The sequence below is a fragment of the Vigna radiata genome, chromosome 3, assembly GCF_000741045.1.
Source record: "Vigna radiata var. radiata cultivar VC1973A chromosome 3, Vradiata_ver6, whole genome shotgun sequence".
In the NCBI taxonomy this organism is placed as follows: Eukaryota; Viridiplantae; Streptophyta; class Magnoliopsida; order Fabales; family Fabaceae; genus Vigna; species Vigna radiata.
Window position 1 is genome coordinate 5,439,639 of NC_028353.1, and position 55,536 is coordinate 5,495,174.

A 55,536-nucleotide genomic window follows, 5' to 3' on the forward strand; every position below is an offset into this window, starting at 1 on the left:
CTCCATGACTCTTTTAAAGTAGAAATATAAATAGTAATGTTTGTATAATTTGAATTTTCTACTCATACTTAAATTTGAACAATAATGTCAAAATTGAAAGCAGAAACTTATACAGCTGCAGATTTTGAGATCAGAACTTGTGTAGTTTCAAAATTGCGTGCTGTGACGAAAAGTTGACGATGGAAATTATTGTTAGTTTGAATGAGAGTGTGTTGGGAGGAGGGTTCCTAGAGAGTGTAGTGAGTCATTTCACCAATAATTATAGTTTCACTAAGTATACTATGCTTTCACTGTACCTTGCAACAGGCATACAAACTACATATACACGTATATATACATATACATATACATACACAGTATATATATGTACGTGGTAATAAAACTAAAATGAGCCTGATGTAAAATAGATTGTTCAATTGTTTTATATCAATTTGACTTTATGATTTATAATTAACACCAGTAGGCTTTAGCTCTGGCAAATTTGTCTTCTTTTGGAGGATATTTTCGCAAGTTGCACAGTTTATATATATATATGCAAGATTTGAAACTTCCCTTAAATGTTTTTAGTTTATTATCATCGAAAATACATTTCAATTTTTATTTTGTACATTATTTTGAAGAATTTTCTGAATTGTCCACAATTATATTTCTTTAAAATGTCTTATATGGTTATATTTCTATTTTATTATTTTATAATAGTAATTATTCATATGATTTTTTGGTAAATCTTTGTCATTATATATAGTAAACTCTTCATTATTGGTATTTTTTCCTTGGTGTGTACTCAAGATTAAAAAGTATTGGAGATTGAAAAAATGGAGCACATATGTGTAAGGTTTATTTATGCTCACTGTGCTCATTTGTTTTGTTGATGGATCGGTTTAGGAAATTTATTATTATATAGTTAAACATAAGTTGTTTTTTTAATGGAAAATGCTGAATAATCAACCATAATAACTGACTATAGAGTCCGTTTCACGCAGATCTATGTCCTGCAAGTGTGCTTCCCATCAAATAATTTTACAGAATCACACATAATACATTATTGTGTCACACTTGATGAAGTTGCCAAAGTGTGATTAGTTGATATAATTGAACATTTTCAATAATTTATTTTTTGTTTTATGAGGTCTGTCACTATAATTATTAGGAGTGAGAAAATTAACTAGGCTAAATTATTAATTAATTGTACTATATTAAATAAAAAAATTGAATTGTTTATAATAAAATTTGAATTGTAGTATTTTATAATTGGGTTAAATATGTTTTTAGTCCCTATACTTTAGGGCGATTTTGGTTTCAGTCCCTCTTTCAAACTAAGGTACAATTTAGTCCTTCAACTTTAGAAAACTCTGGTTTTAGTCTTTTTTATCAAATTTTTGTAACTTTATTTACTGTTTCAAGCACGTTTCATTATAGCAGTTGGATTGTTTACATGTTTGACACATTTTTACTTCAATATTAATTGGAAAACGCGTTTGAAACAACAAATAAAATTAAAAAAATTTGGTAAAAAGGACTAAAACCAGAATTTTCTAAAATTGAAGGACTAAATTGTACCTTAATTTGAAAGAGAGACTAAAACCAAAATCGCCTCAAAGTATAGGAACTAAAAACATATTTAATCCCTTATAATTCAATTTTAATAAAATGAATATTTAAAGTTGTAGTTTAGTTAATTACTCATTAACTTAAAACTATTCTATTTTATATTTTTTATTTGTTTGAGATTAATTAGAATGAATTTGATTGATTTTAGATAGATGTCATTTCAAATAATTTTTTACTAAATTCTACTCAAGAAAATGTCGATAAAAACAAACATAATTAAATTTTGACTAAGACCAACTCAATCAAATTGATATGAGTCCAATTTTGCTTAAATTTGTTCTATACAATTATAGACTAGCTAATAGCTAATGTCAAACAAGTTTTTTTTGCTGAAAATTTTGTCGAAGTCTAGTTAAAGGAACACTTTTTATACCCTACGGAGTGAATAATTTTGAATTCTTCTACTATACCGTTTTACTATTTATTTTGCATTTTTTAGGGCAAGTGTTCGATCTTTATAGTTTTTATATATTAGATGTACTTCTTTTTAACTTAATATTTTTTAAATAGCATGAAAACTTGTTATAATTCATGATTCAGAAAATTAATACTTTAAAATCTTTTAAATAAAAATAATATAAAAATTTTTGTGAAGACATTAAGACTTCTACATGACTTGAAGCTATTTAAACAAGAGATACACGACATGTACACTTCAATTTATCAAATTAACAATCATTAAAATTTTATGAATGTCTTACTGAACAGTATTATATTAAGATATAAAAAAAGAATAATCAATACAAAAGTGTTAAAAATTAAGGGTTACATCATCAAATTGTATTATAAGATAAAATGTGATAACCTTATACATTCAATCCTATATAGGGAAAAGATACTAAACTCTTAGTTTTTAGTTTTCTCTTGTTCTTGTGAAGCCTTGAGTGGTTAAATATCTTCTTGTTAAAGATTGATAATTGTCTAACACTGATGTAACTTATCATTTCATTTTCAACATTTGATCATTTAGTTAATTGCTTTCACTTTTTTTTAACTAGTATTTTGATCACTGTACAGGTTTATTTTTAAGACATCTTATTTTTTTTTCATACTAATTAAAAATATATTAAAAAGTTAAAAATAAATATTATGCTTTAAATAATGACAATAAATATGATTAAAGTAAATCGTGCATAACTAATCATATTTCGTATTGTATATCTCCTTAACTGTGGAGATACCTACTATTTTATATTGTATTTCTATAATTATGGAGATACCTATTATTAGAATTGATATTATTGACTTAATTATTTTTTTTAGATCGGTAACATATTAATATTTTATATATATATATATATATATATATATATATATATATATGTGTGTGTGTGTGTACATGTATGAGATTTTTCAATAAAAAATGTCGAAAAACATTAACATTAGTAATTCATGAATAAATCTTCATAAAAGATTAAAATATTATTTTCAGCATAAAATCTTGATATAATAAGTTTGAGTTATTCTAATTATATACTTTGATTATTTTATTCATTTTTAATCATTTTTATTTAAATTGAATTTCTAACAATCACCTTTATCAAATATGATATAGGTCTTTTTATATTGAAACATTTCCTTATTAAGTATGAGTATTTTAATTTTATATTGTCCGATCAAGACATGTTTTTTTATAAGATGAAAAACTATTTGATGTAAGGAATCATTAAGTTTTAATATTTTTATACTATACTTCTCCAAGTCATCAAGATAAATTAGACTCTAATATCTCTATGAAGTTTTTTTATGATACACCAATAAGTTATAAACAAATTCTTAGATATCAGGATATAATTTTCAACCTAAAACTTTGACACAATCAATTAATTTATAAATTCTTGTACTTATATATTGGTCATGTGATTATTTAGTTATTTTATTATTTTTTAGTATGAAACTTCCAACTCACTTTATGAATAATGCTTAACTATAAATAATAATAGAGTTTTTAGTTTCCATACTTTAAGGCGATTTTGGTTTTAGTCCCTTTTCAAACTAAGGTATAATTTAGTCCTTCAACTTTAGAAAACTCTGGTTTTAATCATTTTTACCAAATTTTTTTAACTTTATTTGCGGTTTGTTTCAAGCACGTTTCATTATAGCATTTGGATTGTTTACACTGTTTGACACATTTTTGCTTCAATGTTAATTGAGAAACGCGTTTGAAACAGCAAATAAAGTTAAAAAATTTTGGTAAAAAGGACTAAAACCAGAGTTTTCTAAAGTTGAAAGACTAAATTGTACCTTAGTTTGAAAGATAGACTAAAATCAAAATTGTTCGAAAGTATAGAGACTAAAAACATATTTAACCATAATAATAAAACTATTATTTATCATAATAGAAGTTATAACAAAATATTTGTTTCACACAATCTTCTATACACATCATCACTTTTATTGATTGATCTAATACACTAATTTAACTTACTAACAAGGGTCTACAGTGGATTCTCAAGTCTCCCACTGAAATTGTAATTAATAAAGCTTTGTTCATGCATTACAGCTGTTGACCTTAAGTTCTTGAACTTATGCTGTTGTACTTATGTATGAATTAATTAAACAAACGATATTAAGTGAGTGTGCACATCAATCTCTATGCTATATAGCTGAAGCACTCAATCACTAATTAATCATATCATAACATTTCATCAGTTAGGTGATGTTGAATAATCAGCAATAAACAACCAGCAGATAGGATTTCAGCTAATAAAATAATCCAAACCGTACATATATATATATAAATATATATAGTAATATAAGGTAGAATAGTTAGAGTAGCATGATATGTATACCATAAATGTTCACGAGAGGCATAGAATTATTAACCCTGACAAAATATCGTTTAAGGGAATTAAGGTAGTGGACCTACGAACATGATAGTAGATGATAATAGGTCTAAAATTTGATTAAAATTCTAATAATTAATATTAAACTTATGTCTAACTCAATTTTTACTAAAGGGATCCAATAACACGAAATTTATTCTTGTTTGTATAGCACATAATTTAGTTTTATTTTTAATCAATATAAGCTCTCCAATAAAATAAAATAAAATAAAAGTAGTATTTATACTGTTCCACCAATAAAATTAACGGAGGAGGCTTGTGAGTTTGATATGAAGTCAAGGTCTATTGATCATGTTTTCTGCAATGACTTTTTAAATATACAAAATTCATGCACTAAATTCGTAAGAGAAACAAACATAAAAACATTGTTTCAATCTAAATTGTTTGCATCCATTTCTTTCTTGAATTAAGTTTATTAATTGATTATTTAATTTGTTTATTTGCATAGCCTTTTGTCTCTTAGTGATTCATAAATTTCCATTAAAATTTGTCTTACATCCTGAATTCATTGGATGACATTTGCCTTACTATTGTAGCGTGAACTTCAACCATAATATTCTATGTCTTTTAGTTTCACTCACCTTGTTATTTGGAGTTTCTGAAAGGACCTTAGTTATTGATTTACACTGTGTTTCAATCTGTTCAAATACTGTTCATGCGGAAAGAAAGAAGAAGTTCAAAAAGTAATGTATTGAAAACCGTAAAACTACAAACAAAGATAAAATTTCAATCTTAACTTCCGGAGATTGAAAATAAAAGTCCATGTCGATTATGATTTCCACGTAATCGATGATGTCATAATAGACTATCCTAAAATGACTATTTAGTGATTATTTTTCTAACTACATGTTAGTTTGTTTGAATGATAGGATTGGGCCAACCCAAATAACTAAACCGGCTTTTGTTCATAAGTGTATGCAATTGTCCGAGATTTTATAAAAATTAGATTTTATCAGGGTAATGGACGGGTTTTAAATACTTTCTATTTTATTTTATTTTATAGAACTATCATATTATTATATCTGATTTTTTATTTTATTTTATTTTTAATTTTAAACTATTAAAATGTGCTCTATTTTTTATTTTTAAAAATATATTATATATTATTTTATTTTCATTTTCATACTAGATAGAGACATAAATAGATTAATAGATTGATAAATATGCTCAAAAAATGTTTAAAGCATCATAAAATAAAGTATCATATTTTGTCTTTTGAAAAACTAACTATTTACTCTGATATCCCCTCATGTGTTAATACAATATATTATCATATTATAATAATTCATACAAAATACAATAATAAGCTAATACTTATCAAAAAGTAATATAATAAATTTATATTTTTCTAATATTAAAATAAAAATAAAAGTAATATTATTATTATCATCAATAATTATATGAACATAGCACATTCTCATGATTAAGACCTGGTTTCAGATTTGAACTTTTACTCCCGGAGAGTTCAGAAGCATATAAGATTCACAAGCAGATAAGATAACTCCTTACATTTATTCAATCTGTGTGTGCGGTAGTGTGATTGCCTTCTCATCTAAATTTTTCATTTAAATGATTTGGAATTTAATGCAACTTAATATATCATTTCCTCAATAACTTCAATGCTTAATGTACATTAATTCTAACATTAAGAAAATCATTAAAAAATATAAAATTAATCTATTAAATTAAATTAAATCAATAAATATAAAAAGATCATTTAAAAAATATAACTAAATAAGAAAAAAATCACATTTTTATTGTTTCACCAATTTATTATAACAGAGGATGGAAATGCAGGTAATGTTGTGTTTCTATCAGTTGTTATAGAGGATTTGATGAGAAGCTACAAATCAAAAGGAATAGAGGAGTAATAGAAAATAAGTGTGACACATTTAAATACATCCAAAATCTCTAATTCAATCATCTTCTTGATTCTATTATTCACACAATTTTTTTTTTTAATTTTCTCATTTTTCTGTATTTTTTTTTCTTTTTTTTTCATCTTGTCTCTTTTTTTTTTCTCTCTTTTCAAAACACAACTCTAAGAGACAAGATACACAACATATTTACAAAACAAAACAAGAAGAGGAACCAACTAACCAACTCATCAGAATTCCCAAGGAGACCACACTTATTCCCAAAACAATTCCAAAGCTCCAAAATTTTGCAAGGATGAGTTTAAGGGAAAGAGTGATCTTAATTCAAGGGAAAGAGTGATTTTTCTTCTAGTGAAGAGATTTAAATACAAAGTCAGCTCACTCCCTATACAATCATTTTGTCTTTATATTTTTTTTTATATTTTTCATTTTTGCAGTGTGTTTCATTTTTTTTTTTACTTTTTTCATCGTGTTATGTCATGTACTACAAGAAAAATTAACATTATTGATAGTTAAAATTCATTGAAAATGTGTAAAGTCTATCGGTAAATTGGTAAATTTTGTTGAAGAAATTTTTTTCGTCAGTAATTATCGAATGTTTTTTTTCGTCAATAATTATCAATGAAAAATTTTCGTCGGTAACTACCGACGAAAAATTCCATCGATATATATGTTAGTAAATATAACGATCTGGTTCATCTTCTTCTTTCGCTTTGTTTCTTCATTTTTTTTTTATTTTTACCAATACAGAAGATTCAACACATTAAAGGCAATGATAAACTTTAGTGTTGGCCGAATTTAGAGCAAAATGTGTGCTGGTGGCAGTGTGCAGTGGTGGCAATGTGCGATGGTGGCAATGCGTGGTTGCATTGTTCCGTGAAAGAACAAGAACAGAGGTAGTTTGGTTGAACCAAGATGGAGGTGGCCTGACTAAACCAAGATGGAGGTGGCCTGACTAAACCAAGCGACGACCTTGTTGAAGGGAGATAGAGACAATCTTGATTTATAGCTGCAATGGAGTGGAAGAGAAGAAAAAAATGGAGTGGAAGATAGAGAAGCTCCCTCGCGCAAATGAGGAAGAAATGTGAGAGGGAGAGATATATAACAATATTGTCTCATGGAAAGAGAGGAAAAATAGACGCGAAAATTCTAGCTTGTTTTACCGACGAATTTTTCGTGAATGTATATTTTATATACCAACAAATTTTATCGACAAATTTTTTCGTCGGGGTAACAAAAATTTTGAAATTCGTCAATAATGTAAATTTGCCGATGGATATATTTCCATCTTTTATCAGTAATTTCACAAATTTTGTAGTTTGATCAGATTCTTGAAGATATAGTTGACCTACTCCTCCATGCATTGGTCATGGTAGAGGTAGTTGTTTTAAATTTTGAATGCTTTATTTAAGCCCAATGAGAGGGGTTGACGGTGGTCTATATATGTTGAGAGGGGACATGATTCCTAATGGCCTTTTCTAGAAAATGTTGGTTACATGATTGTGAGTTTTGGTTTAATTGGTGCATGTTGCTAATCTGAGTGATTGTGGTTACTTTGTTTGGTTTGTGAATCTAAGGTAAGTTTTGTTCTTTGGGATTAACAATAAAAATTATGAGATTTTTTATGGTGGTCAAGGTTTAGACAGTGAAAGAAAATAGGTATAATTAATTCTCTTTACTCACAAGAATCGACGATGTTCTCGTAATAATAGGAGAATTGATTTTCCCATAATTCACAAAGAATTGATTCTATCTTTGTTTTTACGAATGATGCATGCTTTATGTTAATGTTTTTGCTTTGCTACTTGATTGTGACTCTGTGTTTGTTGGTGGTGGTTTTCTTGTATGATGTGGTGTGGTTAGTAGTGGTTTGTTTGATGTGGTTGTTGTTTTGTTATCTTTGTGTTGGAGCTATCTTTCATGGTATGGTGGTTTTGGTTGTTTTCCTCATGAGTTCTAATGTTGTTGTTGTCTTGATGGTGTGTAATCATTAAAGTTTGGTGATGGTGATTCTCCTTCTCATATGAGTCTAAAATTGAAATTATAACTGTTCTCATTTAAAATTAAAAATCCTTAGACTCATATGATTGATAATGTTGTTGTTGTTGTCTTGGTGGTGTGTAATCGTTAGAGTTTGGTGATGTGATTCTCCTCCTCATATGAGTCTAAGATTGAAATTCTAACTTTAATCAAAGTAAATTCTCATTTAAAATTAAAAATCTTTAGACTCATATGATTGATATGTTATGTAAATTGAAATTCAAACTTTAATCAAAGTAAATTCTCATTTAACATGTGTTTATCTCATGCTCAATATGTCCAATTATAACAAATTTTAATTAGAATATTTATTTAAAGTATAAAAATCAATTAAGAATCTAATATTAAAGGCTAAATGAATATAAATATGCACTCACACTCTCACAATTATCTTTTTACACTCTTGAACAAAACTTAGAATTTCAAAACTTTATTCTAGATCAATATTCATATCAACATTAAATTGAAGGAAAGGATCTTCACTGGAAACAAATAAACTTTCTAAGTCAAGTTGTCATGAATCATGCAAATGGAAAAATTTTATTCATGAGTTAATATTTTGAATTTACCAGGAGATCAATAATTAAAGAAATCACTAAGTTAAATATATATTCTCTCATCAATGTTCTCTAAAATATTTAGGTTATGTTTTCGCTCAAAATATTCCCATAAGTAAACACTATTATAACTGTAAAGATTTTAATATTTACATATTTTTATATTACATATATTCAAAGATCATACAAACTTTTCAAAAGTTATAATGTAAATAAGATAAAAATAAATAGAAATTAGGATATAAAAACTTAAAATATTTAAAAAAAATCAAAATTCAAAATTAAAGACTAAATAAGATGCTTTCATCAATAATTAATTTATTATTATATGTAATACTTTGCCTTCTTTACATTTACATAAGTTAGAGCGCACAGATTTAATATATAGATATAATAATAAGTAGACAGTGTTGATAAAATGACTAAAAAATGAATCCTACATTTTTATAGCATTTATTTCTTAATTAATTATCTAAATGTAGCTGAATTTCTTTTTGTCATTTTGAAGATGAAGTAGTCAATCTAACAACCCATCTTTGGAGGAATAAGAATTCAAGATTGAGAAACCTAAACCAAAACCCCAACAACAAAAAAAATGCAGCTTTTCTTTCTTATTTAACCACAATCTCGACCAATTAATCATGATGAACCAATGACAAAACCTCTGTAATGAACTCCTATGTCACCCCTCTTGTTATCTCCATTGTTGGCATAGTTTGTTCTACTGTGGCAATGGCTGTGTACCTCTGCATAATCCTCTTGAGGCAAGTCGTTAGAACTCACAATGCACAAAGAATCCTCTTGAGGCGTGTTGTCAGAACTCACAATGCACAACGCAGGGACAACACATCTTGTGTAAAGAGTGAAGGGATCCAACAAGAAATCCTTAACAAAATCCCAGTTTTCTCAATCTCTACAACACAAACATGTAGTAGTAGTGCCATTGCCATTCATTTGAACCAAAATATTGAATGCTCCATTTGCCTTGGACAGTGGGAAGATGAGGATGTGGTGCGGTTGTTGCCTTCTTGTAATCATGTTTTTCACAAATCCTGCATTGATGCATGGTTCATGCACCATGCCAATTGCCCAGTTTGTCGATCACCAGTCACTTCTGACTGTGAGTTAGCGTTGCCAATGGCTTCACAAAATGCTGATGCCTAAAATTTCTCACCACATATGTGCATATTAATTTCTGTATAGCTTTGCATGCATTTTATAAGCTTTTTTAGTTCTCCCCAATTTTGTTACCTAGGATTTTTAGGGTTCTTCACAAGATTTTGAATTTCAGGGAGGTTTGTCACTTTATTTATTTTCCGTTTTGATGGTTAAAGATTTTAGAGTTGGAGTGATTTGGATCCAAAATCAAGACAATTGAGACTTTTTCAAAACTAGAATCTAGAAATAGAGTAAGCATAGACAACTTCATTGGAAGAAAAATGAAAAATAAAAAATGGATTGGAAAAAAACAAAAGAACAAGACTAATGGAAATAAGGGCACGCTTTATTTTGCATTGAATCCTTAAAATCACGTTGAAATATCGATTGGCATATTTAATAAATATTTACACATGTTTGGTTTAATGTTGAAGAATTTATTTTAGGTCCAGAATTGATTTCAGGTTAAAATAAATTTAGATAATGTTTTTGTTGTATCAGAAAAATGTATGTTAATTATTAATTCACTCACTCCTATAACAAAAGCGTTTCAACCTAAATCACAAAGTGTTAAAATTAATGTAAATCAAAATCTTATTTTTATAAAATCTATAAATATTAAGTTTTTTTGATTCGATAACACTAATTAATAATTATATAGAAAAGTTGTGTGATTTATTACATATTTGTCATAGTGTTGCTTTCTATACTAGTTTTTGTTCCAAGCAGTATAGAAAAACTTCTGATATTTGCGAAACTACCATTGTGTCACTTTCTATACCTAGTAAATGATAACCACTACAAAAACATGGTATAAAAGAACTTTTCTATACTAGTGTAACCGACACGGCATGAATGATTTTTAAGTAGTTATTGCAATCATATAAGCTTTCTTTTATTTTATTTTAGCTTAACTGTTCCAAAATTGGGGGAAATATAGATAGGTTGTTCAATACAAAAATTGAGAGACAAATTGTATTTACAAGTCAAACACTACGAAAAATAAGATAATTGCATTACATTTATTAATTCTTAAGACACTCAAATATATGTGATCATTTTCCTAATTATTTAAAAATGATTTAAAATAGTAATTAGGAGAATAGGCTTCAGTTCTCTATATAATCAAAGTTTATTCAACTATATACTTCGGTTCTAAAATAACTTATATGATTTGGTTCTAATAATAACTGAAGTTTATTCTTTCATATATGTTTTAGTTTGACCTATAATTGAAATCTATGATTGATTTTCTTTTAATATTTTTTGTTTCAGATTTGATTCCTGCTTATAAAACCAACCTAGACAAAAATAAAACAATCAAATATAGTTAGACAAAAACCAGATACAATAATATATAGATAACAAGTTTGAAGTCTATACTGGTGCAACTATGAGTTTCTGGTTAACCTAGAACTAAAGTGTATACTTTGACACCTAAAAGTAAAATCTTTCATAACTTGACATTTTTGAAAATATTTGCATAACTATAAATTTTAGTTGTATGATAACCGAAGCATATAAAATAATTCGATTTTTTTAGAAACTAAAGTTTATACTTATACAATTAAGATATAAAATTTTGTTATTTTAAAACTTATAAACATACATATATTGTAAAAAAATTCATCTCATTTTTAAAGGTTTAGGTTTTTGTTTTAATATAAAACTTATTAGATGAAATGAAATAATCATTTTCACTAGTGCAGTATCTAAGCAAAAACCCTCCATATACAATATGTAAAAGCTATACTAACAATCAAATTGAACATCTTAATTATCATAATGGATTCGAACAACTCCCACATAATCCATATTCTTGTTTTGAAGTTGATAGCGTTATCACCTAAATTTAATTATTCATTCGTTGTGTAGATTTATCAATTAAGGATAAAGGTAGGTAGATAGATCTTTGAGTTTTTTTTGTCTTTAAGTGAGGCTCCAAATTTCCAGCGCTGCTACCTAACTACTTCGTCTCTTTGTCCCATAAAATAAAAATGGCATTGTGGCATTGATTTTAATAATCAGAGAAAAAGTGAGTACGCAGTGATGAAGTATAAACTAAAGTTTTTTGTGTGGCCAGGTATAAGCAGAACTAATCATTCAGATTTGTGAGAGTTGGAGGGTTAAAAGAATGAGTGAAAGAAGGAAAGAAATTAACGAAGGAATATAGAGAAAAGCAGAGGGCGTATTTTTAGGAGGTTATGTAGGGCAAAAGGAGAGAAAGTGAGGCCAACTGATTGAGCTCTCCAAAATTGGCAATGATAAATAGAAAGTTAATTTGTCCCCATTACTTTACATGCACACAAATTAATAAGTAAAATAAAATACACTAAAAAATAAAAAGCTATGGTTATCTTTATGTAAACGACCCATGTGGATGGTGGGCCATTGAAAACTATAAAACGGACTTCCCAAAGACATGCCTTTTTATTCCTTAATTACGCATACACCCACAACAATTAAACATTAAACAAATTGCATTATTGAATCTTCTTCATAAGACCCGAAAAGAGGGAACTTTCCTATATACCCCTTCTTTCCTCTAAAGCCTCCCATATATTTTTTATTGAAAAAATTTATAATCACGAAAGAGGGCTGTATTATATATTAGAAGTAAAAAAAAAATATATTATATATAAATTTATGTGGTGAGGAGATGAAGTTGAATATTGGAGAATATATGAATAAGCATCCTTAGGAGGCAAAGGGTGCCCTATGAGGAATTCCTTTTCTTCTCCTTGCGTTTGAAGGAGGTGTGACTTGATACATGTCTTGTGTTGAACCTTCACGCAATCCTTCTTCTTGCTGATTTGATGAGACTGATCCTCTTGAAGTTGATGTGGTGGTAGTGGTGGTAGTCTCCATTGTCAATTCTTCATTTCTACCATCCAAAGCAAAGCTTGCATCCCCATTTTTCTTTATTCCTTCAAGCTAGTTCAATCCCACAATTAAAGTATATCATTCAATTAAATGATCACATTAATGATATCTCACGCCATGTTCCCAACCATATATATAAATAATCGCAAAACTCGTGCTTTGTTTAACTATAATTATGATTATGACTATTAAAATATTTTTATGCGAGGACATGATGAATATTCAAAAGTAGAGGGAATATAATTCTGATGGTGAATGATGGCGATGGGCTTTCAAATGTAGGTGATGATGTATGGGTGGTGGGTGTTATACCCATATGATGAGGATGATTGAATTGTGAATGATGTGCATGTTGATAATGAAATGAACAATACGGCAAAGATTAATAATTGTAGTAATAATATTTCACCTTACATCCCAAAGAACAGAAGCGAAATGGGTCCAAGAGGCTCCTTCCACAAATCTCACAAATGTGAGCTACTCCTTTCCCAGATTTCGGTTGTGGCCTCACATTCAAGAACAAAACTCTAGCACTGTTTATCACATATGTCTGCACTCCACTTATGTCCAACACCCTCTGAATTTCAGCCACCCTCACTACATCATGATACGAAGATCTTCTTATCTATATCCATCAATAAACAACAGCCTCACAAATTTTCAAAAACATTATATATTTCATATAATTAAACTCACAAATATATAACATATATCCACCTACCTGAATTACTCGATGATCTTTGTGTCGAGAAGAACGGCAATAAAAACAGAAGGCTTCGCCATTGCAATCTAGACAAAACATGTTACATTCACTCCTCGCTGCGTCTGCGTGAATTCGACATACATTGAAGAAAGGTGTGTGAAGAAGTTGTTCCAGCCATGGAGGTACCAGAACTGTGTCCTGTTCAAATCCCATTGTCGAAAAAAATGGACATTTTGTAAACCTCGTCAATTTAAAGACATAAACAGAATCTATGACTATGAAATAGATAAATATACCATTGTCGGTAGATATGGATAATATTAATAATGTGGGTCGATGGGTGAGTACAGAATGTTCGAAAGCTGAAGGGGTTCGGTTTTCATTCACTTGTTCAAAAAGAAAAACGCAGATGGTGAAGATGAAAATGGCGAGGGAGAGAAAGAGCGATGAGAATGATAAACGGCCTTCGACTTAGAATTCAACTACACAACAACGCTAAAGAGTGTATAAGGACAAAGGGTGATTAAATAAATAGGAGAATATACCGATGAGATTGAAAGATAGGACCCGGAGAAGATCACAGCCGTTGGATGTTTGGGGATGTGTTTGGCGCTTACGCTACTTTGGATCTTCTTTGCGTCTAAGGTTGCACGATACAATATATACCTACCCTAGATGTATTGTAGTACTCATTCATCATCCTACATGCCATACTTATCCACGTGTCGTTATGTCTATGGTCCATCACAGATTGGTGGCTCCCATCCTCAAGGAATCTTCTGCCTGCTCTTTCTAAAATATTGTCAAGGAAAATGTTTTCTTCAAAATATATTTTTATTTTATTTACTATTTTTATTAAAAAAATTAAAAGTTTAAAAAGTAAAATAGTTAATATAAAAAGTTCGTGAAATTTTATTCAATGTTAAACTAATAATACCTGTTATAAATCCTGCTATTAATTATATACTTTACACGTGTTTCTTTCGATCGTTTCATATTTTTTTATTCTTTTCTGATGTTTGTGTATAAAATGACGTAATAACGAGAAAAAAATGATAAAAATATTATTTTGTAAAGTGGGACTATAACTTTTTATTTACACACAACATTTTTTAATTTTATTTAACATTTTATGAGTATCTTTTTATTTGTTTTTATAATCTTATACAAAAATAATTATTTTTAGCTGGAGTTATATTTAGCATTTCTGACCGCTAAAAACATTTCTTGCAGTTTGCTATTTTTCTAAAGTCAACGTCACTCAAAAGATTATTTAGGATTTTTAGCAATCTCCGAAATAGTGCAACTTACAAACAATTAAGTCTCTGGTATTGGCCAGTATTTGAAATTCTGATATTTTCTAGAGTTCGAAACCTTTTATGGCAGAATAAACTTTAAATATTTTTTTATTAAGGTTTTCTATTTCATTTGTTTCGTATTTTTTAATAATACATAAGTCTTGAAATTAAAGAAAAATTATTAAATATACTTTTAGTTTCTTAATTTTTAGTGAAATTAAAAATAGTTTTTAATCAAAATTTTGATTTAATTTAATCTTTCAAATTTATAAATGTGTGAATAAAAACTAAATTTTATTAAATTTGTTTGACATTTCAAATATATTTTACGATAACATTTCAAGTGTATATCAGTTCACACTAAAACATAAATGTATCAAATAATATAAACAATTCAAATGTTATCATAAAATACATTTAAAACATTAAATGAACTTAACAAAATATAATTAGAAAAAATAAAATTCACATAGCTGTAAAAATAAAAAATTAAATTAGTTTAAAATTTTGAAAATAAACTAATTTCAATTTTTACTAAAATTTAATAACTAAAAATATATTTAATCTAAAGAAAAATTATAAAGGCAAGCAAGAATTTATAAATGTGGGCTTCTTTATTAACTTTCATTTGATTTCTCAAGCTGGAAACAAACAAAGGTTTAAAAACCCTCCTTATGCGTATAAATTACTAGAGGTTTCATAACCTCAGTTAAAATTAAACTATCTTGTGGTCATGCTTTGTTCTTTTGTATATACAAAAATTGAATTATTAGATTTATGTGGTTTAAATTGTCTTTTTAATATTCTCAATATTGTTAACAACATTATTCTAATTTTTTTATTATTTCCCTTTTTTTATCAATTGTTATTCCTTTATAAAAACATTTATTTAAAATAAATACATATATGTATACATAGAGAAGGGAAGTATTAAATATAATTTTTTTAATTAAATTAACTTATGTATAAACTGAATAACTTCTCAAAATTACTATGTTTAATTTGATGATTGATCACCTTGTGTGAGGAATATTACATTGAATAAAAATATTACCAAAACTAATAGAAATTACAAATATTATTTATGTTGACATTTTTATGATAATTAAAAAATATAAAATTAATTTAATTTTTATCAGTTATTATAATTATATAATAAAAGTACTTTTAATTTTTAACACGACCACTTTTATAAATAATTTATATAGCTTATGAAAACTAAAAAGTAATTAACAAAGATAAAGATAGACAAACATAAAAAGAAGTTACAAAAATTAATTTTTATTATTAATTGTGATAAATAGTCTTGATGAAAAATAGTACAATTAGAAGAAGAAAAAAAGTATATTTTAATAGAATTAGGAAAGTTTTGCTTTCTCCTTAATTTCTGATGCATTTATGGCCATTAGGCCCATTCACTTCTATCAATGTTTTCTGTTTTGCACTCTTATTAATGTTTTCGTTTATTTTATTATTTTAAAAATTAAATACTCATTATAGTGCCAACATGATTTTGACGTCTTTGATTACTTTTACATAAGATAAGCCAACAAAGAAAGAATGAAAGAAAAAAAAAAAAAAAAACTCTCTTTAGTCTTGAAGAAAAGATCGAGGATTTTTCACTATAGTTAATTTTAAATAAAAATTACTCAAATAAATAAATTTAAATGTTTTTTCTTATATGGATAAAGATAAGATTTTACTGTAGAAAGATCGAAAATGTATGACATAATGTCAGAAAAAATTGTGTGGGTTAAATACTATTTTGATTATGTTTAATTATTATTTTTTAAAGTAAACTGAATTTTTTTAAGAATGATAACATTTTAATGTGATCTGGTTTGGATTAAAATCATGCAGGAATTGTGAAATTAATTTAGTTTGATTTGACCTGAAGTAGTTTGTATGATTTCAAAATTAATTTATCTAAGGGAGTTTTTCAGCGGTAAATTTTAGTAAAGTGTATCAAGTTTTAGGTTATAAAAGTATATCTATGAAAAAAAATTTTAAATCCAAAAATATTTTAATAATTTTAGAATTTAATTTAAAATAAAAAAATAAAAGATAGTTATCAAAAATCTTGATTGGTCCATACGAGAGAAATTATTAATTTTTATTATATATTTTTTGAAGGGCAGTTGTTTTTTAAAATAAAAGGTAGTTGTTTCTTTTAACCCAAACAGGTTTTATAAATCCAGATGGGTTCTATAAACTCATTTGAGTTCTATAAACCCTAAAAGGTAGTTGTTTTTTTAAAAAAAAATAAAAATAAAAAGTAGTTGTTTTTTTAACCCAAACAAGTTTTATAAACTCAAACGGGTTCTATAAACCCTAAACCCTACACCATTATATTTTTTTAAAAGGTAGTTGTTTTTTAAAATAAAAAATAAAATAAAAGGTAATTGTTTTTTAAAATTAAAAATAAAATAAAATCTAATAACTTCTCTCACCAGGAGTTTTAATAACTACCTTCTATTTTTTTTATTTTAAATTAAATTTTAAAATTATTAAAAGATCATTGGATTTAAAATTGGTTTTCTTTCTTAACTGAGACATTTTTGTAACCTAAAACTTGAAATGTACCAACTGAAAAACCCTCTTACGTAAATTAGCAAACCTTTGATTATATATATATATATATATATATATATATATATATATATATATATATATATATATATATATATATATATATATATATATATATATATATGGGTTTGTTAACACGCGTAGGCCTGTTTTTCATTTGGTACGTTTTAACAATGTGTATCGAATTATAGTAGACAAAAATACCCTCATTTATCATGGATTCTAAGTTTTAAGGTCAAAGATATTTAAATAATTTTCATTCTCAAAACTAAAAAAAATACCCAAAACCCTTGCTCATTTCCCTCATTCCTTTCAACCCTTTCTCTTTCATCTCTAACTCCAACATTTTCTCTGTCGTCCCTGCTGTTGTCCCTATTGAAAAAAAAGATCAGAAACCTTACCAAAAGTTTATTCTAAACGCCTGCAGAAGTTGATTTAGTGATAAAAAAGGGACATAAAGAAATTAAAGAAATAGGTATAGAAGAGCTCCCTAGGAGTACAATTCTTTTAATTCTAGGTTGTAATCTTACATCATGTATACCATACCAAAAGAGAAAGGAAAAAGAAACACTTTGTGTAAAGGGAAAAGGATAATAGAGGGAAATATCTTGTTCTTTAAAAATATAATGAAATGTGATGTAGATGTGTAAATTATGTATGAAAATTTAATTGATTTATGAAGGTTTTATTTACATGATTTAATTTAAAAATGAAATTTAATAATAATAAGAAGGGAAAATATATAACACATCCTCCAAATGAACGAACAGAACAAAGTACGATGTCGTGGGTTGTTGTGTGTGGCTGAGGGAGACTATGGAGACGAGAGAGAAACAAATTGGATAACTGAGGAAGGTGGATTAGGATTAGGCAAGGGTTTCTGATTTTTTTTTTTCAATTGGGACAACAGTAGGGATGATAGAGAAAATGTTGGAGTGAGAGAGATGAAAGAGAAAAGGTTGATAGGAATGAGGGAGGTGAGGATGGGTTTGGAGGTTTCTTTTTTTTTAGTTTTGAGAATGAAAATTTAAATATCCTTGACCTTAAAACTTAGAATCTATGATAAATGAGGGTATTTTTGTCTACTATAATCCAATACACATTGTTAAAACGTACCAACTGAAAAACAGGCCTACGCGTGTTAACAAACCCCATATATATATATATATATTACCGTGATTTCATTTAAAAAAGTTTGAAATATATATACTTTTACCGTTATTTCATTTAAAAAAGTTTGAAATTATATCATTCACTCTAACACTTCCTAAAAAAAGTCATTTCAGGCAATTACAACTTATTCATAAAATATATAAAATTTACCAACTTTTATACTTTTTGTTTAAAATTACACCTGTATTAAAATAAACCTAAAATACAACGTTATAAAAAAATATTTTTAGATCATAAACTGTTATTTAAAAAAAATTAATTACCAAATAAAATTATAATAAGATAAAATATTTAGGTTGCTTCAACTGGATTCATATACTTTTATTTGTTTAGTAAATAATAAATAATTAATACATTATTTCTTCTATTTATTTTTCTTAACTACTTTCACGCTTATTTCCTTTAAATTTTTATCAGCGTAAATGGAAGTATTATCATGGCGTAATTAAAAGAATAAAATTAAGAAAAATAAAAGTTGTATATAATTATAGATATATAATTTTATGCAGATAGTTTTTTTATTATGAGTAATTATTTAAATTTAAAAAAGTAACTGATAAAAAGGTAATTTTTATAATGAGTAATTATTTCAATTTAAAATAATTATTAAAATGATAAAATTAAAAAATTAATTTTTATTAAAAAATATTATTTAAATTTAAAAAACTAATTAAAAAATTAAAATTAAAAAAAAAACACCAAAATGATGTATTATCTTTATAATATAATTATAGATGAAAATTATTTTTCTCACTATAATTAACTTCGAATCTATAATTATATATTTTAGTTTATTTTGGGTGATGGATAAAAGTTACAGGCCCTAAAACCTTGTTTTCAGACAGTGTGAGGTTAATTTTATGAGTAGCATTACATTGTGCATAATGTGGACAAAATATCATGTCATGATGGATTGGGCTAACTTTATATTGTCTTAAATCCAATCGATGTCTGCAAAGCAAATAATGAATAATTTCTTTCTTCTTTCATTGTACTTTCTCTTTCTCTTACTATCATTTTGTTTTTTTTTTTACTATCACTTTAGTTACACCTTGTGAATCTACGGGCTAAAAACAATAAAAAATTTTAAATTACTCAACCTTTGCTGGGTAACAAATTACAGGAAAAGAATAAATGAAAATAATTTGGTAAAAATACTTTTTAAGATAATAGATCCACTACAAAAAAAAATTATGCTAAGAGATTATTGTGTGAAATTAACATGATTTAGGATAATAATAATAAAAGTTTTAATTTTTTATTTTTGAAAAATATCCAAATTATAATATATTTTTCATTTTTCTTTCCACAGTTTTTACATACATCTTTTTAAAAAAATTTTACACTTAGATTTTTTTCCCAAATTCGAAAACCACATATATACTTAAAGCGTTAGTTTTCCAAAGGCTTAAACCCTCTATTGGTCCTAATATTTGTGTGAAAATTTCAGTTCGGTCCTCAAGTTTTGAACTGTCTCAATTGGGTCATAATTTTTGTAAAAATGCACACATTTTACTCCAACCGTTAACTGATTTCAAACGGCGTTAAGTTTAGCTGACGTGGTATGCTGACGTGTTGGCTTAATCCCTTCTTGGTCCTCGTATTTGTGTGAAAATCTCAGTTCAGTCCTCAAGTTTTGAACTGTCTCAATTGGGTCATAATTTTTGTAAAAATGCACACATTTTACCACAATCGTTAACTGATCTCAAACGGCGTTAAGTTTAGCTGACGTGGTAGCCAGAGGACATGCTGACGTGTATTATTTAATCATATGAATTATTTTTTAAAATAAGCAGTGTTTCACGTGGCACAATGTCTATTATTTAGTTTATTTGAATTAGGGATTTTATTCATCTATCTGAGAATCAGGGATTTTACACAGATTATCTCGTCGGCTCAAAAAATAAAATCACCGGAAAACTCGCGTAACCAGTGCAACTAGTCTCACAGCCTTATCTGCAAATGAACCAACTTGGTAACCTATAGGTTTATCACCAGCCTTTAAGCTATTTATTCCACTGATAGCAGAAGATAACTGTTGGTAAAATGTGTGCATTTTTACAAAAATTATGACCCAATTGAGACAGTTCAAAACTTGAGAACCGAACTGAGATTTTCACACAAATACAAGGACCAAGAAGGGATTAAGCCAACACGTCAGCATACCACGTCAGCTAAACTTAACGCCGTTTGAGATCAGTTAACAGTTGGTGTAAAATATGTGCATTTTTACAAAAATTATGACCCAATTGAGACAGTTCAAAACTTGAGGACCGAACTGAGATTTCCACACAAATATTAGAACTAAGGGAGGATTTAAACCTTTTCCAAATTCATATAATTTTGTCACTTCCTTTTTTTAATTCTTTCATTCGTTTTCTTTTCTTTTATTTTTCCTTTCTCAACATTTCATTTCTTAAGAAACAACTACACGAGGAATTTAGGTGTTCTTGACCTTAGAGAACATGGAAAGTAATATCAATCATTAAGATTATCTTTAGATGTGAAAATATATTAGATTAAGTTGAACAAAGATCTTTCTTCTTGATGCAAGTTTCTAAGATTGAATCTCCGTAAGATTACTAAATAATCTTGTTGCAAGAGAAATTTGCATAAGATTATTTATAACTTTATATTAGAATAATTAATTTTGCATATTTGAATTGAAAGTATTTGAATGTTGTTGTATTCATTGAATTTGTCACAATTGTTTCTAAACATATAAACTAAATTTAACATCTACTCCACTCAATATATATCTCTCTACATGTACTTTTTATCCAAATAAAAATAATTTTAATATATATCTCTACATGTACTTTTTATCAAAATAAAAATAATTTCAAAAACTAACTACCAATCTACTTGCTAAATCCTTGTGAATATGATAACTCTCATTCAATTTAACTACAATTTATTTGATGCATTTACCAATAGGTCACTTAACTAAATAAATTTTTTAAGACTTGATATTGTGTTATGTTAGTGATTTTAAGACTTCATCTCTATGGATAAAATACCTTGTTTTCTTTTTAAGGAATAGTAATAGGAAAACAGTCTGATGATTAGACAAAACTAACTTCTCACATTTTTTTTCTTCTTATTTTACATATTTTCTGTTGTTTTTCTTTACTTTGGTTGATGTTGTTATTATACTATTATTTTTTTTCATAAGGTTTCTATTATTATAATAACAATTGTTGTATTACTGATTAAACGCTACGAATATTTCATTATCTATTTTAAGTGAAACCCCTCCTTTAATAATATATTTAAGTGAAATCACTCCTGTAATTTTAATAGTATAATAATTAATATTGATTAATTAAGGGAGTTAAAGAGTAAGACCAAACTACGTCTTTTAATATAAATTTGTAATATAACAATTTATTGCATTAAAATTGATTTTGTTAAAATTATTTTAAGTGATAAAAAAAGCTCATAGTTAATTTGAAACCGACTTTGGCAAAAGTGAATGGGCCAGGCCGGAGCATTTCGAGGGGCCCAGCAAAAGTCAGCCCAGAGCCCGTAAAGGTTTTTATGTCTAAAACTTAAATGAATCAAACTAAATTCAAAGAAGGAACTAGTTTGTTCCCACATTGCGAAGTTTCCTTCTCTCTGAAATTTCGAGGGTTTCTGTTAATTCTTCGTTTGGTGGATCAGCAATTCGGGAGCAGTTAGCCATGTTCAGATTCTGGTAATTCTTCTCTGCTCCCCTGAAACTCCAATTCGTTAAATTTTATCTACGTGCATCTCTCTTGGTTTAGATTAACGGAAAGAAATTGAAGGGGGAAAGGGATGCGATTAAATAGTTAATGTCCATTTTTTGAATTGAGAGCTCATTCCAATTGATTCCATGTTTTCAGCCATTTTTTCCGAACCGAAGAGTGATAAAAATGGATATTTCTTTCTCTGTTTCTTAGAAATTTATTGTTTTCTCCTTTAATTTCTTCAACCCTCCACCCTGCAAACTCCGTCGGAGGAGACCATGGATAGACAGCGAGTACTTTATTTTCCCACATGGCTCCATTAGGATTGCACGCCATTTCCTTAAGATTAGATTACATTAATTTGTTTTTCTTTAGCTATGAAGTAGAACAAGGATAATGATAATAAACTGAATTTCCAGCGTGATAGTGGTTAATAGCATATAAGAATTTCTGTCTTCCAATTATGCGCAGGGGATCACAAGAGCAACAATCACAGGATGGTTCCTCGCAGTCACAGTCGTGGTATCCACCATCAGTGGTAAGTTCACCAAGTTCGTCTAGGCCTGCTACACCGTCGGGATCTTCTTCTTCATTACCGCAAAGGCCTTCTTCTCATGTTCCACCCTCCGAAGCCGCTGGAATCATTGCTGTTTTGAAGGACAAGAGGTTTGAGTTTTCACAGTTTATTTGCTATTCATAATCGTGTTCTATCTGATTTTTCAGATGAAAAATAGTTGGAGGGGTGTTCTTAGTTGGACAACTAGTATTTTCTAGTTACTTTGAAGTTGTGAACTGTTCCTGCTTTTGAATATGCTGATCTTAATTGTTTTTTCTTCTCATTATAAATTGCAGTGTTGATGAGTTGCGGAAGCTTTTATCTGACAAAGATGCATACCAGCAGTTTTTACATTCGCTTGATCAGGTCAAGATTCAAACTAATGTAAGTTTCATATCTTCACTCCAATTTCTAGTGGTTTTTTATTGAATTCACTGTAGTGCCACGGCCTTGGGTGCCTGGTCCTGGCTTTTTTCACTTCCACCCTAATGAAAATTTTCATTTGGTCTATTGATAAGTGGTTTGAAAAGGTTGGGGGCTGTCCATAGTTTACTTAAAAACGATTTTCTTTTCGATGTTCTAATTTTGCAATCAATACTTCAGAATTTTTGTTCCTTTGTACTACACTAAGATGGAGTTCAGTTGCATGCAGCATTTCTCGGTGTCTGAGAGTGTGAATATTACTGATGTACTTGTTAAACTCTTGAGTTAACTCTTAAGCTATTATAGAGTACTATTCTAGGTAAAAAAAATGAGTTAACTTCCTATCAAACACTTTTTTGGGAAAACTTTGGTGAACTCGTGTAAACTCTCAAACAGTGTTTTACCTGACTCAAATGATTTAAAGAATAATTGAAATAAAAACAATTTCCTCATCAATTAGATATTTTAATTTGATACCCGAGACTACACAATGCTTTAAGTATCATGTCAATAATTAAAAATGAAAGCTGATGGCCCAAAGTCAAAACATGTTTTGTCTTGCAAATAAGGCACAGATTGCTAAAGTAAAAGTAGATACTAAACTGTTATTTAGGTTAGTATTTTCTAATCCGCTAGATGCAACCGTACCTGAGTGGAACAAAAGTTAGAACTGCAGTTTGGCTCAATTTTCCTACTCCACTCACTGTTTTCTGCCATTTTGACCAAAAACCTTCACGCCTAAGCGATGACCCTTGCGGACTGAGGCCTTGGAGTACTTCTCCAGATTGTGATTGTTGCTTTCAAGTCCAATTCATGCCCCAAAATGATTTGTTCTTCAATTTGTATTACCAGCTTCTTGACTCGAATTATTTTCATTGTATTGAGAATTGTGTCATACTGATAAGCATGATTAAACGTGCTGATTATAAAGCTTAACATCTGATGACAGTTGATCTTCTTCCTACGCAAGTCCAACTTTTTCGATAACTCTTAGAATTTTACGATTTTACACATTAGAAGAGATTGAAGAATCCTGAACCGCAGTCATGTTTGGGTTGGTGGATTGTGTCCAAATGCATAAGTATGGTAGGATTTTGTGACTTGGCTAACTCAGGAAGTAGACGTAAAATAGCAGCATGGTAGAGCTGTGTAGTCAATAATTCATTTAAATGAAAATCAGCCTAAACTCATAAACCCATCAGAGATTAAACCTGGTCTTAATTGTCACGCTGCATTTAAAATGGGTTCTGTGTGATTGTTAGATGTGAAATTTGACTCTTGTAATTGGGTGTGATTCCATTCTTTTGCCACTGGATGCATTTGTTGTTGTTACTGGGTGTTTCTGCCATTGCCTCTTCCTGAAACCTTAATTCCGTTGTTTCGGAATGGCCTTAATCTTGTTTATGCGCTTTCAACTGGTGGTGCTGTAGATAGGTTTGAATATAATTTTCTTATTTAATTGAATATTCTTCAAACGTGTTGCCAAAAAGTGTGGTAAGTGACTTGTATCTAATTATTTATTTAATGAAAATGAAAAAGAAATATTAACATTTTCTATCTGACCAATATTTATGTTACTGTAAGACAGATGTCTTTAAATTCGTAAGTTTTCTTTTTAATAGTTTAAATATGAATACTCTATTGTTTTATGTTAAATCAAGGGTTGATTGTTCAGTCAAAATGCTCCTAAAAAATTTTAGAAAAATTAAAATTTTGCATGTTTTGAAGGGTATGTAATTTAAAAGATAAGATACAAAACGAAAAAAAAATAATAAATGTAATAGTGATGTGGGATATTGACTTTTTATTTTGGCTTATTGACCTGATCAGCTGAAAGATGAACTTTGCAAGGAGAATTTGCAGCTTGCAGGTGAGATATTTAACTTTTTTTATTTGATATGTTGCCATTAAATGGTCGGCCTGCTGTTAAATTGTTGTAGAGCCTAAACTATTGCCTTCTACAGAGGAAAATCTTCAAAAGGAGCCTCGTATCATGGAACTTAGGAATCAAGTAAGAACACAATCCTATTATTAGTTTGATTTTTCTTTCGAACAATTGCTGATTATTAAAGTTACTTCTTCCTCCTATGGAAACAGTGTAGAATAATTCGGACAACTGAGTTAGCTGCCGCTAAAGAGAAACTAAATGAGCTTGAGAAGCAGAAAGAAGAAATGTTGAAACTGAATTCACCATCGTCTCTTGTCCAGAGGATTCAAGGTGCGACTTAAAATTGTAGTTTGCAACAATAGTTTTGGTTATATCAATTTTATTACTATTGAGACAAAGGGTAGGTCTATATATGATAAACCATATAATATTTGCAGAGTCTGCGAATAAGACTGAAGAGGAATCTGACAATCTACACCAGCATTTCCTTGACGGAGAGATCGATCTTGGGGGTTTCTTGCAAAAGTACAAGAAGCTACGTACCACTTACCACAAAAAGACTCTCATACATCTTGCTGCTAAAACATCAACTGTATGAGCGCCAATTAAAATATTAAGAAAGTAACTTGTATTGGCAAGTACATATTTGATTTTTGATTCATTATTGTCAATAGTTGATATTGGTAAAGGATACTTGCCACCTATTATACAAAGTTGCGGTCGCTGGGATACAGCAATCTACTATTAATGAGATTCTTCGTATATGTACAGCCTGTGATTGTTCATTCCAGTCACATTCTCGAGTGGTTTCAACGCCAGAGATGAGGTATGTACTCGTATGCAGACCTTCAACACTATTTGTATGAACTCAGTACATGCCAAGATCACCATCGCTGATATAGGATTTTACTGTTGTGTTGTAAAATATAAAACGAATTCTCGTATTCTTTGGGAGCAACTACAAGTTTATCAGAAACTATTTTATGTTAAGCCCTTGCCAACATTTTTCCCGATTCTTCATTTTCATTCTTTTTGTTATGATGGATACACCAAGATGAGAAAACAAAAGGAAAGAGCCTTCAATAAAGTTGTGATTGTGAAATTTATTTTGGACATGAGAAATGCTCATTTTATATTTGTACGAAGGAGCACAAATAATTTTTTTCGCCGTTGTCATCAAATTTTAGGTTGAGATACACATCTGTTGCAAAAGTAAATAAGTGATAAACAATAATAATAATTTGTATTGAAATTAAGCAGAGTGAGTGTGGCCATTAATTAGTAGTAGCCTCCTGGACCGTGGTGATCTTGAGGTTCAGAGTCAGAGACCTCAGTGTCTGGTTTATCGCACATAGGAGTGGTGTAATAAAAATGGTTGAGCATGTATTTGATGAAACTGCGATACATTGATGTAGGATTGTTGAGCTTGACACCAGACTTTCCACCACCGAAGTCAGTGGGGATGTTGCAAACGTTATCTGGAGAAGACACCAACCTCACGGAGCATCGTTTTGTATCCAATTCCTTGCCATAGACATACTTTTTCACACTCAAGCCGTATTGCCCTAACTCATCTGTTGTGTCACTTGTATAGTACACAACCCTGCTTCTCTTGTCCATGCATGTTAGGGACACCTTAACTCCTGTCAGTACATGCGGTAAATATGAATATGAATATGCGATGTAGGAAAATATTAGAATGATATTTGCCACAATACCTTTCATAGGTCTGTCACCATTAACCCATTCGTTCCAGCCCTGGGTGCAGTCCTGGCACATCACTTTTCCACCCACGTAAATCACTGCTGATTCATCCAAAGCTGAGGAGCAACCCACCAGCAGTGAGGTAATAATGATCATCAAAGCTCTTGGAAATCCCATCTCTTCCTCTCTCTCTCTTTTGATTCATAGGGATATATGGCTGAAAGAAGTAAATATATATAACAAGCCATGTGGTTGAATTTTTGACAAAAGTGGAAGGGCACTACTACACTATCCGCTTATGACGTGCACCCCACTACCCTACTGCAACATTAATTTATCATATGAACTGATTATCATATTGATTAAGGCTAAACATTTTCCATTTTCTATTTATTTATAGAAATGGAGTAAAATTGACGAGTCTAGTTAGGATTATTGCTTTGTTTTATGTTTTAAAATTTAGAAAATGAAGATGAAACTTATGTATGACCATCTACAGAGACGAATTTAATACCTTGGGAAACGGATTGACAAAGAATAATTTATTAGGGACAGAGATTGTTACAGCACTTAGACGATGATTAAAGTCAAGTGATGAATGAGTTGATACGTCATCCATTGATATAAGATTCAAATACAAAGAAAACTCATTCTCTTTCATAGATGCTCTGACTTCATTTAATAATATCCAAGTTTTTTTTTTTGAAGAAGTTTCTTTAATAACTTTTTTTTTTTTACAATGTATACATGAGAGGTTGTGATTGGTTCGTTTCAAATAATTTTTTAAAATAAATTTAAACAGACCAATAAAATGATGACATATGTCCTATTGTCAAAAAGTTGTTAAAAAAGAGTTGTTAAAATATCATAGTGCAAAATTTTTTTACAATAAGATAATATGACTATTTATAGGAGAAATGTTATTTGTTTCTTGTCTTCCATTATTCATGCCCCTATTTCTTATTAGACTTAATAAACCTAAATAAAAAAAAAATAGTATTGGTACATACTTTTACAAATGAAAAAATACAATAAAAATAAACTTTTAATTTCTGAAACTTACACTTAAACTTTAATCTATTAGCAAACATTTTATTTATTTAAGCTTTAAAACTAATTAAGATATTTCCCGTGTACTCCAAGTAAGGCCGCCGTGATATGTTATAGTAAAATTAAAAAAGAAAGAAAAACACTCTAGACTACTTTTAGCACCGATGGAAAACCAAAATTATTTATATGTATAAATAAAGAGATTGCATATTTTTGTGTTTTCACCTTCGTTATACTGTTTTATCCTTTAATTAGAACTAGTCATTAGTATCCTTTAATTATTCTCTAAATTACCAAAACTTTATTTTTTTAATAACTCTATAAATCGCTTAATATGTATATTTTTTCATATCATCATATCAAATTAGTTGTATTAAACTTTTGAAAGATAATAATCATAATTACTTTCACCATCAACCACGCCACTATGTTAGGAGCAACCTTATATTATCTTCTATGTCTGCATTCGTCTTCATTTGACGGCACCCCTTCCTCTTCATATTATTAATTATGCCTTCGGTAAATTTTTATAATAATTATTGTTCATCATGTTAAAAATAACTTTTATGGTTTGCGAATACAAAAAGTTATTTATCGACATTTATCAAATATCAATTAAACTTCAAAAACACGAATTTAATTTAAACAAATTGGTGTTTAGGACAGAATTATGATTATGGATACATTAAATGATCAATTACACTTATCCAACACAAAAACACATTACGTGATAAATAAAAATAGGTGGAGCAGGTTGCATGGAAGGAATGCATGCACGATGTAGCTTACAACCAAAATAAGGAATAGATTGTTTGCATGGTGAAAGAAAGAAGTCGATGCCAATATCTCTATTAATTCCATTCCATGCATCGTAAAACAAAACCAAATAGATACAACATCAAAGAACCTTGTACCTGTCCAATTCCAGCCACAATAACCTGCGTGTTCCACCGGAAGAAGGGAGGAGAACGAGGAAAACACCACCACCAGGTTTCCTCCTCTCTCTTCCAATATCATACATACGTAAACTTACCCTAAGCTAAAACCTTCAACAATGAAGATCCTCCAGAAAGATTTCGCCATCAATCAAACCGGAACTGCGAAGCTCATGGCTGAAGAACCCGACGACGTGTGGGTCCTCTACAACCTCATCCTCCCCGGTGACGTCGTTTCAGCCGACACCACGCGCAAGGTTCACCACGATTCCTCCACCAAGAAAAACACAGCATCACGTGTCAAGCTCACCCTCCACCTCAAAGTCACGTGCCGAGACTTCCACAAAGACTCCTCCACCCTCCGCCTCCAAGGCCGCAACCTCCACCACAACCAACACGTCGCCGCAGGCTCCTTCCACACCCTCTCCCTCGAACCCAACAAACCCTTCCTCCTCCGGAAAAATCTCTGGCAAAACGACGCCGTCCAAACCCTCAACGACACCACCCGAAAAGAACGTACCAAATCAAATTCCACTTCCATTCCCGACCTTGCTGTCGTTCTTTTCCACCCGCACCGCGCCGAGATCCACCTCGTCGCAGAAGGAGACAATACGCACTGCACCAAGGTCGAAGCCTGTCCCAACTCCAGGAAAAACGGAAAAGTTTCTTCGTCCGTGTTTTTCCGCCGAGTGTTGGCGGCTTTGGTGAAGCGCGTGGATTTCAAGGTTTTGAGGGGCGTTGTGGTGACGAGCGAGGAGTTTCGTGCGTTTGTGGTGTCGGAAGCGAGGAAGATGGGGATACGGTGGATCGAGGATAACAAGACGAGCGTGGCGGTCGTGGAGGATGGTGATAGTTTGGAGAAAGTTTTGAGTGATCCGGCGGTGACGGGGTTGGTGAAGGACAGCAGGGTTATGGCGTTTAGGGAGTTGTGGGAGATGGTGTGCAACGATTCGGGCCGCGCGTGTTATGGAGCCGAGGAGGTGGAGCGTGCGAAAGAAATGAAAGCGATTGAGACACTTTTGATTACTGATGATCTTTACAGGAACGAGGAAGTTGGTACGAGGCAGAGGTACGATGGTCTGGTGAAATCGGTGAAAGACGGTGGAGGAAAGGCTTTGGTGTATTCGCCGATGCATGTTTCGGCGTCGCAACTCTCGCAGCTCACCGGCGTTGCCGCCATTCTCCGGTTTCCTTTGCCTGATCTCGAAGTCCAAGATTGAAATGGTGCTAAATAATTTACTGTTTTAAGAAACAGGGTTGTGTTGTACAGATTAACTAGTTATAATTAATTTGTTGGTTTAATTTGGTTAGTTGTCGATTAACTAGTTAATTAATCTGGTGCTGAAGTCAGGGGAAAGTGGATTGTCCAAGTTACGTGTAATGATTTGGGTTTGTGTGGTGTGTATGTAATCACGTGTTGTATTTGTTGTTTACTTTGTGATCAGAAACTAGGAATGCATGTCAGTTCAAAAATAATTTTATTTTAGTATGAATAAATGACCAAGTCTTTTATTTTACCATTTAAATTAAAAAAAGAAAAGCAATCAAATATCACCACATTCTTGGTTGGATTAGATCCGACCTACATGCAAACAGATGTCAAATTTAAACCTAATTGAAGCACGCAAGCTGATCCTGAAACAAAGAATAATTTGTGAGGTTGTATGTGTATTATCCTGTTCCTTCTAATTAATGATATATTGCGTGAAATATGTTTTTAACGTGAAATTTTAATTTCTTGATATTTGAAATTTTGATATATTTTATTTTTCAAATTTTAAAAATAATAAATATAGTTTTTTTTTTAAATTAATAATATCTTAGACTGACGTTTAAACTAAAGTTTGTTTTGTTAAATTGATATAAACAATTTAAAAGCTATTTTGAAAAGTATTGAATATGTCAAAAAAAATTTCATGTAATTGAATTGGAAATATTATATTTTTTATTGTTAAAGTTTAGAACCAAATTATGTCAAATTAAAAATATATTTAATCTGATATATTTTGAGATTCTTGGTAAGATAAACTCAAAGCTATCATAATAAAGAAAAATGATATTTTAATACCAATTTTTGACACCATTTTGATACTGTACACATGTCAAAATGTGGTTGGACGATTTAAAATTTAAAAAAACTGACATAAGGACATATTTGAAAGAGAAAAACCAAAATTTCTTTTTTAATTTGAAATCATTCAACCACATTTTAACACGTATGTAGTATCAAAATAGTGTTAAAAAATTAGTGTTAAAATATCATTTTTCTTCTTTACCAAAAAACTTAAGAATCGCATATTCAAATTATGAAGAAGAATTAGTAAAAAGAAAATGCTTCATTTACCTTTTTTATGGTGTAATTTGATATCTTGAATGATGAGAAAGTTAGATAGAAACAAAAAAAATTGAACAACTTATATGGTAGAAGAAGATCCGTAAACTTTCTCATCATTCAATATTTATTAATAAAGGAAAAATATTTTTAATAATTTTTTTTAACAATTATCTCACGATGTATATGTTATAATTTATGATTAATTTGTTTTAAATATTTTTTTAAAATAAATTTAAATAAATAAATAAAATAATGATACGTGTCCTATCTAATGTCAACAAGTTGTTAAAAAATATTATTAAAATATCATCACTCATTAATTAATATGAAAGTGAAAAGTGTTTGATATAAGTCACAAGCAACGTAACATTATAGTCAATATAGTATTCTTAACGCGGACAAAAGTATATCAGCAAAAGAAATAATGCTTTTCAAAGCAACTAGTAGTGAAAATAGGAAAAACTATTTTTATTAGTGACTATGATTAGTTTGTTTTAAATATTTTTTTAAATATAAATTTAAATAAATTAAGTATTAAATAAGTTGTCATAAAAGTATTATCAAAATATTATTATCCGTGAAAATATGCATTGAGTCACATGATTTGAAGAAGAAAATTTTTGGTTTCCAAAAATATTACCAGTATTTGGAAGTTGAGGGATTAACATGGCCACATGAGTTGTTGCATAATTATGAATAATCAGAAAAGTAATAGAAAAAGGGAAAATAAAGAAGAAAGGAAAAACAGAAGATAGTCCAAGAGTTCAGAGCAGGAGGCAGTGGCAGTGCCACAGTTTTGCCGTGACAGTGCGTTACAACGGATATCCTTTCTTTCTTGGGTTCTGTTCCCTTCAATTTTCACCACATACAATAACCTATAACTAAACAAACATGCTTTTTTACAAAAATCTCACATCACCAACTTCGGTAATACAATAACAACTTACTCATTCTGTAACCAGGCTCATCAATATTTCACTATACTGTTATTTCATATATTTTAGAGATAAAATTATTTTAACAAAAGTTAACTTTTATGTTTAAAAAAAAAGAAAATAATAATAAAAAATAATGTCAAATGATAATATAAAAAACTGTTCCATATTAAATTTATATCTAACGTCACTTTCGATCTTTTTCCAATCTTGGTAATTGCCATGCTCTATAAATAACGTTTATTTTAATTTTATTTTAAAATAAATAACGTTTATTTGAAGATATAAAAGAAATAGAAATCATATGTTAACATAATATTATATGCATGAATAGGTATCATATACGAACATGCTTATTAGTAAATTATTGTAATTGAGATGACGATAATTATATTAGAAAATACAATTTAAAAAGTACACTGATAATAAATTCTATTAATTTTGGTTAATTTGCACTCTTATTATGAATAATGTATAATATAATATTATATTCGAGTTAAGACTTAACAAGTGAGAGAAAAGAGACCGGGTCTTTTACTCTCTCTCTTTATTGTTCGTCTCTGTAGAAGACTCAATGCACCAACTCCGTCGTGGTGGTCGCGATTGAAAGGAAGAAGAAAAAGAAGGCAGACAAAAAATGCGGGCCTCCGTTTGCCTGTGGCTCGCGTTAGCTACCGTCGCGTTGTCTGCGGCGCTGGTGCACGGCGGTTTGACGGGGACATTTCTTCCTCTGGAACGGGCCATTCCTCTGAACCAACGAGTGGAGTTAGAGTCGCTGAGAGCTCGAGACAGAGCACGCCACAGTCGAATCTTGCAAGGTGTCTTTGGTGGCGTTGTCGACTTCGCCGTCCAGGGAACCTCCGATCCTTACTTCGTTGGGTACGGGTAATTCTTTTTTTTCGCCTCCTTTCAAATTTCCCCGTGTATTTTTTCTTCTTCTTAATATTCCATTTTTTGTTATGCATTTTCTGTTTACCGTATTTGCAAGAAGAAGAAAGAAAGAGGAATAGCCGTAACGGATAGAGTATTTATTTGAGATCATTGTTTTATATTATGATAATGATATTAACGGCTAAGAAGTTTGAAACAGCATATCGCATGTACTTTTGAAGCTTGGGGCTAATCTTGGTTTCCTTGCTCAGGCTCTATTTCACGAAAGTGAAGTTGGGATCGCCTGCGAAAGAGTTTTACGTTCAGATTGATACTGGAAGTGACATATTGTGGCTGAATTGCATGACTTGCAGTAATTGTCCTCAATCTAGTGGGTTAGGGGTGAGAATTTATGCTTTTAGCTGTTGTCATTTAATTTGACATTTATTTTTGTGGATGAGAGTGTAATCATTTGACCTCTTCTTGGTGTTTTTGTATGCACACTACAGATTCAGCTGGATTTCTTTGACACGGCCGGCTCATCCACTGCTGCGTTTGTTTCCTGCGCTGATCCAATATGTTCTTATGCGGTTCGAACTGCGACAAGTGAATGCTCTTCTCAGGCTGATCATTGCAGCTACACTTTTCAGTATGGGGATGGAAGTGGGACAACTGGTTATTATGTTTCTGATACGATGTATTTTGACACAGTCGTGGGACAGGAATTGGTTTCTAACTCTTCATCTACCATCGTTTTTGGGTGAGTCCTTATGTTTTTGTGGATAGTCATGTCATGAGTGAGTTTGGGAACGTATAAAGATCAGAGCTTGATCGTAGGGGTCAGAGGAGCGTAGTTTTTGTGTGTGAAGATTATGTTCTGAGCTTAGTAGCAAACATTGTAATTAAATTATTATTACTGATAATATAATACTGTGGATCAGGGCAACACTAACTGCATAAAAATATTGCCAGAAGGTAATTTTTTTTAAAGGGAGAGAAAAGGTAACACAATATGGGCTGTTTATTTTGAGGTTGTTCACTGTTTTACGTCCTCTTTCTGCTGTGATAGTTTGCACACTTACTCCCTTGTTTATGCTAAGATGGATATTGAGTTTAAATGAACCTTTTGGGATTATTGTTTGGAAACAGGTGTAGCACCTACCAGTCTGGGGATTTGACCAAAACAGATAAAGCAGTTGATGGAATTTTTGGGTTTGGTCCTGGTGCTCTATCTGTTATATCACAATTGTCATCACAGGGTCTGACACCCAAAGCGTTCTCTCATTGCCTAAAAGGACAAGACAATGGAGGAGGTGTGTTAGTTCTCGGTGAAATTTTGGAGCCAAGTATGGTTTATAGCCCACTTGTCCCATCACAGTATGTTCTCTCTTCTGCATTCTTTTTCCAAGTTTACTTTATTCTGTTGGTGGACATGTTTTTTTTTTCTTAATACGAAAGTACAAGTACTATTCATTTCCTAGAAAATTATGAAACTAGGTATTTGCATTATTGTTAAAGATTAATTAGTTTGGTTTGGATGGTAGGTAGGAAGTTGAGTTGAGTTGAACTCAACTGGAGTTAAGAAAAAGCAACCATTGTGGGTGTGTTTGTATTTTAGTTCGAACACCTGAATCAACTTTCGATTTCCATCGAATACCGTTCCTGCAAGTTTGACATGTTTTTAGATCCAGTTAGAAATAAAATTCACCTCTAACTCTAGTCGACTTAAAAACTATGATGAGTTGCTTTTGTATCAACTCCAATTGAGTTCAACTCAATAAAATTTTCTAACGAAAATCTAAACACGTACTAGCTTTTAATTCAACTGCAGTTTGAGGTGAATTTTGTTTCTATCTAGAGGTGAAAAAAAGTGCCAAACATGTTTACACAACATTCAGTGGAAGATGAAAGTTGGTTTGGGTCTCCCAACTGGTATCCAAACACACCCTTAATGGTAGACAGTTATGAGCTAATTATTCTTGAATTTACCATACCAGTTTGCTAGTTACATTACAATTTGTGTACAACAAAACATAAAATTAGCACTGCTAGTTGACATCTTGAAAAAGTTAGCCAAATAATGGTTGTTTTGTACCCCTAGCTAACACGAAGTTTCTGATTTTTGTTGTTGTGAGGACTGCTCATAAAATTGTCATCTTTTATCCTTGATTGTAATTTTCTGAAGGGTAATGTACTTCTTTTTCGTTGCTTTTAGCCAAATATGTTAATTTTGGCCAGTATTCTAGTTATAAAAACATTGGGTTTTAAGTTTTTATATTTAAGTTCATGCCTTTAGCGGAGAAGGTGAAAACTTTGTTGGTTTCCCTATGTGATATTATTGTGTAGGGCTCAGCCCTCTCCTTTCCAAGACAGTTTATTTTCATGGAGCTCACAGTTAGGTGCCATACCCTTGTTTAATGAGCATGACTCAACGTGAAAGTGGAAACCTGTTTTCAGTTTTTGGGGGTTTTAAACCTCACATTATGAACTGTTTATTCAGCAAAAATTGTAATAAAAACGACTATAAATGATAGTACACAACAATATTTTTTAATTTAATGAAATAAGCTTTTGAATTGAACATAATATGCGATATTGCTTACTCAGTTACCAAATTAGCAGCAGTTCTGTGTGGTAGTCTCAAGATCAGTCCCTGCAACGTTGAAATAATTCTTGGCCTGTGGAAGCTTTGTCCTGCGAGAGTACTTGGTTGTTAGATTTGGGATGTCCATGGACAAAAATGAATTCTATATCTATCAGTATATTGCTGTGTTCTATGTCTTACTTTTTATTTGGCTAATTCGTTGGTGAAATTTCAGGCCTCATTACAACTTAAATCTTCAGAGCATTGCTGTTAATGGTCAAATTCTCCCAATTGATTCAGATGTATTTGCGACAGCTAATAATCGAGGAACTATAGTTGACACTGGAACGACATTGACATACCTTGTTCAAGAAGCATACAATCCTTTTGTCGATGCTGTGAGTTTACTTTTACTTTAAATTTGTGGCACTACAGTGTGCTGTAGACAATTTCTGTTGTTTTATTCTCCAGATATACTTCTGAGTACATAAAATCTGACATTGCCCGCTACCCTAACAGGAAGTTCCTTCTGTCTAAACCAGAAGATTAGGCTGTTCGTTTGAGGTTGTCCTCCGTTTTCAGTAGGTCCCTAGTTAACTGAATGATCAATCTCCAAGGATGGTTTTAGGATCTATATGATAAGTCTATGAGAGGCTATTTACATGACCAGTTACCAATTTCATAACACGAGAGATGTTTAAATATCTGCAAAACCCTGTCTTTTATGCGAAAACAGGGGAGTTGCTGCAACTTCTCCCTCAAACTTTATTATTAGAGTGAGTATGAAGATGATAATTTCATAGGAAACTTTTCAACTTTTGTTACTATCATATATTAGTGTAGACCCTTGCCACAGATGAAGTTATAAAGAGGCTTATAAAGTTACGCCGTTGTGGTAAGAGAGGTTGAGTCACGAGTGTCCGTAAAGTGAACTTTGTTATGGAATTTGATCCTCAGAAATGCTTTCTAGACAAATTGTTTATGTAGATTGGATTATGTAGTTTTATTACTTTATTACCTACTAAGTCCCAAACACAATACTTTATTACCTACTAAGTCCCTACTAGTCTACCTTATGAACCTTATCCACACAGTTGCCTTGTATCATTAACAGTCATGTCATTTCTGACTGCCGTATACAGCTGGCAAGTCCACATTAACTGATGGCTATCAGCATCATGTGTTGACTATGCCACATCAGCATACAGCCAACCCACTTATGTGATTGCCATGTCACTTATTGGTGGCCACCTCACTTATTTCTGTGTCATCTGTTGACCCGTCACATTTCCATTTGTTGTAGATTATTGGCTTTGACAAAGTTGACTATAACCTTGGTCCCACATCGACTAGAGATAGGGTCAATTTAGAGTATATAAGTAGACGTAAATCTTACCTTACAAGTCGGTTTTGTAAGGTTGAGTTAGACTTAAAATCCATTTCTTAACCGCTTCCGATCACCTTTTGGTTTTAATTCCCTTCAAAATGCATTTTTTCAAACTTCAAAACTTGCCTGAGATTTTTATTAATTGTGGTTTTTGTGTTAGGGCTTTTGTTAACAAAATCTAGTATCCACCTAACAAGTTCGAACGATTACACCAAATCTTGATTCCATGATACATGCGCATGTTATTAAATGAAAAGACTACTGTTACTGTAGTTGTGTTATCAGATGTAATATGATCTGTAAATATAATACTCTCCTATAGGGAGATGTTTCAATATGCATTCTATGCTGAAAAATGTAAATTTCTTGTTACAATTTTTTGCCTCAAAAACGTGTTGAAGAGAGGCAAACGAATTCTTGAGCATATTTATCATGCATTTAATTTTTTTAAGAAATCGTATATCATGTGCTGATGTTGAGTATCCAAACGAATGTGTAGATAACTGCTGCTGTGTCACAGTTCTACAAACCTATTATTTCAAAAGGAAACCAGTGTTATCTGGTATCAAACAGGTTACTTCAATTTAAAGTCAACTTTTTAACAAAGATCTTTCAATTCTTTCGTCGTAATAATTTTTTGTCCTATTATAGTTTGAGGATCTGATTTGAATTTGTGCTTATTCAGCGTAGGTGATATATTTCCTCAAGTCAGTTTAAACTTCATGGGTGGGGCATCTATGATTTTAGATCCAGAACATTACCTTATGCATTATGGTTTCCTTGTAAGTATGTCTATTTTTAGTTTGGTCACGTTATTGCCTCTTCTATCTTTTAGTAATTGTATTGAAATGCGTGTCACTAATAACAGGCTGATGTACGCTACCTTGATTTCACAGGATGGTGCTGCAATGTGGTGCATTGGCTTCCAAAGAACGGACCAGAGATTCACCATTTTAGGAGGTTAGAAGCTAGAAAAGTTATCTAAACAGAGTCAAATCTGCATGGAATTTGAAGAAAAACTCAATTTTCAAAATTGATTATAAAATGGGCTCTTTAGTTAGCAGCATAGAAAATCTTTATTGATAAATGTCTTGTATTCGATGCTAGTAAACTCTATTACGTAATTTGAGAATTGTTTTGGTAGGCTGAATATGAGATTAGAAAAACTGAAAACACATGGTAAGGTGTTTCACAAAGAACCTTAATCGGTTATTTTCAGTAAACATTCAAATGGAATTTTAGAATACGATAAAAATGGGTAGATTCTGTCTTGTCATTAAAAGTTTTATCGTACTTATTGTGTCAATTATACATGAAATTATTTGGCTAGCAAGTGGATCAACCAAGTCTTTTGGGTTCTTTTGCAGATCTTGTCCTAAAAGATAAGATATTTGTATACGACTTAGCTAATCAACGAATTGGATGGGCCAACTATGACTGTAAGCTCGCTAAAGTAACTGAATCTTTCTGCATGTATGGTATTTTTACTTTGTCATAATCTTGAGTTGGTGGTCAGGTTCCTTGGCGGTAAACGTCTCTATGGCTACGAGCAAGAGCAAAGATGCATACATCAACAATTCAGGACCCATGAGTGTGAGCTGCCCCCACATAGGCACTTTCTCCAAGTTGCTAGCATCAGGCATTGCTGCTTTCCTTGTGCACATAGTTTTCATGGATTTCCCAGTTTTGTAAAGCGCTACCACGAGTCAAAGATAATTTTTTGAAGCTTACATGGGTTGGCTGATGTTTTATTTATTGTCAGCATGCCCTTACGTCGAAACGGGAGGTGGTTGCTGTTTTCTGCGCGGTATTTAATTTTGTTGGCATCTTTGTAAATTGGTTTACCACTTGAGTACATGGGAATATTTATAAACTACTCTGACTGCATAAAACAGTTTACTTGTGAGATTTTCCGGTAAGGATATGGGAATATCATATTCTTGGAATTGTGCTCTTATTGTCATCAATGGATTAATGTGTGCACCGTGCAGCAACAAGTTGTCAAACCAATGTAAAGAAAGACGAACAGTATTTCTTCTAATAGGTTGTTGGTTATCTGATATTCTATTCCTAAATAACAGTTGATTGTAGATATATAATGTGTCTATAATAATTTATTTATCGTTGCTGTCAGAGAGAGATTGAGAGAAAATGACGGACAACTAAGACTTTATACGTGTTATGTATCCTCTTAATATGTTTATTATTTGACATGCATATTAGATTGGATTAGGTTATTCTTTCAAACAACTACAAACATTCGATTTGAGTAACTTTTTCTTACATTAATGGATGATGAAAAGAGACTACAAAACGACTAAAACAGAAGGTATTTGGTAGTAACTGTGTAATTTAATACAGGAGAGGGAAATAAAATAAAGGAAAATGATATTTTATCACGATTTTTTGACACCATTTTGACACTGTACACGTGTCAAAATGTGGTTGGACGATTTCAAATTAAAAAAACAAACTTTGGTTTTTCTTTTCCAAATATACCCCTGTCTCAACTTTTTTAATTTGAAATTGTCCAATCACATTTTGACACATATACAGTGTCAAAATGGTGTCAAAAAATGATGTTAAAATATCATTTTCCTAAAATAAAATCGTTTGGCATGGAGGTTATTTCTGTTTCCTTTGTTGCGATCCGTGCATATTTGAAACAGTCTCCTCATTTTCCTCATTCCTCAACGCTCGTACGTCCGTCTCTTTCTTTCCTTTTTTCTTCTACACGCGCCCATCGCCTCTCTTCCAACACAATTCCACCAATTTTCTTTCATATCACATTCTAACGTCCCCAACTCTTTCCTCCTAAACCTAAAAATATACCATATTTCTAAACTACACACATAACTATATATCTACTATTACCATTATTAATAACCACACTTTCCTAAATGCACACCATTAATCATCATTGCCAAAATGTTATGTTCTTTTCTTTTTCCACTAAATGGACTATGAAACACACTGATTAAATATGTTTTGTAAAATAATATAACAGGAAAACTATACCTATCTATTACACACAGAATAATGGAAACCAGAGGTAATAATTCCAATCATATCACCCAACAGACACATTTTCTACAAACAATAAAATAGTATACCAGTAAATAGATTTATGTATAGTTTGAATACTTTATTTAAAACAGATAATAGAGCAAACTTATCCAAAGACATTGACTATTTGTTGATGAGGCGCGAATTTCCTTAAATAATAAATATGAAAAATTGCAAAGTGAAGAGGAGTGTGAGCTACACTCGAGCAAGGCGCGTGGAGGTGGAGAGGATGGTTTATAGCACCCAACGGCCATGCATGCGGAATCTTCCTACACTCACTCACTCTCACACGAACACACAAACCAACCTCTCTCTCTCTCTCTCTCTCTCTCTCTCTCTCTTCCTCTGTCCTTCGCCAATATCATCATCAAATCGTATCATACTCTTTCCCTCTTCTTTCTTCTTTTTTCTTTCTTCTTTCACTCACCTCACAACCAACGTTTTTCTGTTCAGTAGAACACGAGAACAATCCCCTGCGGTCGCGTCTTCTCTTCCCTTTCCTACTACTTCGCTCGGCAGATTTATCCATGGCGGTTCCTCCGTCGGTCGCTGCCTCTCCGGCGTCACTCTACGTCGGCGACCTCCATTCTGACGTCTCTGACAGCCACCTCATCGATGTATTCTCCGAGTTCAAGAGCCTTAACTCCGTTCGCGTCTGCAAAGACTCCTCCACCGGCAAATCCCTCTGTTATGGCTACGTCAACTTTGTTTCTCCTCAGGACGGTGTGTTTCGCCTCCATTCACTTTTTCTTCGTTTAGGTTTGACGCAAGTATGCTCCGTTTTCTTTTCATGAAACCTTGATTTTCGTTTGTTTCTAGTTTAATTAATTTCTCGTTATGATATTATATATAAACACGTTGGTTGCATGAAAGAGAGCGACGGCGGTGTGTTGATCGAGATATTTGAGTTTGTTTATCGTGTTACTGAAATGTGTTTGCTATAGCAATTCGTGCAATCGAGACTAAGAATCATACGTTGCTGAATGGAAAAATGATTAGAGTGATGTGGTCGCGTCGCGATCCTGACGCGAGGAAGAGCACTATTGGGAACTTGTTTATTAAGGTATCTGTTAGACAAAGCTTTCTTTTGAAAATTGAAATGGTTAAGGCATTGTTTGGTTCTTGGTTGTTTCTGATGGGATTTTTGCTGAGAGTTTCTTGTGTGTTGGCAGAACATACCGGAATCGATAGATAATGCTGGACTGCAAGATATATTCAAGAAATATGGAAATATTTTGTCCAGCAAAGTTGTCACGTCTGACGATGGGAAGAGTAAAGGATACGGTTTTGTTCAATTTGAATCGGAGGAATCCTCTCATGTTGCTATAGAGAAGATGAATGGCTCTACTGTTGGTGATAAACAGTTGTATGTGAAATTCAGCATTGTATCATCAGTTAATATCTGTAATTTACATTCAATTTCTGTACGCATATTATTTTGTGATGTTAACTATAACCTGGTTATGACGCTTGGCCAGATATGTCGGGAAGTTTGTAAAAAAAAGTGATCGCATATTTCCTGGCGCGGATGCTAGATATACAAACTTGTACATGAAGAATTTGGACTTGGGTATTACAGAAGCAAAATTGAAGGAGAAGTTTTCCTCTTTCGGGAAGATTGTTAGCTTGGCTATTGCAAAGGACCACAATGGGATGCCCAAGGGTTTTGGCTTTGTGAACTATGATAACCCAGATGATGCTAAAAAGGCAATGGAAGGAATGAATGGATCACAATTAGGTAGTTCATGCGCCCTTTTAGGCTTTCTGCAGGGTAATGTCGAAATTTCTTGATGTATAAGTGGTTTTTATTTTTCATAAACAGGTTCTAAGATTCTGTACGTAGCCAGAGCGCAAAAGAAAGCTGAGCGCGAGCAGATCTTGCACCACCAATTTGAGGAGAAACGGAAGGAACAAAAATTGAAATACAAGGTGATTTTCTATGCCATTCTCACATATTTAACTTGTCACTTATGTTTTAGTTGTCTAAAGAGTGTCAACATTTAACTCCAGGGGTCGAACGTTTATGTGAAAAACATTCATGACAATGTAAGTGACGAAGAACTGACGGATCTTTTCAGTGCATGTGGCACTATAACTTCTGCAAAAGTTATGCAAGATGACAAAGGCATATGTAAAGGGTTTGGCTTTGTCAACTTCTCCACTCCTGAGGAGGCTAATAAAGCCGTGAACACTTTTCATGGTAAGCAAGTTAAGTCGATTATGAGGTTGGGTCTGCTCCAGTGTTTAGATAAATATTCCAGCCCTTCTTATGGAATAGGAATGCAAGTGCTTGCTTATATTTATTGGAGTTAGTTTAAAATATACAGTGATCTTAACCTACGAAAATGATTAATGAACATATAACACTAAAATGTAAATTTAAAAGTTGAAAATAGTAATTACATTTTATTAGGTTTTCATGAGTTCAATACTTCATTTTTGCATAGAATATTTTTAATACTTTTCCCCATGTCTCTTACTTTTCATGTATATTTACTATTTATAATATACTGTTCTAATAAATGTAAAAGGATTTACGATTCCAATCGAGATTCCACACCCAAGACTATTTGTCTGCAATGCCTTAATTATGATTAAGTTGATCTTATGTGACACAGGATTCATGTTTCATGGTAAACCACTGTATGTTGCCCTTGCTCAGAGGAAAGAGGACAGGAAAGCACAATTGCAGCTTCAATACACACAGCAAATAGGAGGACTAGCTGGACCTTCGACTACTAATATCCCTGGTGGATACACTCCTTATTATTATGCAGCTACTGGTGCTATTTCACATGTGCCTCCTCGAGCTGGACTGATGTATCATTCTCTTGCATTGAGGCCGGTATGGGGAGCTAATGCCTTTGCACCCCCTGCTATATCATTTCAACAGTCATCTGTTCCCGCAGTGAGTAAAAACTTTGTTTTGTAACCCAATAAATGCTTGTATTTATTCAATTCTTCATGATTTTTTAGAATGGATCATGATCTTTTAGCACGAAGGAACGAAATTGCTACATTCGTTTTACTTAGAAAACTAGTCTTGTCTCAGTGAAAGCTGCAATGAGTCGAATATATGTCTTTCTTTCACAGGTTTCTAACAATAATAGGCACCATAGGCAAAACAGGGGCAGGTTGAATGGGCATTCAGCATCACAGGGAAATACTCAGTCTGGTACTTATTTGCAACAAGGCCAGCAGACTTCTCAGTCAACGATCTCTCCAAGAGACTCAAGTACTCAGCAGGTTTGCCCTTTATTTTTGTTTTCTTTGAGCTCCCTTTTCTGTTTACTTTGCTGTGATAAATGTCATTTCAGGGAACATACTCAACAAATACAGTGGTGCTAGTCCCACTTGTTTTTAGAAACTGAACTTGAAACCAGGACTAGTAAAACAATTGTTGTCTGTTTAGTTTTCAATATAGAACAATTGAAAATAGTTGAATTTTATTTCAATACAAGCCAATCCCTTTCTTTACATGTGTTGAAAGTTCTTATATCTGAAGTTTCTATCTTTTGAAGAGAACCGGACAGCTTAAGTATATACCCAATGGACGCCAGCGTGAAATGGAAAAAGGATCTGGTTCCTCATCCGCTACTTCAAATTCTGGTAGGGGGTCCCAGGGGCCAGAAATGCTGCATAGCTTTCTTGCAGGGGCTGCTCCCGAGCAGCAGAAAGAGATACTCGGAGAGCATCTTTACATGCTTGTTCAGAAACTAAAGGCATAGCAATCTTCTATTCTCTTTTGCTTTTTGTTTTGAAGGTTAGGTTTTTAAATTCTTACAGTGTGATATCTTTGAGCAGCCTAGCCTAGCAGCAAAAATAACAGGTATGCTTTTGGAGATGGACAATGGAGAATTGTTGGTTCTCCTGGAATCGCCGGAGGCTCTTTCCGTGAAGGTGGAAGAAGTTGTGGAAGTGCTTAAGAACACTAAGACCAAAGTGGACGTACTCCGTTCAAATTACCTTTCAGCTGAAGTTGCAGTAAACTAAACACTTCAACCTGATATTTTAGTTTTAGCATAAATCACGAAGGGCCTCCAAAGAACTCAGAAATTTGAGACATGAATTTTGACATCAATGTTTACCTTAGTGTTTCTTCTACACTATATTTCCTAAAGAAAAACAACTTTACGTCTTTTGGCCTTTAGGTTTGACAAAATTTGGTAGTGACGATAAGAATCATGGATAAGTTTGTTTTTGGTTTTTTATTACATGGATTAACTTCGATGAATCTTAGTTTTTTGGTTGCATATGCTATGTAGAATATCTACACATGTAACCAATTTTTCAATCGACTGTAATACGCAAAACCATCAATTTACCTTTGTAATTTGGATTTATCCTTCAGATATTGGCACCCTGCACTCTTCCACCTACCTCAAGCTGTATTGGACTTTCGACATTTCTTTTATGGATCTTTCTCTTGTAATAATTAGATATAGACCATGACCAACTCAATTCCTCAAGTTAGAATAGGGACAACCATACCACTCGACCCTTAACCAAATCCTAAACCTAATTCATACCCATAATCCCTACCATTAAAACCCTAAACCACCTAATTCCAAACTTAAGTCTAACCCTAACCTCAAATCCTACTGCTTAAACTTAAACCATAAACACTAATCCTATCATAACCTTAAACCTATCTACTAAACAGGACAAATTTTCAAAATTAAGGTATTTTGAGCCGTAATTTATAATATATATATATATATATATATATATATATATATATATATATGATAATTTGATTTTTTTCATTTTTTTTAGATTTAAGTAAATAGTCACGAACCTAAAACATAACCATAAATCATAACTCAAGCTATAACTCTAATCTCAACTCTAACCATAAATAATAAATCATGAATCTTTAACCCATACAATAAACATGATAAACCCTATCCCTATGTCTCCACATATCCCTTACAATAATCCTAACCTTAAACACTACCATAACCATGTACTCACTCATTTTTTTTTTCTAGGAAAATAATTTTTGGTTGTTTTATTTTAATATTTTTTAAAAAATGAAGTGATCAAAATAAAGCTACTAGTAAGAAAAAGAATAATTATTATAAAATTATTTAAAATTTGATTTCATATATTTATATTTTTTATTTAGACCTATAAAATTAAAATTATTTTTAAAACAATTATTTTTTTATGATTTATATTTTGTTACAACTCGTTCTAATTTACATGCATTAACATTTTAGTAAGTAACTTGATTTGAATTGTACTTTAAAAATAATATTTTGTTTGATTTTATATTTTAAAGATTTAGTTAAGTAATTTTATTTAAATTTAACTCTAATCCTAAACATAACTTTATTCATAATCCTAAACATACATCTTAACATTGACCCTAAAACTCTAATTCTAACATTAATCTTATACCCTAACTAATAAATCCTAAATCCTAACTTTCAAACATTAAATACTAAACTTTAAACCCTAATCATAAACCATAAACACTAAACAAAACATAACCATAAACCCAACCCATAAGCCATAAATCCCCAATCCTAATTAACCCTAACTTAACTCTAACACATACCTCTAATCCTAACTCAAACACAAACAAACACTACCTTCTAACACTAAATACTAAATCTTAGTCCTTAGTTCTATTTTGTGACCTTTAAACCATAACAATTAATTCTAATATGTAACTCTTAACGTCTATCTTAAACCCTAAAAAATCTCAAATCTCAAACCTCAAACTATAACTTTAACTTTAACTTAAAGCCCCTAACAACATTAAACAATAAACCATAAAACCTAACTTAAATCACAAGTCATAACCTTAAGCCTTAAATTATAAACATTAAACAGTAACCCTTAGACCATAAGCCCTAACCAATAAATCGTAACTCTTAAACCTACTAGTATCTCTTAAACCTAAGCCCCAAACCCTAGGCTTTAAAATTGTAAATCCTAAACAACAACTCTTATACCTTGACTCATAAATCCAAAACCATAAAATCATAACATCATAAATAGGTTTCATTGTTTTTTATTTTGAAAAACTCCTTTCAAACTTAAACCCTAACCCCAAACCGTATCCCATTTCTCTTAATTCCCTATTCCCTAATCCTTAAACCTATAAACCATGATCAACTCAAATCCTCAAGTTTGTATAAGGACAACTAAACCCTACCCCTAAACCATACTACTCCACCCAAATCTTAATTGTAACCTTAATTCTTAAAACTTAATACTAAATCCTAACTATAACCCTAATACTAACCCAAAAGCATAACCCTAACCTAACACTAATCTTAACTTTTCCTAACCCTAAACCCTAAACCCTAATCCTTATATTTACATCCTAACCTTAACCCATAACCCCAAATCTTAACAGTAAATCATATTCTTAACTTTAATCATAACTTAACATTACTATAACCCTAACCTTAACATTAATTATATACATAACCATACTCTCTAAACATTAAATGATAAACCTTAAACTCCAAACTGTAATTATAACTCTAATTTAAATTGATGTCCTTCTACTAAGGGTATAATCTTTTTTAAATAAGTGCAATTATTTGACTTTAGTACAACAAAATGGTATTTACATGGATTTAGTGATCTATTTAAGTTTCCAACGTAAAGAGTTTCGATATAAGAATATAATGGGATACAATTTAATATTTAAACTAATTTTCTTGTATTAGTTGTGAGTGATGATACGTTGGTGATTTAAGAATGATAAATCATATATCAACTTAGTTGTGAAAATTTATATAAATTTTGATGTTTTGGTACAAATATTAATTCAGCATTCACAACTATATCTTAAAGTTTGAAAAAGTATTAATATGTTTGAGATTAAGTTTTCATGATCAAAAGAATTTAAATAAACTTGTTTGTTAAGTGTGTATATATAAAATTTAAAAATAATAAAAATGTAGTTGAAATCATAATAATATTAAAACCTTAGATTAAAAATCTAAAACCTGTTATTACATTAATTATTAACTACAATAATATAAAAGGTTAAATATGTTTTTAGTCCCTATACTTTGGGGCGATTTTTGTTTTAGTCCCTCTTTCAAACTATGGTACAATTTAGTCCTTCAACTTTAGAAAACTCTGGTTTTAGTCCTTTTTACCAAATTTTTTTAACTTTATTTTTTTGTTTCAAGCACGTTTCATTGTAGCATTTGAATTGTTTATACTGTTTGACATATTTTTGCTTCAATGTTAACTGAGAAACACCTTTGAAATAACAAATATAAAGTTAAAAAAAAATTAATAAAAAAGACTAAAAACGAAATTTTCTAAAGGTGAAGGATTAAATTGTATTATAATTTAAAAGAGGGACTAAAACCAAAATCGCTGGTAAAGAATAAAAACATATATTTAACCCTTATAAATGTATAAATATAAGTGCAAGAACACGAGTTAGATGAAAGTTATCGTGTCGTGAGAAAGTTTTCACTATCTCCGCGTTTCAATTAATTCACGTTGCAGAGGTTTAAATTGGCAGCGCCGACATACCACTCCAATTTCTTTCTTCGTTCACCAAAGCCACAACACAGTTTTGCTTTCGCTGAATTTTCGTTACAGAATGGGGAGGAGTAGCGGAAGAGACCGAAGACGAAGAAGATCCGATGAGTCGGAATCCGAGTCACCGTCCGATTCCGACTCGGACCGACGCCATCGTAGCAGTAGCCGCAGGTCTAGGCGTGACTCAGACGGAGATAGGAAGAAGAAGAAGAAATCCTCGATGAACATTACAGAAGAGGAAATCGCGCAGTACATGACCAAAAGGGCCCAATCGAAGGTCTTCATCTAGTTTCCCTATGCCCTTCTTGTCCCTTCACCGTTAGAATTCGCATATTGAATGACTTTCCATTGTTTCAGGCTATGAAAGTGGCAAAAAAGTTGAAAACCAGTACGGTGTCAGGCTATTCCAACGATTCGAATCCGTTCGGTGACTCCAATCTCAATGAGAAGTAAGTTGCTGCCAATTTGACTTTGTTCTTCGTATCTGGTGGTTAAATTAAACTTATTTTTGCGTCACAATACATAAATCTTGAGATAAGTTGTGGTCGCTTTTATAGATTGTAAACCTACACAAATGTTATGTGTAGGTTTGTTTGGCGCAAGAAGATTGAACGCGACGTTTCTCAAGGTGTGTCTATTGATACGTTTTCTGTTAAGGCCGAGAAAAAAAGACAGATAGAAAGGATGGTATGTACTTGAATCCATGAATTTTGTTTGGGTAAAATGTGATATAGGTTCTCAATTTTACCTTAAAATTGATTTTAGATATACTTTATAATCGATAGATTTTCTTCATTGCATATTTTTGTAATTCGCTGAAAGTTAAAGGGATCTATAACACAATTTTCCCTTTTTATTTTAACCGGCATGATACGGGATATATGTTGCATGGTCATTATTTGTTTCTACCTCTGCAACATTTCCTATACACTTGATTTAAAAGCTTTAAAGCGATAATTATATATCGGTATCTTGATACCAATTTGGTTCCTGGACCATGTATGCAAATGATCTCATATATATACTTTTCCCCTTCAATTTAGTTACCTCATTGGGGATGAATGGGAATCTGGTTTGCTTTCGTTATATTAAAATAGGGTTTATGGAAAAGGTCTATGCATGAGCTTGGTTTGGGTGCAATGTCAAGGTTTTTGGGGTCTCTACCACTTTAAATCTCAGATAGAGATTGCTGGTGGGCTTTCCTAAAAATCATAAAATTACTAATATTAATGACATTTATAATTCATAAGTAACAATAAAAACTCATAGATGTCTTAAAGCATACAAGTAAATACCAACAAAAGTCTAATGCAATCTTCCTATACAGGAATCATCAATCATCACCTTCAAAATCCAGGCCTTTATTATTTTACTGCCACTGCAGCTGTAGATCATTTTTGGAATTTCAAATCCCAAACTTAGGTCCCCAAAAAGGCCCAATGTATCTGCGCAAAGCGATTTCTTAGGATCAACATGTAGCGTCACTATTAGGAAATCAATCATATGCCGAAATTCTTGGAATAAAATATTATAACTGTTCATATAAGATTAGTTGATTTATGAGGGTTCTATTGTAGATTATAGGAACATAATAGCATAATTATAGATATTATCAAAAATATAAAATTTTTATTTTTTTATTTTCGTTTTCCTTTTATTTCCTTTCTTTACATGTTATAAAGGGTGACAACGATCTTCTGCTCAACCATTCCTCTCCCTTCTTTTTTTTTTCTATCCTTGTTTCCATGGCTAATGATGCAAATAAACCAGATTCCAACAATTCTTATTCTCTCCATCACTCTGACCATCATGGAATGATTCTTGTTGTCCGCACCTGTTTTTTCACTCCATACACCTTGAGTGTCTATATGGTAAAATTCTTTCTTATTCATACAATAGAGTTTTTTTATGTCTTGCTTATGCTACTAATGTTCATGTTTCTCATTAGTTTTCTCCACGTACCCAAAGATGTGTTTTTCTTGGTTATCCTCTTCTAGTTCAGACAACTCACAAATTATATGATCCTGAAACTCATCAAATCATAATTGGTTATGATGTTTTCCATGTGGATATTTTTCTCTATGAATCCATTGACACTTCCCCAACCACCATAGACCTTGTCATACTTAATATTATTCCTAATAATCTTACTTGGGAGACTCTTTCATGCACTCAACCAACACCTACAAAACTCATCCCTGTCACTTCTATTGCTCTGCTTTCTCATGTGTTGTTCCAGCTGTCTCATGTTCAACCTGCAACTTTAGGTGATTATATTTAGATAACATTTTTTGACCCAATGTCATCTTAATCATATTTTCCAAACAAACAAAGGTACACATAATCTTTGCAATTTTATATCTTATGATTGTTAATTTGTTACACCCCTCAACATCGGTCTTTTATTGCCACTATTACTAATGATATTAAACCTACATGTTATGCTTAAGCTGCTTCTCAGACTCATTGATAAGATGTCATTGAGGCAATGTCATCTGTGTTGGCTGCTTTGGAGGCCGATAATGCTTGGTCTCGAACATCTCTTACTACTGAAAAGTAGGCTATTGGTTGTCATTGGGTTGGGTGTATACAATCAAGCACAAATCCTATGGTTCTCTTGAACGGTATAAGGTGCCCCTAGTTGCAAAGGGATATATACAACTGGAAGGAATTCCGTATCATGACACCTTTTCACCCATTGCTAAAATGGTTACAGTATGCTGCTTATTAGCTTTGGCAGCTGCTCAACATTGATTCTTCATCAACTTGATATCCATAATGCTTTTATTCATGGTGATCTTTCTGAAGAAATCTATGCATCTCTTCCTCCTGGTTTTCATCAATAGGGGAGAATATTATGCGTTGTCTCAGCAAGTCCTTAAAACCCTGGTCTTTGAGATTGAAGTTGTGTTCACAATTGCATTTGTCCTCAATTTCCTACAAAATCAAGGAATTTGACAACCATGACTACAACTGCAACTTAAAAATTTGTACTAAATCTATAGCTGGGAATGGGTTCAATGGATTGAACTAGTCCAATAATAGTAGATATAGTTTTGAATTAAATTGTATTGTGGTGACCCTTTGCGGCTTTGTTCTTTGCTTTCCCAAATTTGTTGGTCCTTTTTTTGGTCATTGATGGCCTAACAGCTAAACGTTCTCACTTCTATGATAACAATATTGCAGGCAGAAATTGAAAAAGTGAAAAAGAGAAGAGAGGAAAGGGCACTCGAGAAAGCTCGGCACGAGGAAGAAATGGTATGTCCTTTCTCATAATTTGTTATTAGTCCATAATTATTGTGTAGTGTTAACCTATTATTAGTTTTGGGCTTGTACTAGTTCTATGGTACTTCATTTTACACTTTACATAAATATAAAGTTATATATAAGTATTACATCAGCCTCTGGGATCTCACGCAATTATATTGTCTCCTTTCTAACTATTTTGTTGAATTTCAACATTTGCCATTTTTATCATGGCACTGTATTTTTGTGTGGTCATATTCTAATATGAAACACCAATCATGTCCTTGCCAATTATGTCCTGTCCTTGTTTTTTGATTTGTTTTTGGGGTTGGGGCACAATGCTGTATGGCTTTTCACTTGGCCCAAATATAGAAATTTTCGAGTCAAGCCTAGGCTTGATTTGTAGACTGTTGATGGAGCATAAACTATGTTATATCATCCTGATTTAACAGATTCTTTCTCCCAGGCACTGTTAGCTAGAGAACGTGCTCGAGCTGAGTTTCAGGACTGGGAAAAAAAAGAAGAAGAGGTACTGTATCTTTAGTTGTTTTTATTTATTTGTTGTTATTTTATATAATATTGTCAGTTTTATTGACTTGGATAATTTAATCTGCAGTTCCATTTTGATCAAAGCAAAGTTAGGTCAGAAATTAGATTGCGTGAAGGGCGTGCCAGACCAATTGATGTCCTAACCAAGCATCTCAACGGCTCTGATGATTTGGATATAGAAATAAATGAACCATATATGGTCTTCAAGGTTATTTTAGAGTTTTTCTTTTCATTTTATTTGTCCTCACTGTTCTAATGTTATATGGTATGACTAAGGATATCCAGATAATATTATTGGACAAGCCACATAATGATTTGATATATGGTGCAGGGTTTGACTGTAAACGAAATGAACGAGCTACGTGATGACATCAAAATGCATCTGGACCTTGACAGGGCAACACCAACTCATGTAGAATATTGGGAGGTATCACCCTGTTTCATTTCCATGGTTCATTATGGGATACTTAATTTATGGGTTCTACCTTATCTATATTATGGCAACAACAAATTGAGGATACTATTTAAACAAAATTTGAGGTGCTTTGGAGCCCAAATGACTTGTTGACTTTCATGACCTTTTCCTGTTTCAGTTAATTTGTATGACTAGTATGGTTGGTATTGTGTTTAAAGTTCAAAGCACATTGTTTAATGTCGTCTTCATGTAGGCACTCCTTCTGGTGTGTGATTGGGAGCTAGCAGAAGTGCGAAAAAAGGATGCGTTTGACCGAGCTAGAGTGCGAGGAGAAGAACCTCCTGCTGAGCTGCTTGCAGAAGAAAGGGGATTGCATTCCAGTGTTGAGCCAGATGTAAAGAGGCTTTTGCAAGGAAAGACACGTGCAGAATTGGAGGCTTTACAAGTTCACATTGAATCAGAAATGCGTTCTGGTACAGCAAAGGTGGTTGAATACTGGGAGGCCATTTTAAAACATCTCCACATTTATAAAGCCAAGGTATTTCTCGTCACATTAATTTCCAATTCTTTTCCATGGCTTTAGGCAATGGTTGGTTTTGACTATTATTAAATTACTCCAAGTACAGGCTTGTTTGAAGGAAATTCATGCTAAATTGCTACGTAAGCATTTGCAATCTCTCGAGAGACCATTGGAGGATGAAGATAAATTGGAGGATGCTAATGTTATGATACCTGACGAGGAGGAAGATACAGAGGATGATATTAAAGGTAAAAGATTTTGTCTGTTATGACATTTAGTTGTACATGAAAAAACTGTTATTTCCAATCATCTCAATTTTCATACTGAAATTTGTTGTTCCTTTTTCTTGCTAGTCCGATCTCTAGATGAATCATTTTCACCAGAACCCATTAGAGGGGAACAAGAAGATGAAGACGAGGCTGGATCATTTTCGCCACAACTGTTGCATGGTGATGAAAGTGAGGAAGCTATTGACCCTGAAGAGGATAGAGCCATGCTGGTAATATTTCTAACCATAATTTTTAATGGTGATCTCCTACTTAATTTAGATATTTTATAACCCTGTACACTTATAGGAGCGGAACCGCAAGGCTGTCTTAGAAGAACAGCAAAGACGAGTTCAGGAAGCAATGATATCAAAGCCAGCTCCTTCTGAAGATAATTTTGAGATGAAGGCTTTAAAAGCTATGGGGGATATGGAAGATGGAGATGCGGTGTTTGGATCTGGTGCTGAAGTGAGCCTGGATTCCCAGGTATAGTATCTTGGCCTTCTATGACATGACAATTACGGAATGTCACATGACATTAACTTGCCCTTTGCTATGATTCTTTGAATTTTTCATCGGTAGAAAAATATGTAGTTATTATTAGATAGGATGCAACATTCTGCAGCTCATTTTTAAAAGGTAGACCAGTTTGTTTTTGTATTAAAAGCTATCTTTTCCTTTTTTTTCTCTATAAATTCCTTAGTTTTCTTTAGAGCTTTTCTCCAAATGTATTTTCCCCAACTTCTATCATTTAGAGTAGAAGAAAAGCTATGGAAAAGTTAGGTGAAACACTACCTAAAGAGTGTGTTATCATGTAGTTAGTACACTCCCTGTGGTATAGTTTCGTATTTTTTAATGAGAAATCGAAAACTTGTTGTTTTTTCTCCTTTAAATTTCCTAATGGTCTGAAAAATGTTGGAGCAGGTTTATTGGTGGCATGACAAATACAGGCCTAGGAAGCCGAAGTATTTCAACCGTGTTCACACTGGATACGAGTGGAACAAATATAATCAGACTCACTATGATCATGACAACCCACCTCCAAAGATTGTGCAAGGATACAAATTTAATATTTTCTATCCTGATCTTGTAGACAAGACAAAAGCCCCAACTTACACCATTGAGAAGGATGGCAGCAATGGGGAGACTTGCATTATAAGATTCCATGCTGGGCCACCGTACGAAGACATAGTAAGTCTATTATCCTTTGTGTTATGAAGGATATTCAGTTTTTAATCAATTTACTTATTTTATTATGTTTTCCATCAGGCTTTCCGCATCGTAAACAAAGAATGGGAATATTCTCACAAGAAGGGTTTTAAGTGCACATTTGAACGTGGAATTCTGCACGTGTACTTTAATTTCAAACGCCACCGCTACCGCAGATAATTTCGCTCAAGGCAATGGTTTACTTTATGTAAAGTTTTTCCTACTAGAAGGGCTACGTGTCTGCTGCCATTTTTAATCGTGAAATTTGTGCCATGGTGCTGGCAGTAGATATAAATGGCCAGGAAGTTTACTACTGAGATTGAGACCAGGAAGAAATTCAAAGGTACTATTAGAGTAAGTAATACCCGCACCGGTTAAAGTCTGATCCAAATCTTATCATGATATTCTAGACTTGATTTAAGGAAATAGTACGGTTATTCCATTGCTATAACTAAATCGAGACCAAGGGTCTTTCCAAACGCTGAGATACTAATTACATGTCTTATTTTTTTATTTTGGTGCACACATTGTTCTCTGAATCCTGTCTGATTTAACTAGGTTTTCCTCATCATTGTAGAAAATCACATTGTCCAACTGTTTTTGTAGAAAAAGTTTATATTGTACCTTGAAAATGGTTGTAATCTCATGAGGTGAAAGAATTTGTACAATTTGATTTTCATTATAACCCTTCTTGCATTTTGTTTATAATATGCTCCTTGTTTTAGAAGGTGCCAGATTTTCGGCTCATGTGATTGCTGATTTTGCATTAAAAAAATTACACTAGGGAACCATTGAATGAGAGCATGTTGAACTGGTAAAAGCTCAAGAAATAAGAATTTAGGTAGCCTTAAAAGAGTAGCGTGTTTGATTTAAGTCAATTCCAATCTCACCCTCACTGGTTATTTGTTGTACGTGATCAAACAGATTCAGACTAATAGGTTTCTATCGGTGAGTAGTGTTATTTGATGTTAAACTTTTCAAATGTATTGATTTTTCACATATCCCCCATCCGCGTATTTGACAAAATAATGGGCGTACATATTCACACTATTGTGTGTTTTTTTATGTGGCAGTGTCATGCTGTTACGGTTACAAGCGTATCTTACATTACTCTCTTAATTAATTGTTTGTCAGTATAAGTTCTGGTTTTTTATCATAGGAATTCTACTCTACAATCAACGTAAGAAACATTATGGATTCTTATTTTAACCAGCGCTTCGATTTTAAGTCTTATAATATAAACGGAGTCAAAAAACAAATATTATTCAACTTAACACGAGATGTTTTGTTTTTGTTAATTAGGTCAACATAATAACAATAAACTGAAAGAAAGTTGAATGAATAAGGATATTGAAAGCAATGGTGCCATACTTTAATATTGATGTTGAATAAGGATCATAGACAGCAACCTTTAACAATCATTGAAGTTGTTGAAGAATCATTGACCACAACTTTTCATAGTTGTTGAAGAATCTAACACCATAGCCTTAAGTGCTGGGAATTAGAATAAAGGCTGAACCAGGAATGACACAACTGACCATGGAATTCCCCAGCTAAGCAAAACATATGGAAAAAATAAAATAAAATGTTAAAAGGATAATCCTCAACAAAATATACAAATACTTTCTT

The 55,536-nt window shown here is 31.7% G+C and overlaps 8 protein-coding genes across 15 annotated transcripts; 6 read left to right on the forward strand and 2 right to left on the reverse strand.

Moving 5' to 3' along the window:
• The first annotated feature begins 9,600 nt into the window (after window positions 1-9,600).
• LOC106756930 (RING-H2 finger protein ATL64-like) lies at window positions 9,601-10,095 on the forward strand. The gene has a single exon (XM_014639528.1). The coding sequence runs from the start codon at window positions 9,601-9,603 to the stop codon at window positions 10,093-10,095; it is 495 nt and encodes a 164-aa protein (XP_014495014.1).
• A 2,075-nt stretch (window positions 10,096-12,170) lies between these two features.
• LOC106757322 lies at window positions 12,171-14,287 on the reverse strand. Of its 2 annotated transcripts, XM_014639964.2 has the most exons (4): window positions 13,972-14,287; window positions 13,694-13,873; window positions 13,382-13,597; window positions 12,171-13,023 (listed from the first exon to the last, which is right to left on the reverse strand). In XM_014639964.2, the coding sequence occupies exons 1-4, from the start codon at window positions 13,972-13,974 to the stop codon at window positions 12,787-12,789; spliced, it is 636 nt and encodes a 211-aa protein (XP_014495450.1). In that variant the 5' UTR covers window positions 13,975-14,287; the 3' UTR covers window positions 12,171-12,786. The 2 variants fall into 2 exon arrangements, with proteins under 2 accessions (XP_014495450.1, XP_014495449.1); XM_014639963.2 differs by lacking the exon at window positions 13,972-14,287 and having other exon boundaries at window positions 13,694-13,888.
• An 8,010-nt stretch (window positions 14,288-22,297) lies between these two features.
• Window positions 22,298-27,036, forward strand: LOC106758001 (vacuolar protein-sorting-associated protein 37 homolog 1). Of its 2 annotated transcripts, XR_002667354.1 has the most exons (8): window positions 22,298-22,432; window positions 22,917-23,111; window positions 23,298-23,385; window positions 25,255-25,294; window positions 25,389-25,435; window positions 25,522-25,642; window positions 25,750-26,138; window positions 26,728-27,036. XR_002667354.1 is itself a non-coding variant. In XM_014640884.2 (7 exons), the coding sequence occupies exons 1-7, from the start codon at window positions 22,419-22,421 to the stop codon at window positions 25,908-25,910; spliced, it is 666 nt and encodes a 221-aa protein (XP_014496370.1). In that variant the 5' UTR covers window positions 22,298-22,418; the 3' UTR covers window positions 25,911-26,302. The 2 variants fall into 2 exon arrangements, 1 of the variants encoding a protein (XP_014496370.1); XM_014640884.2 differs by lacking the exon at window positions 26,728-27,036 and having other exon boundaries at window positions 25,750-26,302.
• On the reverse strand, window positions 26,419-27,702 carry LOC106758002 (pistil-specific extensin-like protein). Its single transcript, XM_014640885.2, has 2 exons — window positions 27,031-27,702; window positions 26,419-26,955 (listed from the first exon to the last, which is right to left on the reverse strand). Exons 1-2 carry the CDS (start codon window positions 27,191-27,193, stop codon window positions 26,591-26,593), a joined length of 528 nt encoding a protein of 175 aa, XP_014496371.1. The 5' UTR covers window positions 27,194-27,702; the 3' UTR covers window positions 26,419-26,590.
• An 888-nt stretch (window positions 27,703-28,590) lies between these two features.
• Window positions 28,591-30,516, forward strand: LOC106757353 (protein PELOTA 1-like). The gene has a single exon (XM_014640004.2). The coding sequence runs from the start codon at window positions 29,121-29,123 to the stop codon at window positions 30,219-30,221; it is 1,101 nt and encodes a 366-aa protein (XP_014495490.1). The 5' UTR covers window positions 28,591-29,120; the 3' UTR covers window positions 30,222-30,516.
• A 2,265-nt stretch (window positions 30,517-32,781) lies between these two features.
• Window positions 32,782-39,206, forward strand: LOC106756772 (aspartic proteinase-like protein 2). 2 transcript variants are annotated; one of them, XM_014639350.2, is made up of 10 exons: window positions 32,782-33,156; window positions 33,414-33,543; window positions 33,651-33,901; window positions 34,291-34,518; window positions 35,961-36,123; window positions 37,612-37,685; window positions 37,798-37,894; window positions 38,009-38,072; window positions 38,480-38,551; window positions 38,629-39,206. In XM_014639350.2, the coding sequence occupies exons 1-10, from the start codon at window positions 32,909-32,911 to the stop codon at window positions 38,802-38,804; spliced, it is 1,503 nt and encodes a 500-aa protein (XP_014494836.1). In that variant the 5' UTR covers window positions 32,782-32,908; the 3' UTR covers window positions 38,805-39,206. The 2 variants fall into 2 exon arrangements, with proteins under 2 accessions (XP_014494836.1, XP_014494837.1); XM_014639351.2 differs by having other exon boundaries at window positions 32,782-33,150.
• A 1,285-nt stretch (window positions 39,207-40,491) lies between these two features.
• LOC106757470 (polyadenylate-binding protein 7) lies at window positions 40,492-44,734 on the forward strand. 4 transcript variants are annotated; one of them, XM_022779249.1, is made up of 11 exons: window positions 40,506-40,901; window positions 41,123-41,241; window positions 41,351-41,544; window positions 41,657-41,871; window positions 41,938-41,949; window positions 42,022-42,107; window positions 42,189-42,378; window positions 42,797-43,086; window positions 43,272-43,424; window positions 43,700-43,900; window positions 43,983-44,734. In XM_022779249.1, exons 1-11 carry the CDS (start codon window positions 40,706-40,708, stop codon window positions 44,169-44,171), a joined length of 1,845 nt encoding a protein of 614 aa, XP_022634970.1. In that variant the 5' UTR covers window positions 40,506-40,705; the 3' UTR covers window positions 44,172-44,734. The 4 variants fall into 4 exon arrangements, with proteins under 4 accessions (XP_014495629.1, XP_022634970.1, XP_022634969.1 ...); XM_022779247.1 differs by lacking the exon at window positions 41,938-41,949 and having other exon boundaries at window positions 40,528-40,552; window positions 40,635-40,901; window positions 41,657-41,916; window positions 42,001-42,107; XM_014640143.2 differs by lacking the exon at window positions 41,938-41,949 and having other exon boundaries at window positions 40,492-40,901; window positions 41,657-41,916; window positions 42,001-42,107.
• Window positions 44,735-47,599: 2,865 nt separating this feature from the next.
• Window positions 47,600-54,906, forward strand: LOC106757878 (cactin). Of its 2 annotated transcripts, XM_014640715.2 has the most exons (13): window positions 47,600-47,979; window positions 48,060-48,151; window positions 48,290-48,389; window positions 50,889-50,960; window positions 51,415-51,477; window positions 51,565-51,705; window positions 51,829-51,924; window positions 52,166-52,450; window positions 52,539-52,680; window positions 52,786-52,931; window positions 53,008-53,184; window positions 53,623-53,889; window positions 53,968-54,906. In XM_014640715.2, the coding sequence occupies exons 1-13, from the start codon at window positions 47,764-47,766 to the stop codon at window positions 54,085-54,087; spliced, it is 1,917 nt and encodes a 638-aa protein (XP_014496201.1). In that variant the 5' UTR covers window positions 47,600-47,763; the 3' UTR covers window positions 54,088-54,906. The 2 variants fall into 2 exon arrangements, with proteins under 2 accessions (XP_014496201.1, XP_014496202.1); XM_014640716.2 differs by lacking the exon at window positions 47,600-47,979 and having other exon boundaries at window positions 48,260-48,389.
• The last annotated feature ends 630 nt before the right edge of the window (window positions 54,907-55,536 follow it).

Bases quoted from the DNA above. Each gene is read 5' to 3' on its own strand.
- LOC106756930 (XM_014639528.1), top strand. From the start codon at position 9,601: ATGAACTCCTATGTCACCCCTCTTGTTATCTCCATTGTTGGCATAGTT.
- LOC106757322 (XM_014639963.2), bottom strand. From the start codon at position 13,888: ATGGGATTTGAACAGGACACAGTTCTGGTACCTCCATGGCTGGAACAA. The intron at 13,598-13,693 runs GTAGGTGGATAT...TGATGGATATAG, and splicing joins AAGATCATCGAGTAATTCAG to ATAAGAAGATCTTCGTATCA. The intron at 13,024-13,381 runs GTGAAATATTAT...GGATTGAACTAG, and splicing joins TCTGTTCTTTGGGATGTAAG to CTTGAAGGAATAAAGAAAAA.
- LOC106758001 (XM_014640884.2), top strand. The intron at 23,386-25,254 runs GTAAGTTTCATA...TGACCTGATCAG, and splicing joins AGGTCAAGATTCAAACTAAT to CTGAAAGATGAACTTTGCAA. The intron at 25,643-25,749 runs GTGCGACTTAAA...TAATATTTGCAG, and splicing joins TCTTGTCCAGAGGATTCAAG to AGTCTGCGAATAAGACTGAA.
- LOC106758002 (XM_014640885.2), bottom strand. From the start codon at position 27,193: ATGGGATTTCCAAGAGCTTTGATGATCATTATTACCTCACTGCTGGTG. The intron at 26,956-27,030 runs GTATTGTGGCAA...ATGTACTGACAG, and splicing joins TGGTGACAGACCTATGAAAG to GAGTTAAGGTGTCCCTAACA.
- LOC106757353 (XM_014640004.2), top strand. From the start codon at position 29,121: ATGAAGATCCTCCAGAAAGATTTCGCCATCAATCAAACCGGAACTGCG.
- LOC106756772 (XM_014639350.2), top strand. From the start codon at position 32,909: ATGCGGGCCTCCGTTTGCCTGTGGCTCGCGTTAGCTACCGTCGCGTTG. The intron at 33,157-33,413 runs GTAATTCTTTTT...TTCCTTGCTCAG, and splicing joins CCTTACTTCGTTGGGTACGG to GCTCTATTTCACGAAAGTGA. The intron at 34,519-35,960 runs GTATGTTCTCTC...GTGAAATTTCAG, and splicing joins AGCCCACTTGTCCCATCACA to GCCTCATTACAACTTAAATC.
- LOC106757470 (XM_014640143.2), top strand. From the start codon at position 40,706: ATGGCGGTTCCTCCGTCGGTCGCTGCCTCTCCGGCGTCACTCTACGTC. The intron at 40,902-41,122 runs GTGTGTTTCGCC...TGTTTGCTATAG, and splicing joins CTTTGTTTCTCCTCAGGACG to CAATTCGTGCAATCGAGACT. The intron at 43,087-43,271 runs GTGAGTAAAAAC...TTTCTTTCACAG, and splicing joins AACAGTCATCTGTTCCCGCA to GTTTCTAACAATAATAGGCA.
- LOC106757878 (XM_014640715.2), top strand. From the start codon at position 47,764: ATGGGGAGGAGTAGCGGAAGAGACCGAAGACGAAGAAGATCCGATGAG. The intron at 51,478-51,564 runs GTACTGTATCTT...TTTAATCTGCAG, and splicing joins GGGAAAAAAAAGAAGAAGAG to TTCCATTTTGATCAAAGCAA. The intron at 51,706-51,828 runs GTTATTTTAGAG...TATATGGTGCAG, and splicing joins AACCATATATGGTCTTCAAG to GGTTTGACTGTAAACGAAAT.